Here is a 72089-nt window from a genome sequence, read left to right as displayed (position 1 = left end):
GGCAATAAAAATACACTTCACAAAATATAACATTTGTTACCTCACCCTACCCCTGTCCCCAGAATGACATCTTTATATTGATTGCAAGACCTGATATAAATATATAAAAATAGGTTGAACAGGAAAAGAAGATGTTTTCAGTAAAATATTATGACACAAATAGAACTGAACATTGAACTACAATAATCCAATGGATAACAAAGAAACAAGAAATACTGTATCAAATACTTTCGTCTGACAATTACACTGAAGCTAAAATTATTTTAAATGTTTGAGACAAATTGCAGAATGAACTTAGTATAGACAATTAACATTTAAACACAGGATATCCACCAAAGTCAGGATATATAGATGGAGCCACAAAAATGAGTGATTCTCCAAAGCCAAATTGCTGCTTTCTACTTCAATAATCTCACAGTCCAACACATTTGTGCAAGTCCTGCTCTGGAGTTCAGTGTGTTAGCAGAGAGTTTGCTGGCTTTAGGATTAGTTTTATGTAATTTGTCCAGGAAAAAGAAAGAGTGCAGCTGAGCTCAATAGTCTGCAAATCTAAGTCCAGCTCCTTATGTGCAGCAGGTCAGTGTCAGGTGCACCAAAGATGAAGAGTGGCATAATCAGTCTACCATTCTGAACCTTTTGGCTCTAGAGGTTTCCAGCTTTTTAGAGTAAAATATCTCAGCCTCAACACTTGAGAAAACTATCTCTCTAGGAATTATTTGGCTGACCAAATCCACCAGAGCCTAAAACTTTTTTTCCTGTTTTTTGTAAAATATTATGACACAAATAGAACTGACCATTGAACGACAATAATCCAATGGATAACAAAGAAACATGAAATACTTTATCAAATACTTTTGTCTGACAATTACACTGAAACTAAAATGATTTTAAATGTTTGAAACAAATTGCAGAATGAACTTAGTAGAGAAAATTAACATTTAAACACAGGATATCCACAAAAGTCAGGATATATAGATGTAGCCACAAAAATTAGTGATTCTCCAAAGCCAAATTGCTGCTTTCTACTTCAATAATCTCACAGTCCACTACATTTGTGCAAGTCCTGCTCTGGAGTTCAGTGTGTTAGCAGAGAGTTTGCTGGCTTTAGGATTAGTTTTATATAATTTGTCCAGGAAAAAGAAAGAGTGCAGCTGAGCTCAATAGTCTGCAAATCTAAGTCCAGCTCCTTATGTGCAGCAGGTCAGTGTCAGGTGCACCAAAGATGAAGAGTGGCATAATCAGTCTACCATTCTGAACCTTTTGGCTCTAGAGGTTTCCAGCTTTTTAGAGTAAAATATCTCAGCCTCAACACTTGAGAAAACTATCTCTCTAGGAATTATTTGGCTGACCAAATCCACCAGAGCCTAAAACTTTTTTTCCTGTTTTTTTACCTCTATCCATCTGCCCAGTTCACTCCATTAGTCTCTTTATGACAGAAATATTTAATTTATGTATATGTGTTGTAGAGTTTTGTTCTGAGTTCATTACTGCTCTGAATATTGACTTTTGTAGTAAGACCGCTGCTATATCTGCTTCATTTTGCCTAAAAGTATAAAATATTTTCGTTATTAGCATTGTTGATGTCCATATAGAAAAAGCTGTATCAGTGCTGTGTCTTACCAGTGATCACTAAAGTAATTGGAAGATTTTATGGTGTCTTTTAGAGAGGAAGACCAGAGGAAAATATAAGAAACCTACTCCCCTAGTACTGAAGACTGGCTGAAAATTTTGTCTGTTAAATATGTGTTTAGCTATACCTAAAGAACATGCAATATACAGTTTTAATCTAACTGTGGGACTGAGAGGCCAAAAAAAGAAGTGGGCTGCAGAGGACTGGAAATAAGAGTATGCCAAAAAATATCCCTCCTCTTTGTGCCCCTGCCAAGAATCAGACTTCACAGAACTGGTTCTGAGGCAGCAGCATTATTCTTCTTAAAGCCTGTAAGAAAAAAGTCTATTAGTGAGATCCCAGCTGGGCTGCCAACCTGCCTAGCAGGGGTACAGTGAGAAACTTGTGCCTCACTTGTGGCAAGAGCAGGGAAGCCACTGATGCAGCCTGTAAACCTTTGCTCCAGAGGAAATATGAAGGTATTAGTAAATGTGAGTTAGAAAGACAGAATCTGGTCCTAAGTAAATATTGTTGCCCTACCTATTTGTTTTCCAACTAAAGGAACACAGATTTCAAAGCTGTGTTATTAGGATGTAATCTGTAAATTAGTGCCTCTGAGGCACTTTCTGTACCAGCTGCTATTCTCTCTGTTCCAAACAACAAATATTACAAATAAAAAAATATTTATTTTATTTGGGGCTTTCCCACAGACTATTTTTAAATTATGACTTCTGAAGAACTGTACTGGCTGTGTTTCAAATGCTCACAAGTTAAAGCCATGAAGATTCTTGTTTTAAGCACTTTACTTCTCAGCAAGGCAAGAAGAATGCCTGAGCAAGTTTTGTGCCCAAGAGAAGAGAATGTGAATCCCACTGTCATTCTCTCACAATACTTTGCAGCACCTGATAGTCCACTGATCACATAGATACAGTCATTGCAATATTGTACTCTCAGATCACATCTAGTTACAGAGCAAAATGAAGAGTATTTGCATATGTGTTTCTAGCTCATGAAGACAAGCAGAAGGAAAGTTGAATATTTTCACTGGTTTCGCAGTCAGTGGAGACCACTTCTGATCACACAAGGAGCAAATGGCAGACATGGTGGTAAAGCATTTGGTACTGAAATAATCCACGTTTCTCCGCTCCTCTTTCCCTTCATTATGGAAGGCAGGAGCTGCTATTCTTATGTGTGTTACACACTCACTGTCCCTTCCCAGCTCTGTTTGGGAAACTGCACTGAGCACAGGCTGGGCAGTGAGCCTCCAGTAAGGCAATGTGTCACATGTGATATCTTAACACTTAACAGACATCATATGTCTGGATTATTTTCCAGCTGAAACCTCAAAATAATTAGAAGTGACTCTACATCTCAGAAGTGTGAGGACATAAGGTTTGCAGCAAGCCAGGACTTTGGGAAAGCACACAAGATGTTGTGTCCCACACAGAGATGTCAGATGCTGTTGTACCAAAAGCAATTCTTCCCAGAGCTCATCTCACACTGATGGAGGGAACCACTCACAACTGGTTTTTGAATAGGTCAGTTCTGCAGAGCCTTTGCACATGTGCTAATGAGATCTAGTGTTTAAAAGGCTTCTGACTCCAGGCTGTAGCATTTGACAGCTGAAACAAGAATTCTTTTGTCTAAAATATTAATGAAGTCTTGGTTGCTGTAGGTATATTTTATATAACAAAACATCTGCACAAAAATTTGGAAGGAGGTAGAGATAATAAGAATATATTCAGTGACTGTGATGTCAGATCATATAATAGAAAACCTGTTCAAGGTCCCATGGGAGAGTAAATACAATGATTAGGATAGTAATCCAATTTTTTTTTATTTTTAATTTAACTTATGAATCTGGAGATGGAAACACATTCACAATCTGCTCAGCTGCAAGAATTTTGGAAAAGAGTAATTGCTACACTTAATATTGAAAATGGCCTTTCCAGTGGATTCTACATTTTTTACACAGGAGACAACACAAGTCTGTCAAAAGCTACAGGGCACAAGAAAATATTTTGTTAAGAGCAATTTAGTGTCTACAAGATTAATACTTCAGAAATAGAAAACCAGCTGTATCTCTGAGTATTGCTGAGCAGTAAATTGATTTGACAGACCTTGGTAATTTGCTTGTGATGTATCTTTGTTCAACTTTTAGATCTGGAAGTTGCATCTACATTTTCAGGGTTGTGATTTCATACCAGAGATTTAGGTTTATTATTTTTTATTTACTTATCATACAATGTATGCTCATTTTTTTTAACAGTATGGTATGCCTAATTGTATTGTATTGTATCATGCAGTCTTTGGTTAGTAAGGAATATACTGCTGGAAAGAATGGTTTGGGTTTCTTTCTGTAAGTGAGCAAATGTTTTATTTTTTGGTTAACATTATGAATGATATCTTCATGGCACCACATTTGATAGATATGTTCTCACTGTCTTTAAATGATCTTTGCTTTCAGTCCACCTCTTTAATGGGTTGCCAATTCCAGGTATCACTTACCCATGTGGTATTGTTATTTGTTTCTTTTCTTTGTAACTATAGTAGCTTCTAGTAGCAGAGACACCATTCAAAACTCATTTTATTACAGGTTTTGTAAATAAGGAGCAAAAAGTCTACTCAAAACATCTTAAATAACTTAGATAACAATCTAAGAACTCAGTCTTGATTTGGAAATGCTGGAATATCCCTCCATGATTCAGATGAAGACAGAAAAGTAAGGGGGAAAATCCCATGTAGGTCAAACTTCTTATTTCTGGCCAAGAACCTTACTCTTAGTTTTTCCTGTTGGACTAGAAAAATAACTGTTGGACATCGGTATTGTCTGGGTTCTGTCATTGCCATCTTTTTGCTGCTTGAAATTTTTATGGTTTGAAACCCAGTTTCTGTTTGTTGTACAGTGGAAAAACAGAGGAAAAGGGCCTCAGACTCTGGATTTCAAACAAACAGAAGTGGAGAAGGCTTGGAAAGCTAAAAATATGCTGGTACACATTGTTTCTGAGGCCTATTTGCATACCATATATGCAGAAGAGGGTAAGCCTGAGAAACTGTAAATTAATATATTACCTTGATATTCACAAACCATTAACCAACACAGTTGTTTAGCTGTCCAGCATATTTTGGGGAATTTGACTTATCTCATGTTTTTATTAGTTTCTTTACTTGTTGGAAGAAATAGGTTTTCAGTTTGTTTAAACACCAGGGTTTAGCTGAGCATTACATCAGATTCTTTCCAAACCCTTGGGAAATGGCCAATGCATATGGACATATTAAACAGCACAGCCAAAGGATGAGAGATATAATGTCTATGGAGAAATCCAGCTCAAATGTTACTAATTTCATTTAACACGTTATTCTTGTCATTGAACAAAACTGTTACACATGCCACATGTTTGAAGAGTAAGGGTTTTAAGGTAGGGCTGTTCATATCTGCTACTTCCTTCTGACACATGGTTGGTTTGCGATATTCTCTGTTATCTTTATATCTGATCATAGGATCACAGAATCATGAAATCAAAGAATGGTTTCGGTTGGAAGGGATCTTAAATCCCTTTTAGCTCCAATTCCTGGGCCATGGGCAGAGGCACCTTCCACTAGACCAGACTGTACAAAGCCCCATCCACCACTTTCAGGGATGGGGTGTCCACAACTTCTCTGGGCAATCTGTTCCAGTGCCTCACCATCCTCACAGGAAGCATTTTTTTCCTACTGTCTGACCTAAACCTACTCTCTGTTTGAAGCCATCGACCCTTGTGTTACTGTGGCACATACTTGCCAGAAGTCTCTTCCCGTTCTTCTTGTAGGCTCCCTTCAGGTACTGATAGTTGATCTATGCCATAACTGGGCATCTTAACATCTGATTCAGAGAGATGTTGCTATCTCCATTTTACAGCTGGGGCATCGAGACACGGAACCGAATTGATCAATCAGCCAGAAAGTCAGAGAAATGCATACAGAAATAATTTCTGCATACAAATTCTGGAAGTTTGCCTAGTGGGAAGGGTGGGTTTAATTTTGAAGTGGGACAAAAGGGAAGAAATTAACTAAGGTCTCCTGGACCATATTTGTGGTGGTGTTGTCTTGACTTTAGGGTGTGGTACAATATTTCTGGCTCCCACTCTGGTTTTTAACAATCAGGCAGACTGCCCATAGCACACAGCAATACCAAATTGTGCATCATACTTCAGGGATGTGCATCATAACAGTACCTTGGCAGGCCTATTTCTATATTGTGAAGACAATGAACATGATTTATTTTCACAGTGGAATTCAGAAGCTCAAATTATATCCATCTGTGGTAACTCCTTTCCCGATGCTGACATCTGTAATATACTACAACTGTGATGTTGCCTTTTGTCCAGAAAATAAGTGGGCTACCTTTTTCTGGCAGTTATTCACTGTAGATGAGAGTGAGTGCAGACCCATACCATGATGGTATGGATCCCTAAACTAAACTAATCCGTAAACCGTAAGCTAACAGAGCAAGTGGTGTTGTCCCATTGTGACACACACTTGTTTGTGTTTTCAGCTATAATCTTATCTTTGCAGCCACTCAAAGATCGAATGAAAAATGTAATAATAAAAGCAAAAATTCGGAAATTGACTTGAGCAACAGTTGTCCAGGCAGCTAATGTAAGAATTGACTTATAACAGAGACCTATTCTAGTGTCCTGTTCTCTGTCCTGCCCTGCTATTTGGTGTGCTTTTATGAGGGCTACATTGCCATTGGGAGGGAAACCCATTTGTTGTAAGTAACCCTTGAAAAAGGAAGAGAAGGACCAAGACTAAGCCATTTTGGGAGGCTTTGTCCTGTTTAGTCATGAAAATACCAGCTGAAGTTAAGGGACAGCTTCTTTGGTTATAAAGAGGAATAACTTTCTACAGATCCCTGTTCATTCTGAATTTGGCTGTCATGGATCAGTCAGAGATTTAAGTGGTAGCTGTAATTGAAAACACACTGATAATACTTTTGCTGTTTTATTTATTAATACTTCAGTAATCTTTTGTGGTTTCAATAAGAACTAAGACAGAGAATGAGCCATTAGGCCAGAGACTCCACCCAACAATGCAGACAGACTCTGCTTAAAGGTTAATAAGGATACTCAGAGGATTAACAGAAATTACCACAAATGGATTTCAGTGTTATACAGAAATACAGGCACAGCATAAAGGGTGAGAGCAAAGATGTTTGTTTAGTGTAAGGAAGTGATCTTGCAAAGTATTCATAAAGATTTACTTTTGTTGAGTAAGACTTTTTACCCTTTCTTCTGTTGCCTGTAAGAAGAATAGAGCAACCTTAGTCTCACTCTAAGCCAACATTTAGAGGAATATTATTCTTTTTATTAGCTACAGAGGGAACCTACTTGGGCTTGGATCCCCCCAGTATTGAATGTTAATTTGCTACACTGTGCTATGCAGACTTCTTTATGTATGTTGAATTCTAAGTTATTTCTCCCCCTTGCTTTTAAAGATGCCAGATGACCCTAGGACTAGTTTTTGATTCCTAAAACACATGAATATTTCATTCACAATTGGTCGCCATTGCTGATTTCCCTTTGCATTTAGTTACTAAGTTTTACTGGTAACCTAAAGAATTTTTGACTCCCTTTCTCTTTTTATTAAATGAGTTATATTTGGCAATAGATACCTCTGAAGTTTCAACTGTCTCCATTATTGGCTGAAAGAGTAATAATATAAACTCAATGTACTATGAATACCTCAACTGTTTCGATTAAGATTTATGTAGAGGAATGGATATATGTGATTGCATTAACATGTATGTGGTTTACATGAATCTTCCATCCTTTAATATTCAAAATTCATTTTGATCTGTTTATATAAACATGTTTCTTATTAGTTAGTCTGAAAATATTTTGTTGAATCAATGCAAAGTAAAATAGTGATCTTCAGCAGAGGAAAAGAATAGGATGATTCAAGGATAAACAACTGAGCCCCTTTAAAATTCCTTCTCATTACTGCACAGAGGATTGCATTACAGAGCTCATCGGGATATATGTGGTCACTCTCATTAAAGGTCATGAAAGGACCTCACATTTTGGTATTCTCACTGTCCCTTCAATCTTGCAGCTATGTACAACCACATGTATCTATATGAATATGGAATAAGCCTCTGCTGTAAAGGATGAAGTACCTGCACACATGATACTTTCCAGTAAACATTTTAATACACTGCAATTAACTGCATAGAATCTGTCAAAAATCAATCAACTGTCAACTTATGTGAAAATATAACCAAGGTTTCCCTCTATGAAAGGCTACTACTTGTTCATGCTGTTCTTATTTTAGGCAACTATGGCATTGATAAATAAGCATTTCAGTTTATTTTTGCCAAGAAAAGTAGGAATGCTATATACTGGTTTATCCTTACCATGTGAACTCAAATTCTTCATTTTCACAAGGTTTCCTCTTGGCAGACACGTAAGAGCAGTTAAAGCACAAATCTTCTATGATCTAAAAATCTATGATCACCAATCTTCTATGCTGGAAAATAAGAAAACTAAGACGCATAGATGAAATAAGTTGCACAGGAAGTCTATTGGCAAGACTAACATTATGTGCTTTTAGCTCATTTTTGGGCAAATCTATATGAATGAATCAGGGAAATGACAGAAAGTTATATTTGAGGAGCTGCAGCTGTAATGTGATAGTAGGAACCCAGTGATGAGGTTGGTACTATATTATGTGAGTAGAGGGACTCATGCATCACTTTGTCCTGCAAAGAGGGAAGAGATGGCTACAGCTCTGGTTAATGTAAGGATTGTAATCTGAGTGGTAGCAAGTACACTTTCTTGAATAAAATACACTAGCCTTTCGATACAGACTTTGAAACTAGTAGAGGGAGACACTACAGAGATTTTCAGATACCAGAGTCAGAGAAATATTAGCAGGGACTGATCACCATGCCATGATATCCCTGTGACCTACTGTATATTTTGGGAGCAGACACAAGTCCTATCAAATCCAAGATGCATCAGACAATGTTGGGAGGGTTGATGTGAGGTATTACAATGGGAATTGTCAAATTTGCAAGCTATTATTTTGATGCCTTTTTTTTTGTCATTCATTACCCTTCTCCATTGACAAACACCTCTAAAACATTTGATGTAACAGTCTGCACTTCTGGAACACCTCAAGCTGCCAAAGAGGTGCAGGAAAATTCATAGCTGCAGTAATGGCAGCAGCTATACTAGCAGTACTTGAGCCAGGAACAGCAGCCTCAGCAGACACATAGCAGATGTACACAGCTGCTGATGAGCCACGGCTGATCCGGGCAGAATGTTCATTCACTTAGTATGTCTTGGGAAGTAGTTCAAAAGATGCAAAAAATTCACAGCTTAGTTACGTGTTCTACCCTTCTCGTTTTCAGCCTTTTCCTGTCTCATGCAGTATGTATTTTCGTTAGCCAATGTCCTTGTGTAAATAACATGCCACTGAATTTCGACAAAATCGTAGTCCATCCATGCTCAGCCAATTTTATCTGACTAATGTAAGTTTGGAATAGTTTGTCCTAAGTTTTTGAAACGCAGAAAGAAAAGATGCTAAGACAATACCACTGTTGCAAAAGCCATGAGAAATAAAAGCTAGAAAATACAAGAAATAATGCCCTGCCTATGTGATTAAAATGTATACAAAATGGGGTTGAACCATTACTTTGTATGTTCATTTCTTCCTGGTATCTGCACTTCTTCTATGCCTGTTGGCAACCAACTTTTCACAACCCCAGCATGATGGCCAGCCTAATTCCTCATCTTACATTAACTACCTGGTCATAGGGAGAACATTTAAAGTCACAAGCAAATCTCAGTATTTTCAGTTCCTCTATCTATTACCAGAGGGTCTCCCTTTTGAAGAAAAGGAAAAATCAGGAAAGCTCTGGGGTTTGGAGCATGGAGTACTCTAAGATCTTTTAGAGAGTCTAACTTCCAAACTCTAATAGAAGGCTGACTGAAGGTGAGCTAACTGCTATGGTTAACATAGTTAAGAGCTCAAAACACTGAAACTTCACATAAAACTTTAGCAATAAAGTGGAAAATTATATTGATCTGAAATCAATATAAGTCTGAAAGTATAAGCTTCGGATGGGCCAACATTTGCTGCTAGATAACTTTTCAAGGATGATGATAAATGCTGACTAAAATGATGAATCAAAATGAAAAACATTTTAGAATTAGAGAGCTTTTAATATTAAAAAAAAAAAAAGTTTACCTGAGTGTTTTAAGAAGATGTACTTGTACTCTGTTCACTGGATTATTTTTTTTTCCACACAATTAAGAAAAATCCATCTTTAGATGTTCCAGAAATCCTCCAAGAACAAAATTCCAAAGCATGTAGTTCATAGTTTGTGCTCCCACTGATTCAGATGTGTCAAAATTTTTGCACACTTTTAGCATTTTTTTTAATAATGATTATATGAATGCTGGTAACATTTTTATTGCAGAAATTATGGTTAAAGCACTTAGACACAGGGCAAAGCATGTCACTGAATTCACATTTCTGTTTCCACATCTGTCTTTTTCAGGAATTGTTCATTTCTAGAGGTCTGCCTTATGATTAAAAAAAAATAAATCTATGTTTTAAAAAAAGTTATTAGCACTAGTAATATGATTGTTTATTGTGTAATGCAGATTCACAGCTGCCTTGAGACATTATTTTTAGTCGTTTAGTTGCTTTTCCTGTCCCTAGCTCTGTTCTTCTTTTCAAAGTATCTCCGTCCAAGCTGTGAAATCAGCTGCAAACTGCCCTTTTCTAAAGTTTCTGAGTGCATGTCTCTTCAACTCTGGATGCACTCTGTTCACGACTTCCGAACTACGAAACTGCCCTACCTTGTACTTGCACTTTGGAACCCGTGTTAGGTTATAGTGTTACATTTTCTTTGGAGCTAATGTAGCTGGAGTGCTTTTGGAGAGAATAAAGATTTATGAATTTCTGATACAAACTCTCATAGAAAACAAAAATTTTAGGGGTTGAACACTTAAAAAAAATTGGAAACAGTAAGGAGCATAAATGCAAGAAGTTAAGAGTAGTACCTGGAGGTAGTTGATTAAGCTCTAATAAATTCAGTCTTAAAATAGATAACCATTAGAAAGCTTTGCCCAATATGTTTTCTACTTGGATAATGAGATAGCTATATACATTGATGTTATCAGGAAAAAAAAAGAGATTAAAAAATCCTATGATATTTGGCTAGAAAGAATCTTAACTCTCCAAGGACTTTGCAGTTTCTCTAAATTAGTATGCAAATCATGCCTGTAACTATTTTTAATTTAGATTTTATGAACTGAACCCTTCCATAAAGGAACAGTAAGATATTCGAAGAAGGAACAAGTTTGTTTTAGAGCTTCATTTGAATAACTGATGTTATCGTCTTGGATTTCAGTAATGGTCATTTGAACTTAGAACCGCTTAAAGTCTTACCCAGCTGAAGTAAGTAATATTACAGTAGTGATGAATCTTCTTAATTGCATATGAAATATATGTACCACATTGTCTGAGATCCACATTATCAGCTGGTTGCTCTCAAGTGCTCTGTGTTTGTAGCTCAAAAATGGCAAAAGTACTGCAAGTGTGTTTGAGGGCTCTGTGTGCGTGTGTGTGTGTGTGTGTATGGGCATGCACGTGTGTTTTTCTGTCCAAGCTTTTAAGTGAGAAAACGGCAGAGGACTAGCAATTTCTATAGGAAAGGGAGAAGGGAAGGGTAGAGGAGCTTATAGTTTTATCAGTGCTGCTTATTGAGGAACATCAGTTTTAAAGGAAATTACTTTTAATATTTTTTTTCTCAAATTCTTATTTACCTATGAAGTCAACATGATCAGGGCATCAACTTTGGGCAAGCACTTTTGCTATTTTTAAACTCACATTTTCTTTTCATCTGTTCCAATGTGTTCCAGCTTACTCCCTTTGTTGATTATCTCCTTTCACCAAGGAGGTGACTAGTTATGGAACTTATTTTTAATAATGTTTTAGAAAATACAAAAATAGCTTAATGTTTACCTTAATAAATTTGCTTTGTATGGTGTTTCAGATGATGTTAATTACATTAAAATTCTTGAAGGTTGTAAGGAAACTGAGAATAAAAGCCACATTATGTGACTGTCAGATATGCTGGTTACACTTAAGGCTGGCAATGGTTCTGTGAATTTCCCCAAGGCTTTTGGAGCTCCAGATAGAAAGAAATGTTTGTGAGTACTTTTGGTTAGCTGTTCTCTTTCATACTCAGTCTTTCCTTTAGAGCTTTATACCTGCTTCACATCAGATTGTATGTTGCAATGCATGTGCATACACTTTATATTACCTGAAAAAAAAACCAACCCCAAATTATGTAGAATGACCAAGTTAGGAAGGAGAACATCTTAGCATGTATATTCTGGTCTCTAGCTTCTATCAGGATGGAATGGACGTGTTGATTTTGACCCACAAACAGTTTCAGTAACATGAAATTATGAAGGAAGCAGAGATGAAGTGTTATGTGCCAGGAGACATTCAGAGAAATAAGAAAGTGAGAGACATACAGTGAAAGACATTTGAACACATTCAGCAGCATTGAAAGACATTCAGAGAACAAGAAGAATACCTGGGCACATGCTACTTACTAAGTATTCTTCATATTCTGTCCTGAACACTGAATATGTAAGTCAGGATAGCCTGCTTGTTATCATCCTGTGGTTCTGAAAGAACTCTCAGAGAGAAACTGATCTACATTAATTCAGAAACAGAGAGCAAATTACATCTGCATTGGGAACCTGAAGGTCAATAGATGTTCAGGAAGAAGTCTAGAGTGCATCAAGTGCTAATTTTAAATGTTTAAAAGAACATTTAAAACAACATCCAGATGCATAAAAATATTGGGGTAACTGAGAACCTGAACGGTACCTGAAGTGACCCCTATAATCTGTTTTGCACTCAAAACCGTTAGCTGGGTTTTGCATCAAGCTTGGGACAGTGCAGCCTAGAAATGATTCACTTCCCTTGGAGGGAGTTTGGAAGGGTGTAAAAACCAAAAGACGACTCAAGAAGATATGACGTCAGGCAAAAATTAAAAACCAAGGCTTAACAACCCAGGGAAGAAAAAGCTGAAAGGGGACACAGTTATAGACTTGCAACATTTGCAAAGAAGGAAAACCACTGTTTTTCAGACTTACAGTGAATAGGTTATAACCTAAATTGCAGAAAACTAGTCTACACAGAAGAAAACACTTTCTAGCATCAAGATTATCCAAGCCTTGAAACAGATTCCCTGAGGATATTGTGAAATATGTAATTGGAGCCCTTTAAAAACAAAAACCCTACCACTTACAGGCAGAAGAAGGTGAAGGCTTTTCCAGCTTTAATGTTTCTGTGATTCTCTGGTTTACATCCTTTCTATCTCACAGCTTCCATGTAGCCTATGAAAAAATTCTATATCACAGAAGAAGAAAAAAGCAGCCTTTTTAAATTGGTAACTACTTACATAGGAGATATAAAGATACTTTTATTTTAAAACTGTTTTCCTATTGTCATAAAACATCTCATACATATCAATGAGTCCTTTTTAAAATGCCCTGCCTTCTCTCTGATATTTTCACTATTAAGCTGACTCTAATTTGTATTTTGATTTTTATTGCCATTTTATGTGATTTTTAATATAGTTATAACCTACTGTGTGTGTGTCTAGAGCCCTGTAAGTAATAAATCCAAAATGTTCTATCCAGTTGCATTCTATATCCATTACTAGTGGGTACACTGGAAAAGCAGAAAGTGAAATTCTGATATTTCTTAAATTTTGAAAACTTCTCTTTTACACTACCAGATATATGCCATGTAAAGATGTGCTGGAGTGTTTAATACATACTTTTGGCAAATATTTTATGTATAGACTAAAAAGATTAAAGGATAAGCAATTCAAATAAGCAAAAGCCATTCCAAAACTATCTCCGCACAAAAATTAAGAGCAAGCTGTAAGTAGCTAAGGATTTTTTGGGTTCAAATGGTCAAACCTATTTTCAAACCATTCTCACCATAATATGCTTCACTTACTTTGGCTCTGTGTCATATGAAACAATAAAAGTGGTGATGTGTTGAAGCTGAAACCATAAGGTGAGAAAGCAAAATCTGTTTTTCAAGTTTATGTGGCTTTTTGGGCTTAGATTTATGTTATAATTGGCTATCCAAATTCTATAATCAAAACCTTATTTGTGATTTTAAAGAAAGCCAATAGGTTGGGTTGAAAATAATGAAAGTACACTTCTAGAAGTCGCATGAGATCAAATGTTTAATGAGAAGTGTGACTGTGAATAAAGTTTTAGTTTTTATATAGTAATATGAGAAAATGTTGAAGATGTAAACACTTTTTAACCCCAAATAAAAAACTCTTTGTAAAAAAACGGACTATCAATACAATAGAAAATGATGTACTATTATTTTAAGCAATTCACACTAGTGGAAGCATTAGAAGAAAGACAAAGTTTTAGACATTGCCACTGGTTTCATGGACCTCTCCCTCTGAGAGAATTACCCAGTCCCCCTTGTCACTGCAAAGGTCTGATTCTCCTAGTGAATCTCTACTACTGTTTTTTAACTGCATTTGAAGACTCACTTGATAATAATAACTTCAATAACACCAAACATTCAAAATCCATGTATTGATGAGACACATACCAGTGCAATAAATGTCTGCTGTCTTTTTAGGATGACTCAGTTTGATTTTAGCACAAACAGCAATTCACTGAAGACAGTGTATCACTTAGAAGAGAATGCTATATCACTTACAGCCCCAAAATTAACACCATCTCCATCTCTGTGAGAGGGAAAAACTTAAACTGAGGCACATGGACACATTTTTATACAGCACTAAGTCCATGAGTTCTGGGAGTACCCAGAAACAATAAATTTGTAGAATATAAGTTTGCATTTATGACTTCCCTCTATCTTAAAGCCTTTTTACTTGTAAAATCTTCAAAAATGGTTACCTAAATACCTAGGAGTACAAAGGAAGGTTTTTGCCTCTTTCACATATGTATGTGTGTATATACAGAATCACAGAATGGTTAAGTTTGGAAAGGTCCACTGGTGGGGTCATAATACATACAAAATGTATGAATGCACATACACACATAAAAACTTAAAGCCCTTCTTTGAATTTATGCAAGCATAACATCACCCCTGTACAAAGTGTTTAGGCACAGGTTTTTTGCTCCAAATCTTCATTTATTGATGACTGATATCCTGGGTAAACATATAGAAGGACCAGCCTTAAAGAGAGAGACACTAGCTCAAAATAACACCACCTTCCCCTAGGTTCTCTCTTTAGGTCTTACTGTATCAACATCCATCGTCATTATAGATCAGACAAGACAGAGAAGAAAAGGAGGAGTGTCTTTGCTGATCAGCAGATAATATAACTAAACATCACTGCTGCCTCGAAGATAAAGAAAAATACAAGAGTTACAAGGCTGAAGTTGAAGAATATTGAAAAAGAACAACTGATAGAAAGTTAAATAAGATAAAGCAGTGAGTCTTGTCCTATTATAAATTTATAGGTTTTTATTACATTGGGGTCTTCTCAAGATCTAAGCAATTGCATATGTTTTTGATTTTCAAAATGCATAATTGTTTATGGACAACAAGCCTACTTGTAAAGCACAAAATTGAGCACGTGGCATGGTACTGACCGCTTTCACTGTCTCTTTTGTCGTGGCAGAGAACATATCTTAGAACTAGGTTAACTCACTGGCAGCTGCTTCTCATTGCATCTTTTCTTCTTGCCTGAAGCCCTTCAGGAACTACTGTTACAGCTGATTTCAGACATGAATTGGGACTTTCTCAAAACCATACTGGATTACAAATTTGCTACATATTTTGACCTTGTTTTCTTAAAAAATACAGATACTGTATATATGACTTTGAAGTAGCTGGACTACTTTCATAAGGGTCCATATTGCAAAGGTTAGTTACTTCAGATCTGTTTGATTTTACACATTCTGTACCTCTATAACTGTTCTTATGGCTTTTGATGATAAGGATCTCTTAAATCGTCTACACCTTGAGAAAAGTGTAAATGCTTCCAATTTGACAATGTTTTCTACTCACTTTGCCTCACCATAAATTATGTCAACAGTTTGAAGCAACGGAGAACTTAGAAACTGTTGTGAGCAGCACAGCTTACATCAATACACACATTGTTCAGAGTCTTGGCATCACTAAATGAAAAGGTAGTGTCAGCACAAGTCGAATTAAAATAAAAAAATCCAACCCTCTGTAACTTTTCTGAGGAGTTTTTCTAAAAGACATATTATGGGAGAACATTTTTTTAATTACACAACCATTTGCAAGGAACTGGAAGAATTTTATGTCCCATTTACATAAACACCAAAAGTACTTAAAGAGAGAGTGCAAAAGGAATCACTCTATAACTTTAACATGCCACTAACATAGCCAGATATTCCTCTAAAGTCTTACTTACTATAATAGCTTTCTGAACATTTTCAACATTCTTTTCAAGAAAGATTTTATTTTAGAAATTCACTTATTAGATTTTCAAATACATTTTACTGCATAACCAACACGATGAATATAAAATTTAATATGGCGGTCATGAAAACGTTCCTTTTTTAATTATAGAGGTTGGAATTTAAGCAACAAGTTTGAGGAGAAATATTCTTTGGATGCATTTCATCCCATACCTCTCTGTATACAAGATTTTCAGTGAATAGAAGATCTGAGACCGATTTAATCAAGAATATGTCACGCCCTGATGCTATCAGTTCCGTGATGTTCTGCAGCACCATTACCACCCAAGCCAGTCCTACACCATATAGAATGTCCATGGGAGTTTCCTAAGAGGCAGTAAGCTGGCTGAATTACTGAGAAATCCTTTTGCCAATCTTAGTGACGCAGCACAATTTGCCCCAGGGGTAATTTTAACAGTAAAGTTGTTGGGGTTTTTTTTTTTTTTTTTTTTTTTTTTTTTGTTTTTTTTTTCCTTCTGTATGTGCCAGGGGTAATTTTAAAAGTAAAATTTTTTGGGTTTTTTTTTTTTTTTTTTTTTTTTTTGCTGGCTTAGCTGCACTGTATGTGTGTAAATGGAGTGGAATGAGGAATTTGGAACTTCTGGGCCAATGGTCAATGAAATATTCTGGTAAGGTAAAAAGAAAGAGGAAGTTTACTACTATGTTCCAAACTTTGGGAAATCCTGTTATGTTAGTGGAACTGCAGCAGCCAAATAATGGCAATCACAAATTAATATCCAGAGTAGAATTTAAGAGGTTCATACATAGGAAAATAAATTTAACAACTTAATTTAATAGGCTGCTTACTAAGAAGCAATATCTACAAATCTTTTCAGCAGTCACATATGTTTAAACATAAATTTGAAATGTTGTTTTTGTCCAGTATCTCTATAAAATCTGAAAGCAGACCAAAAAATATTTGAAACTAACTTGAAAGCAGTGACGACATTGCTCACATCAGAGTAGAGTCATTTCCCTAAAGCAGCAAAATAAAGAAATGCTGGCTTGTACCCTGTGTGAAACATGAGTCTATATTTTAATAGACTTCTGGCAGAAGTCAGTATTATGTAAGTTTTAAACCAAGGATTGCTTGTCTTACAAAACTGAAGATCATAAAATTAATTGTTCAGATTTTAGCTGAGAAAATTAAGCTGAATTGAATGAATGGACTAATGCACTTCAATATATTCTTTAAGATTTGAGCTTTTATTTGGCATACACCACATTTTGTGTCTTTTTCAGCCACAAGATATGTTGACAAATTTTTTCTTTGCTTCTATGTAGCTTGGCTGAAAGTAGAGAGGTAATCCATCTTCCTATTTTGTGCAAAGTCCCTTGTCGTCTGCTGATTGACTGGCATAAATCATTATTAACTTTTGGAGCTCATAATATTTATTTGCATGAAGTGAAGAGGCTTAAAATTTGTTTTGGTTTTAGCTTACAACATATTGTGTCAAGTTGCCAGATGCTACAGATTTTTAATCAAGAAACAGTTTGTTATTCTTTCAGCAAATCTCCAAGCAGAAAGCATATGGAAAATCTGGCCAGAATTCTATATTCTATTCTCTCAGAAAGAGATTTCCTTCCTTCCTTCCTTCCTTCCTTCCTTCCTTCCTTCCTTCCTTCCTTCCTTCCTTCCTTCCTTCCTCCCTTTTTGTGCCTTCTTCTCTCCTCCTTCTCCACTTTCCACTTCACTTATTTTCCCCCTTTCCCTTTTCTTCCTTTTCTATCTCTCCCTCCTTCCTTTTTTTCCCCTTTGACATGAGCAATCATTAGAATCAAAGAAAGATCCTCTAAAACATTAGCAATCTTCATGGTGTTTAAAGAACCACTAATCACTTCCCTCACTGGGAAAAACAAACAAGTGATTTTTGTCTTCATAGTAGCTTTTACAACAGTTCTGTGGCTCCTGATCTGGGGAGCAGGAGTGGTCTGTGGTGGCACACACTACCCTGAGGATGATAGTGGTGCTGGTTGCAGTGGCTCATGTGTTTCTGGCTGACCAAGGACTCACTGGAACACATGATGTTGGCTTGCTGTCTTGCTCTCAGCTCTTAAACTCCCCAAAAGCACAGCTGTAGTATATGCAGTATTTCTGTCATGCTCACGCTCCTAAGATTTTATCAAAAAAAAAAAAAAAAAAAAAAAAAGGGTAAGATTACAAAGACTGCAAAGAAAGGTTAATGTTAAGAAATACTATGGGATCAAAAGAACAGAAAATAATACAGAATGTACTCTAATGTAAAAAACACATTTTGAATGTTATAAATGTGGCTTTTAAGGCCACAACTTATGAAAAGGAGGTTGGTTGCTAGCTGCTGCAGTTTGTAGAGGTGAAAAAAGTGAAGCTTATACTTTCTACTTGAGTCTAAACATAGACACATGATGTTCTGAGTTTTAGTAGGTGGTTTAAAGACAAAACTCTATAGATTCACTGAAATTTTAAGAAGTAAAAAAACAATACAAAAAACCTCATTTGGACCTACACCATTGCTGTCAAACATTCACCTAGACCAGGGTCTTTACAAAGCAGTGCCTGTCTGTCTTTCATCAGGCATGGCCGCAAGTAATCTAATACGCCATTAAAATCCCAAATTTATTTCTATTAAAGCAGCATAATCCAAATTCATTGCAAAAGAGCTTCTACTGTAAAATACTGACTCACTTTTTCTCCATCCTTTAGCTATTAATTATTTTAAAAGATAGAGTTGTACTGTCAAAAATCACATATCTCTTCTTTATAGCTGTTTGGACAAACCATAACGGTCCAGGGCAATTATCTTCATTTTAGTACTTTAGTCCCCTTATTTTTTTAGTACTTAAAAAAATACTTTTAAAATTTTGTAACCATCTTTTGGTTGTACATTTTTAGCTTTTAAGCATTTTTCAACAGGGTGAATTATATTCATCACTTTCATGGACATGCTTCATTTTATCTTGTGCACTGTGGTTCACTGCAACCAAACTATGTACCCCTTCACATTTCTTCTCCAAACTTCTAGTTTCTTGGCAAAATTGAATATTTGTGCCTAAACTACTCAGTAATAACTGATTGTGTTACTTTCAAGAATTTGTGTCATGTCCAGCTGGCAACTAAGCACCAGTCAGCCACTAGGTCACTCTCTTCATGTCTGGATGGGAAAAAGAATGAGAAGAGTAAAAATCAGGGAATTCATTGGTTGAGATAAAGACAATTTAATGAGTAACCAAAAGCTGTGCATGCAAGCAAAGCAAAATAAAGAATTCATTCATTACTTCCCATGGACAAGCAGGTCTTCAGCCAGGGAAAGCAGGGCTCCATCACATATAATGGTAGCTTGGGGAGACAAATACTATATTTTTAAACATTCTCCACTATCTTCTTTTCCCCAAATTTTATATGCTGAGCATATAGTATGGAATATCCCTTTGGTCAATTGAGCTCAGCCAGCCTGGCTGTGTCTCCTCCTAACTTCCCATGCACTTACCAGCCTACTTGGTGAAGTAGAGTGAGGAGCAGAGAAGGCCTTGATGCTGAGCACTGCTCAGGAACAAGGAAAACACCCCTTTTTTGTCAACACTATTTCCAGCATAAACCCCAAACACAGCCATACCAGCTACTCTGAACAAAATTATCTCTACTCCAACTTAATACAGCATTCTCTACCCCTCATTCCACACCATTTACATAACTTTTAAGTGCCACAGTATCCAGTAGAGCCTCAGTAGCCACCACCTCCCTTCCCATCCTTTGATATCATACATAGATATAATTTTCTTAGCCTATGAACCACTAATGTCCATAAAATGTCCATTGAGTTAATTTAGTCCATGACTTTGGGCTCCATCTGTTCTGGGGGTCACTCAGGAGAGGTGATGTGTTCCATGGAGTTACTGGGAGCCCAAGTCAGCTCTGGTTGGATCACTGATGCAGTGCAACTGCTTCCAGTAAAACTTGTTCTCCACTGGTTTAGGTGATTCCTGCCATAGTAATTTCTATAACAGGCAACTTAAAACCTGGGTTACAAAAATTTAAAGGTATTTCCATTAAAATCTCCACCCCTGTTCCTTTTGGACCAGATCACAGGGTTTGACATTGCAATGAACCCTTTCCTGTTACCCTTCTCCAACCTGGATTTATCTGCAGACTGCAGTCCCTCAGCAGAGCACTTGCTCCCCTAAGTTGAAAAGAGAATGCAAACTCTAGGATTTTTATCCGGGAGCCTCTTCAGGGATATACCTGTTGCATCACAGACTTATCTACAGCCACAGCTGCTTTGAGGTGCACCTGTTCCACTGTGGCCCTTTCCCATGGGCCACAATGCCTTCAGAGATACCTGCTCCATCATGACCTTACCCACGACTGCAGTCCCTGTCGGGATGTACCTTCCCTGGAGTGGCCTTATCCATCGCCACACTCCTTGAGGTGCTCCAGCATGACTTCATGCAGACCCAGTGATGTTTCAAGGTGTACCTGCTGCAGAACAGACTTATCCACAGCCACAGATATTCTGAGGCATTTCTTCTCCAGCATGGACCCCAATACCTTTGGAGGTACATCTGCAGGAGGGATACAGACATATCCACAGCACTCTTTGGGGTGCCCTGCTCACAGTTCACAGCCCTTTTGAGTCAAGTTCACACTGGAATTCCAGCCTCTCCAGCAGAGCAGCACAGAGAGAGCAGCGATGGCCTGGCCATCCGCCAATCCAGGCACACTGCCGTGGCTGTTAACAAAATGTTCCCAGGCAGAGCAGAGTGAGATGATAAGCAGTGTGGCGGTGCAGAAATGCACAAAGCAGTGAAAGCAGAAAAAGCAGCCACTGATGAGTCCTAAGATCTAATGCATAGTGGGCAAGCAAGTCCCTTGGCAAGCACAAGAGCCTGACAATTAATAAGCAGCAACAACTGCTATAGATTTGATCCGGCACTTGATTCCAATCAAATCTGTCATTACCTTGAATCCTTTGAGGTCCATATTGGATACCTCACTGTTTTTCTCTATAGCACTTTGCATAGAAAATAAAAACAGAAAATACTTAATGCCTCATTGAATCAATGTAGTTAAAAGAACCTGATCTATGGTTGACATACCCTACTCTGGGTTTTAGGAATGTGATCACACAATAAAATCCTTTTTTCTCCCAAGAGCTTATTCTGTTCAACTTTGTTATTTATTGCTTTGTAGTTGTTACAGTCATATGGAACCATGCTAGGTATTTTCATGGAATATTCCTAAGATGAAGAACAAGGCCAGGGAAACAGCTTTGAGACAGAGGTTCAGCCATGCCTGGAGAACAGGGGCAGCTTTGTCATCAACTACAGCATGTGCTTGGCAGGGTTGTCAGGAGAAGCAAACTAATGTGGCCAAAGTGCATTAACTCTGTGAACTCCTGCTATGCACTTGGTTATTGTAAGATGTTGCTAGGGCTAGAAAGTCATCTCACAGAGTACCTCTGAGCAGCACAAGCACACTTTCACTCAGTTCTGTTCAGATATTCAAGTTTCCCAGAGACCTGTGGATGGCCCATCCCTGGAAGAGGTAAAGGCCAGGTTGGATGGGGCTTTGAGTGATTTGGTCTAGTGGCAGATGTCCTTGATCATGATCTTTAAGGTTCCCTCCAACCCAAAACATTCTGTGATTCTGTATGTCTTTGCAGTCATTAATTCATTCACTCAAAGAAGTTTTCTATCATCTACCATTAATCTCTAGCATTATCTGTCTTGGAAAAGAGACAAATTCTAAAATATACTTCAAATCTTTATTTTACTTGAACAGGAATTGTCATTTTCCTTTGCACATAATATTAGGGCTGATTTCAGACTCTCTAGATTAATAAGACAGATTTAAATGGATTTTTGATAAATTAAGGGAGGTGGTGTGGTCCTGCTGTGGCTGGATACACAATGCAGTGGAAGCTGCATAGTTTCCTATATGGACCACTTAGCTATAAAGAGTCTTAATTTTTGCAGGACTTTTTCTGTCTTTCCCATCTGTGATTAAGAAAAGTTGCAAAACATGAATTTTCTAGAAACAGAGTTTGTAGTGAAAATTAATTCTTCAACAAAAGTGGGGCTTGTGATGCAGCTGAGTTATTTTCTACTTTAAGAACTGGTAAATATTAGATCATCCAAACAGACAACAGTCTGTGTCTGAACAGACACACAGTCCAGAAACACGTTAGTAAATATTAGTTACTCAAAACAACAGTTGCAGTGAGAAGGATCTGAGTGATCGTTAAGCTGCAATGTCTCCTTACAAAATGGAAAAATTCCAAGAGTAGACAAATTTGTCAAGGTTACAAATGAGTCAAATTTGCTCAGCAAAAGGTCTCGTTGAGCTTGCTAGTTAGCTAGATGAATTTCTTGCTTGTTCATGGAGCAGGCAAACATGACCCTGTCCGAGTTCTCTGAGTTTTTTCTGGATACTTTCCAGTTCCAGGGGTTTTACTGTGACAGGGGAGGATTTGGCCAAACATATATGTATTTTTTCTGCATTACATAAAACTATAGGAAGATAGCTCTGCCAACGGGCAAAAAAAAATTTTATTTGTCTTAACAGCCCAGAGTTTTGTTGGCTATTTTTCCCAAACAGGATGTCCGTAGTGGGAAGACATAGTTTCATTTAGTTGTTTCTGCTATGATTTTTTTTTAATTTCAAAAGGTTTCATTCTTTTTTTTTTCAGTATCATATTCTAAAATATTCATATACATGCATTTATATCCACTGACTCCAAATCTTATAATATTGCCATGAAATAATCTATAAAAATTTGGTTTACCTGTTGGTAATGTGAAGAAGATTATTCTTATTTGGATAAGACATTGTGACAAAACACAACATGTTGTATCATTATCTCTCAGGGGAAAAACCTTCATCCCCCAGGAGAAAAAACTCTTTGCTTCCAATGCTCAGCCTAGAAGAGTTCTAGTCCATGCAATAGTCTTGCTGCTGTAGCATGAATATTTATTGCTTCTGTAAGGAATGATGCTTTAGCAAGAATGAAGACTATGGAGTCTTTAGCTGCTAAAAGCTAAGATTTACTAGCAGATATAAATACTACACTCCTTTTTTAGGAGAATTTCCAGGTGAAACCTCAAACCTCATTTATGCCTCCAAAAAACCCCAACTTCTTTCCTTATATTTTTCCAGAAAATTAGGTTCTGTTTTATAGGCCAGCCATTGTAACTGAGAAAGAATGCATAGATTCAAAAGGAGAAAGGAGCCATGATCACCCATAATCCTGTGATTCAGCCACATTTTTCTCCAGTCTCCAGAAACTACACCAGACTTCTCAGTTTTCTTAAAATTCTACATTCACATTTTGTGAAAGAAAAAAAAAAAGACAATACATTTAGAATAAGGCCAATTCTTTCTGCTGTTGTACAGCTGTTTGTAACTTTTTCATTTACATCTCTAGGCTTATCTGTATTTCAAAATTTTTCATGAAGACCTGTTGTCAAATATTACATTTCAGATTAATTATGGATTGAAAATTCACAACTGTTACAAGGTCAGTTAAGAAATTCCTTATTTTCTTCATTGAAGTAAGTTAAGCTTCTTTCATGAACAGAGAACTGCAGTGTTTCAAGATAATTTAATTAGCTTCCAAATTTTGTCATTTGAAGTTTACCTCTGAATCACTTTTTGATTTTATAACTGGCCTTGATAAGTACCCTGTCTGCATGCTTATATTTGTGTGCTAATGGAAATGTATGGTGGTAAGGTAAATATGTGGAAAAGCCTACTTGCACAGAATACATTTGGATAGTTCTTACTCCTTGCTTTTAGGCAATCCTGAACACTGAGTTCAGTAATCAAACTGTCCCTTTTATCCTTGGCCTTTTGGTGTTTCATGGTGTATTCCTAGTAATTTTCGTGTAGGGTTATTTTGGTGGGGTTTTTTCCTTCTAATTTTTTTCTTTATTACATATAACAAATACTAGAAATTAAACTGAGTATAACTTGCAATTACATACTCAAAAACTGAGTATAACTTGCATTGTCTTCAGCAAGGCTTTCAACATGTTCTTCCAGAATGTCCATGTATGAAACTGAAAAGATGTGAACCAGACGGGTTGATTACCACGTGGCTGGTCAGCATTAAAGTGTCGGGGTGATAAATGGCATAGGAAGTCCAACTGGAAATCCCTTACTAGTGAATATCTTTAAGTGTCAGTGCTGAAGCTCAAACTATTTAAAGTCATTATTAATTATCTGGACAGCGCAAAGGAGTGCACCTTCAGCAATTTCATGGATAACACCAAATTGGGAGGGTTTTCAGCATGCTGGAATGTAGGGCTAATATTCAGAAGAGATCTCAACCTGCAGAAGAAAGATTTCTGGGAGAAATCTTAAGAAGTTCACCAAAGAATATGCAGTGTTCTATGCCTTATATGATATGACACTATAACCTCAAACAGAAATACAGACAGGGCAGTGACTTCTGCAGTAAAAAGCAGATCTACAGAAAAGGAGCTGAGCATTCTGGTGTACAAGTTGAATGTAAGAGAATTATAGAATCATTTATGTTGGAAAAGATCTCTAAGGTTATTGAGTCCAACTATTAACCCAGCACTACCAAGTCTACCACTAAGACATATCTCTAAGTGTATTAATTATTTTAAAAACCTCCAGGGATGGCAAGATACAGCAATGTGCCCTTATGCTCTTTGGGTTCTCTTAGCCAAGAATACATACAGCAGGTTGATTACGTTCAGCTGGCGGATTATTTTCCTCTATTTGTGAGGCTGTATCTGAAATACAGTCTTCAATTTTGGTTCCAAATATAAAAAATACATTTCCATGCTATCTGGGCAGGGGGTAGGGGCATGGGAGGAAGGGTGTTGTATAATCAGGAGAAAGAGACTGCCTTTTCAGTTATTGCTTGAAAAGATACAGGTAAATGTCAGCACAGGTCAGAGTCCTTAATCTCTACTTTTCTGGAGCCTATAACAATCTTTAAGCTAAAGAGTTTGGTGATATACCTGCAGTTAAAGGAGGACTTATGCTAACACCAGAGCAGAACAAGGAGTCAGAAGATACTTGGCCTTTTATAAATATGGTCACAGTCTACTGTAAATGATAATATTTTACACTTGGGAGAGTTGCATGGAAAGACTGCATGAATAATGACTAGGTGAGACTGACAAATGGGAAAAGTATAGGGGATGTTTAGTGTTTGCCTATCAAATGGAAAGAGAAGAGTAAATCAGTTAATAAAACTCAAGATACCTCAATGATTATTGTACGTAAAGCTAACTCAATTCTCACACAACCCCAGCAACTGAGCTGGACCAGTTTTACTTATAATTTTACACTGAGGCAGGTAGAAATTACTTGGGAATGCCTCCAGGTATAATTTCATAATAATCTCAAAAGGATATTGAGAACAAGCAGAGAGTCTCAAACCCAACAAACCAAACACCATTCCTCCCTCCCATCCCCCCCCCAAAAAAAAAAAAAAAAAAAAAAAAAAGAAAAAAAAAGAAAAAAAAAAGTCTAGCCAGCCAAGAAACTTTGTCTTGAAGGTCAGGAAGGATAAAACGGATTGCCAAAAGTCAAACTGTGTTAACTTGTAAGAGATATTCACACAAGTAGAAAAGATTTATTCCAATGGAGAAATAAAGAAGGATATTGATACTTGTGCACTGTGGTGGTAAGCACTGAGACTGGAAGTAAATGAAATAGGAAACTAATTAAATTATTTGCTTGAACTGAGATAGAAAGAAAATTAAATGCTTCAAATACTACCATTTGGAGGCCTGGAGGATATCTGCTTCCAGAATTCTCAAAACAGGCATATGAAATGAAAGATCAAATAACTAAATGGGCTAATAAATATATTGACAAGTGATTACAACAACCTAACCAGAAAATAGCAAAGGAGGTTCTTAAACTATAAAGGAAGAATATCATGTGATAATTCCAATTCTACTACTATGTCTTCAATAGTATTCAATATTATGAGAAAATATTTCAAAAGTATAAGTAATTAAGATGATTCAAATAAAAAAGGATTGGGTTAATATACATAATATATTTACCCTAACTAGATTCTGCCATACTAAACAAATGAATAAGAAAACAGAAATTCTAGACAAAGAAAATATCTTGCAATACCATACCAGAATTTAAGTGAAAAAATTAATATATTATTACAGAAGAAATTATTGGCAAAGCTGGAGAAATTGAAGATTAGAAATGAAATAATCAATGAGGAGTGTACTTTGATGATTCATATTCTTTATAAACATGTATTATATGACATAAAGAACCCCCAAGAGTTCTCTAAAGACTTCTCTGTGTGTTATTTTAATCAATTTCTCTGTGTAAGTAGTGAGTGGTGAAAAAATGGTTAATGAGTGCTAGAAAGCACCACCTCTGTGAATAAACTGAATTTCTGAGAGAGCTGGATGCCCTTGAAGAAGAGCAAAAGAAGTATCTGAAATTATGCAGTACACATTACATGATTCTATGCATAGGAGTTACCTAAGAACTTGTGCTTTAAACTCATCTGTTGAAAAGAAAATTGAGAACCAAGGTGGAGCTTGACAGCCCTGGACAATTAAAAGCTAGGTACATGATGCAAACATTGAATATAGGCTGATGGGATTTGAGAATTTGCTGAGGTATTTTAAATAAAATTGGCAAAATATTTCAGTTGTGTTGATGTTACAGTAGTAAAGGTCCTTTGGAATTTAAAATGTAATATAAATAAAGAATAACCATTTGTATGATTAAGGGAATGGATAGTTTTTCATATGAACAGGAATAATTTCCTGTGCATTGAAGTAAAAAGGAAACTGCTCTAACTATAAAGGAGTAATGTTGTGCTGTCTTCTATGCTTTATCATGTTTCTCTGCCTCTTCTCCTAGGAACTGCAGTGATGGTTCATAAACTTATCAAATAGGTTCTATAACATGGTTTCTGACTATGCCATTGATAGGTAGTCATTGCACTAGACAGTTTAATTTTTCCTGGTTCTGTTTACCACATTTATTCATGTGCTTTCACATGACTTCCTTGTGTTATATATTTTGCTGCATACTCTTTTTCTTTCTTTCTTTCTTTCTTTCTTTCTTTCTTTCTTTCTTTCTTTCTTTCTTTCTTTCTTTCTTTCTCTTTCTTTTCTTTCTCCATGCTCTTTTCTTCAAATCACTTCCTCGTAATTTCTCATATTTATGATTATTTTCTTTTTAATATCTTCACACTATACACATTTTTCTACTATTAGTTTTGAAATATTTAAATTGCTTTCCCATATGCATAGCACAGTCCTTGGTGTAGCAAGTAGTATTTATATATAGGCTTCTTATGAGTAATATTTATAATCTGATGACTTCTGGATAGCTATTATTCACATATGGTTTTATCATCTCCTACCAATGCTTATAAAACACTTATACATCATATGCTGCATATTCATATGTGAAGGGTGCATTTGCTTTTATAACTAATTTCTTCATGTCCGCACAAGCTATAAGGGATAAAATCATGTGGTTTTAATCAATGGCATCAAACAAAACACATCCTTTTGACTTGGTAATTTAATGTCAGAGAGCTTGGCTTAATGAAACACCTAGCTTTCCAGATTCCCCAAATCATACTCCATCATCTAAAATCACCATTCTGCTGCTGTAAATCACTATATTTCTGCTGAGTTCAATAGAAGTACATCAGATTATCGTGGTGAAAGGTGAAGCCAGCAAAACTTAGCACTCTGAACTGCTTTGATTTCTACATCTGTAACCAGCACCCTGCCTGTTCTGCAAAAGGCTTAAAGCTGCTTTCAGAGAAATACTGGCCTGCCTTTTTGCCCCTGCCCACCTATGCCCCCTGCATCTCATTTTGCCTGCCGTGCAGTGTGGATGGTTAACTCCACTCTTACCAAAGACTTTTTTATAGATATGTGTCCAACTGAAGTTGGCAAACAAATTTAGATACTCAGATGTCTTTCCCATAGTTTTTGCCCTACCCTCATGTAATTCCCCAAAATTCTGAAATGGCAAAATTTAAAAAATCTGACATTTTATTTCAGTGTTTCAGCCAAAAGAGCACGGGAGGGGTAGGGAAAATTGTAAGATAATAATTCTTTCAAAAATATTAGTGCTGTCAAATATAAAAAAAAGTTGCTGTCCATTTTCCATACCACTTTACTCTTCAAGCCTGAGCATTTTTTGCAGCATCATACCAAATGCATTTCAAATAATTACTTTTATTACTTCTGATTTATTTTTAGCTTGATTTTTAAAGGAAAAAGTGTTTTTTTCTGTATTTATATTTTTCCAGACCTCTTTCTCAGTAATGTCTGAATTAACTGGCTAATTTCAATCAACTTAAACACCGGAAAAAAAAGTTTTAGATAAAGAAGATACACTATCAATGATTACAGGAAGTTAATGGTAAAAAATTTTTTTGGAATTTGAAGGAATCCACAAAGATGCTTGTTAGATCTCAGGAAACCAGTATTGATACTTCATATTTAAACAGAATGGGCTTATGAAAAAGTATGTCTTGGAGTGGTTGATTTATCTGTGTTGTCTGGTATTGTCTGGTATTAAACACTGAAAATCCTAAAATAATTAATGCAAAGTGAAAAGGAACAACATCTCTCCCTTGCCCTCTGCACACTGCAGAATTATATAATCCTTCTTTAACTTCAGTCACCCTAGGACAATCCTGAAGTGTCTAATTGGAAAGCCAACGCGACATTTTGCTGACCACAGGTGTTGTTCAAAGAATTCAAAGACAGGCTGCAAAGTTTCATAATTGTGGAACAGAACAACATGTTCCTGCAGATAAACTGGGCATTTAACCAAGCAAAACTTGAAGAACTTTTATCCTAAAGTATGAACTTCTAGTATGAGAAAAGGGCTGCACAGTCATTCCTGTTCTGGCTTAAGGCATCACCTTTGCACAGTGACTGTGACTGTATTAAGACAAACACAAGCTAATAGAAATTATAGGTACTTCTTAACAACATGACTCTTCATTTGCTCTGTAACAATTTGACATTTGCATAAAGCAGAACAGTAGGAACAATCTCTAACTTGTGCTTCAAGCTAAAATTGAGATCTGTCCTTGCTGTGCTGATTACCAAAGGAAGGTTTGTCTTTTCTGTACCCTGACTGGATTGTGAGGGATGGAAGAAATAAGGTTTTAGCTCTGTTTTGCAGATGAAGACCTTCAGGATGCAAAGATTAGGACTCCCATAAAAATGCCAATGGAAATTTTGAAACATTGCGAAGGATAGAATCCCTGGCTCTTGGAATCCCAGGCCAACATTTTAATCCCAGTCTTTTTCTCTCTATATTATCTAGATTTCTATATTATCTCTGAAATTAAGTCTATGGGATCTCATAGATACAGCATATGTTGAGACAGAGTGGATTAAATTTTAACATTTTACATAGCAAAAAGATTGTTCTCTCTAAAAAGAAAAATAAATCCTTAGCTTAAGAAAAACACATGATTGCTATCCTGAAATGCATGAAAACTTGCAGGAAAAACCTCTGCCAAATAGTTAAAGAGATGATAAGAAATGTGTACTTTACATCAACCAGAAAGCTAGTTCAGCAAACCAAAACTTCTCTATTCATCAAAACATTTGATTGTTTTCTTCTGGCTGAAGCCTGAATTAAACATTTTAGTAATGTTATCTATTAATTTGTCATCTTTTAGATGAAACTGTATTGTTCTATATTCTTATATGAGTACATGCAGCAATGAGCAGCTCTGAACAGAGACCAAAAAGAAAATGACCAATTAAAATAGAATGAAAAAAATTGTTAGATTTAATAAGTACCAAGTTGAAAATGCAGGAGACGGACAATAGAAGACCATAACTGACCACTTCAGAAAACAGGAAAATGATGAAACAGAAAACCCAAAAGAGAAAAAAGCCAAGCCAAACAAAAGCAAACCATACAAAATCCCCCTCATAATTAAGGACCACTGCAGGACTCAGGCTGTAAATAACAGTAAAAGAGGTATTTATAGAATATTTTAAATAAACGTGTCTGGAAATGTAAAAGTGCTAAAAGATAGACAAGCAACAAAGTTTACCATGTGAAACAGAGGAGGATGTCCAGGCACCTCACAAACCCAAGTATTTTCAGAGTAGAGGTTTGGAGAGGCCTAGCTAAAGAGAATTTTCTATCACTTATTGTTTCAAAATTAATGTTAGGAATATTGGAAAATATTGAAAGACTGACAACATGATTTAAATATTAGAAAATTACCAAAATTACTTGAGATATTACAGTTCTACTAGCTTTGTGAAGATACTGTTTAGAATAACAAGGCATTAAATGCAATCATATCTACAGAGAATTTGAAATTTAAAATACAGCTTATCTAAGCCAACAGGAGTTTCTGGTGAAGAAGGCTTGAAAAAGTTGTATTTTTTTTTTTTTTACAAGATTACAGGCTAGATTTTGTCCCAGTCTAAGAGAGGTTACTGATACAATGATTTTGCCAAAGCATTTTACATTGAACTGTAACATTTTAAGACCTCGGCTACCCTGACCCAATAGGGAGCTCTTAAAAGGATGAAAAGGAGAATGCTGTGCTATGCTTAAAATGCAGGAATATCCTATCGAATTCTGAAACCATGCATGAAGAGGGTCTGAATTACTTAAAATAACTCAAAGAGCCAAAATAATGATCTTCCTTGCTTTGGAAAACAAACCTAGAATATAAGGAACTCAGTCTAGGAGCAAATCTGAGAGATCATCAGGTCATTTTAAGAAAACAATTTAAACATGGAATAGAAAAAATTCTAGGAAGGAATTTACCATCTTGATAAGGAAAACAGAGATTGTGTGATGAAAGATAAAACTAGGGAAGCTGACATAAAATGCAGCGTCCTAAGAGCAAAGATAATTTGGAAAATGTTGAAAAAAATTATGAATTGTAATCAAATGAAGCAACTTTTTTACGTGAAGCCTACAGTGCAAGTGCTGTGTGGTTTCACATTATACTTACAGTGATCTTTTCTGTCACTAAAATCTGTTAGTTAGAGATAGTTTTGTTTATTTTTGTTCCTTCACACTCAGAAAAGGTACATTCTCTTAAATACACAGCTGCTTGCAGGTCTGACTTTGAGTAGTGATGTCACATAAAATTTTACCTGCAAATTTCATACCAGATTGTCTTTGTGAAAAATAATTGCTCTTCCTACATTGTTTTGGGAAAGTGAGAGAGAAGGGAGTGACTCCTCCTCTTCAGTTCCTGTGGATTACTTGACTCTGCAGACAGACAGATGGACAAATTCTGCCTTGAAAATAATGCTCTTTATTATATTTATGACTCTGTCTTACCATCAAGGTTTAACAAAAACAGTTGATTTGAGTATGGGAGAGAAATTTTCTTGCAGTTCAGGATGAAAACAAGCTACTTATCTCCAGCTGAAGAAGAAATTGACACCTTGAAAACTCTTTTAACCAATTCTTTGGCAGTTCAGGAGTCTTTTCCAGTGAAGCTTCAGAGAGCTTCTTCCTTCCCTGAAGGTATTCAAAAGCCATCTGGACATGGTCCTGGGGAACTGGTTCTCGTTGGCCCAGCTTGAGCAAGGAGCTGCACCAGACACCCTCCAGCAGTCCCTTCCAGCCTCATCTATTCTGTGATACTGTGGAGACATTTTTAGTTTCTTTTGTTCCTGATACCTAAATCTCTTGAGAACTAAAGTGCTTTTAGTCTAATCCAGCACAGTGGGTCCACTAGGATGGTAATAGAGTGATATTAAATGTGCTGTCATATAAAAGTTGTCATCTAGTGATTACTTGCCTCAGACTCTATGAAAAAATTAAATCTCTTCTTAGCCCCCCAAAATAATTATTAAGCTGCAAAGCCAAGCAAAAGGAAGGCCAGTTGTACAGAGTAATCTGTCTCTTGTCATCAGAACTGGTAAAAAATGAGCCTTTACTACTACTGAAAGGAAGAAACATGACAGAAGATTTTCAGGTACAAGCTATCGCTCTTTTTTCTCAGAAATAATAAAGTTTCATCCATTTCTGAATTTTATAAATCTGATCTGGACATGAAAGACAATAACAATGCATTTCAAGCTTTTAATGCAGTAGATTTATGGTTTGTAAGATTAAATGAAGTATGAAATTTTTTCACGGACCCCTGGCTGCTCATGAGGGTCTTCCCTTCCCTACAGGCTGCAAGCCTTGTAGCCAAAATTCCTAACAGCAAATTTCAGGTGTCTTGGGGAGAACATGTTCAGGAAGAGAGGAAGATCTTGCTTATTTGTGTTTGAGACCATCTTCCTTATGGAAAACTCAAATTTTATTAATCTAGAGGCTGTAATAAAATGGAAAATTGATTATATGATTATCCAATTTCTACAGTACTACTTCTGAGCCACAAGTATAGCTGCCTCAGTTTTAAGAAGTTAGTGAATAACAAGATTTTATTCTGGTTTAGGAATTAAAGCCAAAAGAATGAAAATTAAAATACTATCTGTATTATCAGTGGTGGTTAATAAGGAGGATTTGTCAGCTCATGTTAAATTAGAGGCAAATCAGTGTGCAAAAAATGGGCTATGGTTGTCTTCTTGGTAAACCAAGTCAAACCAGGAAAATTTCAGTAGAACACAACCAGGAACTCAGCAGAAGAAACCTTTGTTCCCATCTGGAGTTTGCTTTTCAAGAACTAGTCTAATAGAATATTGTCTTTATAACCATGGCTTTTGTATGTATTGGCTGATTTTAATAGGAAAGAAAGAAAGAAAAAACCCACTGTAGACTACTCCAAAGATGAAAATGTTAACTCCAACTACAAAGATTCAGCTGAATTTTTTGTCACTGATCTTAACAGCAGTCACTGTTAACATTGGCTTTGGAAAAGTGAAAATATGAACTTGATCTTGATGAGACTGAGACTCAATAGGGGTTGCTTATCTTATTTATAAAAAATAAAGTCTTTTTAGAAGTCTTTGATCTATCTTGTTCAACACATCATTATTGCACAAGTCTCTGATTTTGCTGTCAGCCTTCATTTTCTCTCGATTCATAATCACTTTCCTTAGTTCTTAGGAAGGACTTCTATTTTAAAGCTCTATGTAGAAACTGGCAGAATAGAAATTATTTCAGAAAATCCCAGGTTTCCTCTGAGGGAAAGCAATGAGAAAATGTTGTGATTCCCATAAGAGGGGAAGATTTTGGCAGGGATTTCTGGGTCTCTTTGTGGGAAGGGAAGGGTTCCAATGTTTTCTCCAAGAAAGGAGAGTATTTTTAATCTGTCTCTGAAAGAGAGATATTTTAAATTGAAAATTACCTTTCTACTGTACATATGTACTTTTGAATACTTAAATGTTTTTCAGTTTTGTAGAAGAAGTTTTTTTTTTTTCAGTCATGATTGGTGCAATAAGGACTTCTGTTTAATTCAGTGTGGTGGGGTCTTTAAATCAGTCATTTACAGACAAACACAGAAAAGTGTGGCTCTACTGTGTACATTAACTGAGGAGCTAAATTTTATGTGTAAAGGACAATGTTCCCAAAGAACCACAAGGAATCCCAACATTTTTTTACCCACTGGTAGTAACTTTTTATAAGATAATATTGCATGAGTTCAACATTTGGAATAGCCAAACCATCTGTAAAGTAGGGTAGTGCATTCCCTGGAAGGTTTAAAGCATTTATAGTATCCAATAGCGTTTATGATGCTATAATTTACTTAGAAAAGGATTTTTTTTTCATCTTGTGTTGCTGATTGAGATTCTGTATAGAGATCATTTTCAAGGGAAGTTAAGAAGAGCACAGGGAGCCTTATTAGAAACCTAAGAAAACCTGTACACCTTTTATTCTTCTACTTTCTTTCTTAGCATTTCTCATTCCTTTCCTCCTGTCTCTACAGTACCTGGCATTTCCCCTGTATTACGAGCAAGCCTTGCCTTCTTCCTCAGAACTATGGATATAGCTTTAAAAAAATGTATGTGCTATAGCTAGCCTTTGATAAAAGGGGTTTTCAAATTTTTTTTTCTACTGTTGACTGGGAAAGTGGTAACCTATTGGTAATGTCAGCTCATGATGTCACTTGTGGCACAAGAAAAATACATGAGTAACTCTTTGATAATAATTTACTGGGGTCAGTTGTTTCTTTAACTTTTGTTGCTTTGTCCCTTCCTTCTGAGTACAGTTCCTGCTTTCTTATTCCATCTTTCCTGTCATCTTTTTTTGAAACACTCTTCTGACAGCTGCTTACTCATTGCTCTAAAGAGTTGAACTGTTCTGATTCTCAAATCTGTACTTCTAGTTGAAACTTTTACTTTTGGTCCAGTAAAAACTTCTGAGCCTATTGTTGATTTTTATTGTTCCATAGACCTTACTTTTGAGGGGAAAAATAAATTTATGACTCTGACATAGTTCATCTAGGTCCATCTTTACTAAAGGTTTTCATACCTTCTCCTTTGTAATAACTTTAAATTAATGTTCCAATATAAAAGCATTTCTTTTATGCCCTTGTGTTTTCTATTCCACCTAGTCAGCATTTTTGTTAGCCTTGTAAACTCAAGTCCCAAACAGTAATGGAGTTTAATTTTGCTATAAACCATACAAATGCATTCAGTGGGTTTACAAATGATCTGTTCTGTTGCTTTACAACACGATCATTTTTTAAAATGGATGCATAAAACTCCCCCCCCACCCTTTTTTTTTTTTTTTTTGGAAAGAACATCTGGGCTGTCGCACAGATTTTAAGAGCAAAGTTAAACAAGAACTGGGCCCAATGCCCAGAGAAACCAGCTCAAATAAAACTTGGGCAAAACAAACTATCCCAAAAAGGAAGAGCTAGATAGAAGCACGAATAACGTATGTGGAACTGCCCAACGGTGCAGAAAGTAGAGAAGAATGATTTTTCACTGGGCACTGTTGCCACACATCAGACACCTTCAGAGAGAGAATGAAGAAGATGCCCACAGAGAGGGATGCTGCTGGATTGGGTTCCAGTACTTGAAGGCTCAGCTTGAGTCAGATTCATTTGCAACAAGGATATTCTCATAGAAACACATGATGTAGACCCTGAAAGCACATTGTTTCAATCCCCAAAGCTTTGGGCAGTCTTTCAGATCATCAGCAAGAGCACCTTAGGTGAAGTGTAGCTTTCACTTAGGTGAAAGTTATGGGATTAGATCTTTCTCTCACTTTTTTCCCAACTAAGCAACTGGAAATTGCTTACACAAGGAGCTGACACATCAGACATGACAGCTTTAACCTTTGGAATATACTATGATCCAGACACCATCAGACTGACTTAAAAGAATGAAATTATAATCAAAATATTTTTTAGTTAATTTCACTAGCAACTTGAACCTTTAAGCTGTCATAGCCTGTTTTATAATATGTCCTATAACCTTGAGGTGGGTAAGCTACATTTAAAAGAAAACGTAACCTCAAATTCTTGTGGATTAATACGTACATAAACACAGGGTTTTGCAAAAGAAAAAAATCCATTTGCAAATTCTGGAATGTGTCTTGCTTGAGACTTAATGTATGTGAATACATCCATTTTCTGAAGTTATTTGTGGCTTAATTTACTTGAAAGCCCATTAGATTACTATCAAAGACAATAAATTGGTAGGATTTTGGTAAAAGTGGTGATTTTTTATCTGAATCTGTAGAATTGTTGGGTCTTTGCTGTTGGGTTAAAGTAAAACATTGTGAGCAGCTGCCAGTTTATCATACTGGTGATTTGATAATTTTTCACAGGACTATATATGAACATAGCAAACAGATGCAGAAGGAGCTTCCCCAGTCTTCCTGAGACAAGCAAATGTTGAGTCATTCTACTTCTAGGTTTTGACAATAATTCTATCGTTTGGTGCCACAAGTGTCAATTTTGCCTGGTACACCTTCAGCACGCTGTTCTACAGCTGAGACAGCTTCCCCATCCTGCTTCCAGTTCCACCTCTGCATCGTCCTTCCACAATCTTCACTACTTCCACACTCCCTTTGCTTCCCATAATTCCCTCTTTCCTATAATTTATAGGAAAGAGATTATTCTTCCTCAGAAGAGGAGGATAATCTTAGTTCCAGTCATTTAAGTGACCAGTAGATCAGATACTACCAAACATTCTCTTGATTTTTATTTAATTTTGTTTCGTGAAGTCTTCTCTGTATTTGGAGAACATTTATTTGCCCTGAGCTAAGTTTTATCTCCACTGTAGTATGTTTATAAGACACAATGTGTACTTTTCAGAAGTAACCTCAATTTCCTTGACAGACTGTACTTGCTCTTTGTCTGCATGTCTATTTGCCACACAATGCTTTTGTGTTATGCCTTGTTTGTGTTAGTACTACTCTTTGGTTTGCAACCTGAACTAAATGAGAATATAAAGTAATTTGTATTATTATTTCCACTAACTCAACAGAACTCTATTTGGGATATTTTTTTTTTTTTAAATTTTATTAAGTGACACAAAAATGAATCACAAAACCCCAAACCCTGTATTTCATATTACATTTGTTTTACCCAGCAGGCAAGCCAAACCATTAATCATTTGGATTTGTATGTGCTGCAAGATCAGGTCCTGGCAACCATGACCTTAGTCCTGGACAGTGTTTAAGCGTGTGATTAACTTTGAGCAGATGCTTAGCTCCTATTTTTGACAGTGGAATGTAAGCACATTTGCTTCCTAAGGAGTCTCATTTCTACTGAAGTTAATGCAAGGTTTTCTTTGACTCCAAAATGACCTGAATCAGACTTTACTTTCCTAAAGATACCAAAGAGTCCTGTAACTCTTTAAAAAAATGCTTTTAAAAGAATTTAATTAGGATGAAAAGAACTGATCTTCTCAAAGCAGTTTCTTACGTCTCATTTCTCTCATAGCGCCTTAGCATACATTTTGTTAAGCTTCACAGCTTCAGGGACATTCCATTCTGTGATTTAAGTAGCCATTCAAGGGGACTTTTAAACTGATGTTTAGTTTCCCCTCAGTTCAAGTGCTTAATTCAAACATGCTCAAAATACTTCTAGGGGATTTTGATCAATGCCTACATGCTGTCTCACAGGGTTTCTTCTGAAGAGAACACCTTCTTAGAAGTGTAGCATATTTTATTTGCAAACAGAGTGTTTTCAGTAAAGTATTTTTTAAAACAGGTATCTAATAAACCTTCATTTACTGAAGAGATACCAAGAAAACTTACTTTTAAAAATAGGGCAAATATAACTGGAATATTATTTTAAAAATATATATGTTCAAGAAAACATTAATATTTTCAGCTAAAGAAAAATGTATTATAAAGTCTTAGTTTCACTACTAATAAAGAAATTAGTAATGAAGCAAATAGAAATACACCAATTTTTTTGCCTTTTCAGTTTAGGTTCAGGAAATTAGAATGCTGAACTCTTTTTAAATTTGTTAGGTTGTTTGTCTTCCCTAGGAGTTACTATGTAATACAATAATATGCACTTACTTATTGTAAAGCACTTATAAACTTTATTATATATGCTATCATCTGGAACATTGACTTATGCACATTGACTTACCAGTGGTTATTGCCAGTGAGCACTATAATTCATGGACCCTTCTTTTGAAGTTACGAGCATGCTGGTCTGAGCTCTGGCTCTGTTCTCACAAATACAGGAGTACAAAAATGGAAAGCAATAAATGTTCACATTTAAAATATGATTTTGTAAGCTGTTCTTGTTTTAAATGTAATATTTTTATGAGATACATTTAAAATTTGTGTTTTATTAAGAGCCTCTTAAAATGCAACATCCATAGCGACTTATCAATCATAGGAAGTACCTGTTGTTGATATTATATTGGCAGCATGAGCTGGATGTGTGTTCTGCTATTTGACTACACGTTATGTAACCTAATACACATATGTTTCTTCCAGCACTGAAACTGGTAAAAAACCTATGCTTTGCAGTGCCCAAAACTGCCCCCAGCACTTGAGATGAAGCTGCCCCAGTGCAGAGCAGAGCAGGACAATCCTCTCCCTTGCTCCACTGGCAATGCTTTTCCTGATGCCCCCCAGGACAGGCTTGGCCCTCCTGGCTGCCAGGGCACTGCTGACTCAGATTCAACTTGCCAACAACCAGGACCACCAGATTCTCTTTCCACAGCACTGCTCTCCAGCCTCTCATTCCCCAGTCTGCACATCCATCCACGGTTGCCCATCCCATGTGCAGAATCCAGCCCTTTCCCTTGTTGAACTTCATACAGTTGGTGATTGCCCAGCCCTCTGATTTGTCAAGGTCTCTCTGCAGAGCCTCCCTGGCTTCAAGGGAGTCAACAGCTCCTCCAAGTTTAGTATTCTCAGCAAACTTAATATCCCTTCCAGTCCTACATCCAGGTAATTTATGAAGATGTTGAAGAACACAAGGCTGAGGATGGAGCCCTGCAGAACCCCACCAGTGGCAGGTCAGTCTGATGTCATCCCATATTTGTGCCTGACTCATGAGCCAGCTGCTCACCCATCCCATGATGTGTTTATCCAGTGTGGGCTGGACATTTATCCAGAAGGATCCTGTGACAGATGGTATCAAAAGCTTTACTGAAATCTGAAAGTATTGCATCAACTGGCTTCTCCTGATCAGCTAAATGGGCTACCTTGGCATAAAAGTAAATCAGGTTTGATAAGCAGGACTTTCTGCTCATGAAGCCATGCTGACTGTGATTATGAGTATGTTTCCCTTCAGGTGTTTTTCAATAACTCCCAGACTAATCTCCATTTAAATCTTCTCCATTTAATCTTCTCTAATTTCACCAGGCACTGAAGTGAGACTGAAAGGCCGATAGTTTCCAGGGTCATCCTTATTACCCTTTTTTAAAACTGGAAAATGTTCACCAGTTTCCACGTGACTTGGAGTGGTAATATTTCCAAAACCATTCAAAAATCATTGACAGACCCTATGACAATATCAACCAGCCCTTTGAGTATTCTCAGATGAATCCCATCAGGTCCCCTAGACTTACAAAGATCCAGCTAGAGCAGTAGATCATGCAAATATTCAGGGTTGACTGGGATTTTATTATTCTCACAGGTCCGAGTTCTGGGATTCCAGAGCCCAGCATCAGTTTTGAGGACTAAAGTGAAAAAGCATTAATCTCTGGTTTGTCCATGTCCCTGTTTGTGAGGCAACTGTGTTCTTCAAGTAATGGACCAATGTTTTTTCTGGATTTCCTTTTGCTATTAACATATTTAATAGCTCTTTTTATTGCCCCTCAGAGTACTGGCCAGCTTCAACTCCAATTGAGTTTTGGCCACACAAGTTTTCTCCCTGCAGTGGCGAAGAGCATTTCTGCATTCCTCCCATTTCCCCTAACCTTGCTTCCACTGGGCATACATGTTCTTTTTTTTTTTTTTCTCCCTTCTTCCTTAGTTCCAGAAGGTTCCTGCTTTGCCAAGCTGTTCTTCTGCCTCGTCTGCTTGACTTTTGGATATTCTGTACTCAAAGTAGGTGGTCCTTCAAAAGTGGCCGTGACTGATGGAGCCCAGCACCTGCAAGAAAAGCATTTCTCAAGGGGACCTTACCAGCTACTTCCCTGAGGATTTTGAAGCCTGCTCACTTCCCATCCAAGGTTGAAATTTTGTTAGCACCTTTTCTGCTGTCAACAGAGATTTTAAACTTTCCTGCTTGGTCACTCTGGCCAAGATGGCCACTAACCTCCACTTCACTCACAAGACCCTCTTTGCTAACAAGTAACAAATCAAGGAGGGCATCTCTCTTAGTCGGCTCTCTTAGTACCTGTACCCCCGTACCATGAAGTTACCATCCAGGTGCTTAAGGAATTTTCCTCCTTAAGGAATCAGGCTTCCTCAGTAACCTTACCAGGCATTATCCTTTGTCAGGCGTTTACTCATTTTTTACTATTATTATTGTTTTTCTTCTCAATATGATTTAACTGTAATTTAATGCTGGAACTAACCAGGTTTATGTCTCCAAAGGTTCACAGAAGGAAAATGCATCAGTCAGGCACTCTAGATTGCAGCACTGGAGCCACACAATGAGTGGAGTAGCCAGGACCACTAGAGAGAGCTCTTGTAACAAAACACTGCTCCCCCATGAAGATCACTGCAATCAGTCCAGGCACTTCATTAAGTTCCAGTGAGACCTTGCCACTCACCTGCAGCTAGATCCCAAGCTATATATAGTTTTATACGAGGCTTAGTCCTGAACTGGCATAAAGCAGACAAAAATATTATAGATCCATGACCTATTAGCAGTCTGGATTTATGAAGTGAAAACTGTGCAGTACAAATGTTGATTATTTTTTGTGGAACAGTTACAAAAGCAATTGAGAAAGGAAAGAGGATATAATCTGGGTTTTGGTATAGCATTCAATACAACATCTGACAAAATCTTACTTTTCAAAAGAGCTACAATTGGCTTGGATCTGAGCTCCATCGCATGGACTGAAAACTGGCACATAGAGCACAAACAAAATATGATCGTAAACAACAACATATTGAGCTGCATGCAACAGGGGCGCCACAAGGCTCTATTTAAGGTGCTGTCCTCTTTAAAAGTCACATAAATAATCTGGAATTGAAACATGAACATGATAATGCAATTCACAGATGATGTTAAATTAGAGGTTGTTCCAGCAGCAGTCAAGTCAAGCAAATAATAGAGGGTCTTAGAAAAAATTGAAACATGGGCCGAGAATAACAGAATGAGAGTCAACTTGGAAAACTGAAAATACATCTGCAGAAAATTAATTCAAAACAGCCACTCCACAAGAAGGCTAAATCTGGAAAGCAATTATGCTGAAGTATATCTCTGAAGTGACAGAGGATGATCAGTGAGATAATGTGTGAGTCTCCAGTGTAACAAAAAAGAGCCAAGGGATTTGGAGCAACCAGCTCAAAAAGTCTCTTCCCCACAATGCTGAAATGATAGTATCTTGAATATTCTAATTGCTGCTAGACATTTCACAATCACAAAATGAAAAGTAGAACCTTGATTTTAAAGAAGGATGGCAATTTAGAAGTTGTGTCTAGTCTAGCAAAAGAATATTATTTTCTTTACATTCCAGGAAGAGGAAAAATAAAAGAAAGGAGACAGAAAGCAGGTGACTTATAGAACAGTTAATTGCACTTATCTTAAAAACCTACTTCCTATGGGATAAAAATGCATCTCTATGACTGTAGAACTTGAACTTTGAGACAATGAACTGCCTGACTTTGAGTAAGTGTAATTACATTTACTTTATTGTACCTACTCCAGGTCCTTACATTAGGAGTATTCATACATTTACGCTTCCTGATAAAACTCTAGAAGTAGCTTAGATGGAAAAAGCTTCATACCAGCTCTTGTCTCTAAACTACCTAGCAACCAGACATCTTATCCCTGAGACCTTGTTGGCCTGATAATACTTGTGCTACCACATGCTCAATGGCTCAGCTATAATAGGAGAGTGCTACTCTTCCTCATTCCAATCAAATGGCATGTTTTTTGGATGCAGCAAATGTGAATTTGAATTTGAATCTGGTCAGACTGCAAAGCTGTTGAAACCAGGTCTCCATTTCCAGTGCACAGTCTGCAGCAAAGGTGCTACTTTTGGCTGTGTTCTTGAATAGAAGATGTTGACACTGTGGTACTGCCTCTGGATTGTAAGATCACATCAGAAGTGCTTACAGCATAGTTAGTGGAGTGACTGTCCTACCTGGAAACCCTGTGTAGAGGTTAGGACAGGTTTCTGGACATCTGGCTGTAGCTGTCTACCGATATGTGAGACACACACACACTAAAGCTAGATAAGATGTATGCTACCAACTTTTCACCAGTGCATCTTTACCTCAAACAAGAACAGGGATGGATGCCAGCACCTAGTTCCTTCAGTAAAGCAATTTCCTGTACACACAGCAGCCTTGGCAGTCTTAGCAGCTGAGATGTGAGTGGGAGCTGATAAGTAAGATACGTTCACAGAAGGCTGCCATAGCATTGACTTTCTAGATTGTTGTCATTGACATTGGTGCCCATATTCTATATAGATACAGTGCATCGGGTGTCAAAAAGGTATTGGATCTGGATCCTATCCAAAACCTTGACTGTTCCAGTGAATGGTGTGTACACACAGATTTCAGACTGGCTTTTCTGTCAAGGAACAGACTAAACTTTGTTTAATTAGAACAAACACATAAAGCAGAGGGAAGGAAAGCCACTTGAAAACCATTATCTCTTGCAGTTTATCCAAATTGTTAAACAAAGCTAGAAGCAGAATCTTGTAATTGCTTTCAGAAGCATCTCTGTTCTGTATTTTCATATTTCTATGAACTAAAAGAAATTTAAAATTATTCCTTGTAATACTTTTGATTTCCACACAGATGCTTTGAAAATGGTACCTTCAGTACATAACCATCAGTTCTTTTCTTTAGTGATGCTTTTCTTTCCACTTCTATACATAGATTCATTGGATTTTTTTAAAATCTGTCTAGAGATATGGATCATTTTGGATTGCAAACAACTCAGGATACTGGTGTAAAGTATTAACATTTAAATTATTTGCTTGATAATATTTGAATTGCTTGCTCTAAAATGACGGTAATTATTAAAAACATCTTCACCATTGTTGCAACATGTAGTTGACCACCAGACTGATGAATTGACTTCCAATTCTACCTGAACTTGGTTCTATTTAAGTTAGCCAAAAGTAAGACACAACCAGCTTTTTTAGAACAAAAGATCAAAAATATGCAGGAGATGAACTATCAGCATGTTTCTGGGTTAATTAAAATCTTAACAATCCCTTCATATTTCCTGAATGAGAAACTTTGGAGTTAAATCTGAGAGAAATAAAAATTTTCAGTTTGAGAGTTCATACATTTTTGTAATTTGCAACCATGAAAATGCACAGGGAGCATGAGGTAAGTGGTTACATCTGGATAGCAAAACTATTTGTGAATTCTGCACATTTCTTTGCTTCTAACAGTGCCATTCCTGTACCTTTTCAAGTCATACAGAGGGTAGCCAAACCAAAAGGTACTAGCGAGTTTTATTAGAAAATGTTTTCTCTTTATGTGCTGTTAAAAAGCTCATAACACTCCAAGTATACTTGAAGATCAGCTTTTTTATTTTTCCATTATGTTCCTCTTACTGATTACTAGACCAACTGCCAGGACTTGAGAGCTGAATACTGACTTAGTATCTTGCATCTGATTTAGAATTCATTGCTATTAAAGATCAGAATAGAACTTTTGTTGTCTGTGTTTTTCTAGTGTGCTCTAAAGTTTCTCATGGAATACCTGATAGGAGATCCATGGTGGAATTCCTATCCTTTCAGACACCACAATGAAATATGAGTATGCAAAAATATTCCTGGTGGAACATAATAATTTCTGGATAAGAAAAAACCCAACCCTATACACTGAGTTAATTTTATGAAGAAATCTGTTTTGGAGAGGAACCCCCTTCTACACATGCTTGTTTTTGTCAGTTTTTTAACAATTAAGCATAAAAGGAATACCTATTGTTCAAAAGTAACAGGACTCAGGTAGTCCTATATAAAAGTCACTTAGTTACTTATGTTAACCCTAAGCTCTTTTTTTCCCTATCCTGATCTTACCACTTATATCTGAGAACAGTCATGTTAGGTAAATAATGTGTTTTTGTTGTTTTTATTTTAATTTAATTTCCTATGATTCCAGTTCTCTGGCAGGTCAGATCAAAGCATATTTTGTTGATTGATTATGTGAGTTTAATGTCACTCTAAGGACTCATATTTAATTAAAGAACAGGATTAAAGTCTTGCTTTGATCAATGCAAATTTGGCATTTGTATGGATTCTGGACACACAAGACTAAGCCTGGAAGAAGGACTGAGATCATCATAGTGCTGGCAATCTGTTTGACATCAAATGCCTTCCCTGAGCAAAGTCAAATTATAGACTCATAGAATTGCAGAGATGTTGGTTAAAAGTGATCTAGTCCAACCCTCTCCTTGAAACAGGGCTATTACCAACATCAGACCAGAACTACCAAGGCATTCTGGTTTTGAAAATCTCCAAGTCCATAACCTTTCTGGGCAACCTGTTCCAGTGCTGCATTTGACCCGTGAATGTTTTTCACTTGATGTCTAATCTGAACACCTCAGGCTGCACTTCGAGGGAAGTTTTGTTTCTTCATCCCTGTCATACCACTTCACATAGCTGTAAAGAGTTTTATCACCCTGTAGCCTGAACAAGGTCAGCTCTGAGTCTTTCCTTCTGTGTCCTGTGCTCCATTTTGCCAATGAACACCCCAGTGACATGGGTCCATGTATCAAGTGTTGGGGAAAAGTGCCTGCTGGCAGTTGGATGTTGAGGCATCATCCACCTGGTAATTTTTCTGTACATGTAAAAATGTGCTCCTTCAGGCCACACATACTTGGCTTCTAGACATGATGACAAATAATGTCTGAAGTCTTACTAAAGGCAAATTTGTTACTACCCAACCTCTCCAGCTGATTAATAATCTACTCATTTTCCTATTAGAAGGACAAGTAAAAGTCAAAGGTGCATCTTCTCTTGAGGAGCCAAAAAAAATTTTATTTTGTTCCTTAAGTGGTGATGACAATGAGTATCTTGAAAATCTTAATATTACCTGCTTTCATTCCTGCAGCCCTTTTCTTTCACATTGACACCTCCTTTAGCTTTATGCATGTTTTATCAGAGAAAGCCATATGCCAGTATCTGGTAATGATCATAAAATAATATTATATTTTCAGTGCTGAATAGAAGCTTTCAAATTAATTACAGTTAAAAAGGCAAACAATCCAGTAGCAATTTCAACACTGTGAATATTGAACAATAAGAAACTGCCCAGCTTTATGTAGAATTATATTGGCACATAGCCCATTTATTTGCCAAAATTTTCTTGTCTGGGAAAAAAAAATGGTTATCTGTGCCACTTCTTTATGTCATTCATGTGTTGTAACAGCCAAATCCTATTATCTGGGTTTTTGATTACCAATAGCTCCACCATTTAGATCATATGTGGACATAGACATAGTGACAATTTTTATAAATTCCTTGTTGTTTCCTAGTTCCTTTGATAAATTGTTGATCTTACCATTTCTCTTATAGCCTTGAAAAGCAGAAGTTTTAATACTGCAGATTGAATTAGAGGATGAAATCCTGCATTCAGAGTTACTCTGAGTCCTTTTCCCTTCTGATAATGCTTTTATAACATTAAGTTGTATTTGTGTAATCTTCTGGAGTTAGTAAAAAGGATCTGGGAAAAAGATAGTTTAGACTTTCTGTGTGTGTAGTCCATGTGGAGTAAGTGCTCAAGAGGCAACTCAAAAGCTAACAATAAATTGAGCTAAGATCTATTTTCTGACCCAACAACAAAGACCTCAAACTAAACCCAACTCAAAACAAGAACAACAAAAAAGCACCAAACCACATAAACAAACAAGATTTTAGCTTTCTGGTGATAAAAGATGCAAAAATGCAAATGTTTAGGTTGTAGCTGTTCCCTGCAACAGTCAAGAACAGAACCACAATGTGATTAAATTAAGTTGAACATCATCATATCTTATAGTGCACTGCTCTAGTCAGTTTACTGCGATTTGTATCTTATTTAAATCAAACCCTATGTAATCAACCCAGTAACACATAACCCCTCTCCCCCTACAAAAAACACAACCACATATTTAGAAAGTGTTTTATTTAAAAAAAAAACTGAGTATAATCAGCACTCTCTTTCCAATTCTACTGAACTTCTATATGGGATTGCTAGAAAGATTAACAATAAAATGTAAGACATTTAAAGATCTCACTGAAGTACTTTCAGAGATGGGTTAAAGATTTTTGAAGACACTTCCCTGCATAGAACAGCAGGATGCTTAATCCCTAAAAATTCATTGTTGATGGATCATTAAGAGTTCATGATCAATAATACACAGAATTTACCACAGTGTGCTGGAAAACCTTGTTAATTGCAGTCAGTGGATGGAAGTCCAAAATGGAATGATAGCAAAAAGTGAAGCACTTATTATCAATCTTATATCTTAAAATTTATAACTGTGGGAGGTAAACTTACTTGCTCCCCTGAGAGAGACTGGAGGGGAATTATTGTAAGTGTGGATGTGGGCAGGAGGAAAAAGAAGATGGAAAAGAAAGGAAGATGGAAGAGCAATGTGCATTTTATCTTGCCTCTGTCTTTCATGGAATCATAAAGAGTAACTCCAAAATGGACCCTTTGATTACATAATGTGACCTCCTGTAGATTACAAATCACAGTCAACTATAGTCATCCTGTATTTTCCTTTATCTGCATTTCTGTAAAACTTGTCTTTTAAACCAATATTTGAATACATCAAAGGCTGCACAATTCTCTATTTTCTTTGTTTGTTCATTGTAATTATTTAAGAAAGGGCTTTTTTGTTGATTGACTATCTCTTACAAAAGTGCTTTCATTACCTTATGCTGATAGAGCTATCCTGTCAATTGTCAGGAAAAAGGTGGCTAAGAACTACTGCCACATTACAACTCCCTTTACTTTTTCCTACAATTTAAGTGTTTCAAAAGTATAGACAGAAAACTTTGTTCTGTCTCCTTCTACCCTAGAAAAGATTCAGCTCCAGATTCCCTCTACTACAGCCTTGGGGTGGAAGTCCAAGTCATTTGTTATGTTGTTTGACTGTCTGTCTCTAGTTAGCTACCACAGAAGCTGTCAAATTCTGCATAGAGAAGGAAGCAAGAAAGAAAAAAAATCTGTAAAACAAATGTGGAAGACTTTGTGAAGAACAAGCGTCATATACGATATAAAATAGATTCTAAGAAAAGCAGCCATCTAAAATGTAGCAGGAACCTTTTAATTTGAGGTCAGCCAGAAATGTCGGGGAAATGGAAAAAGAATGAAGTCAAAGCAAGGTTCCCAACTCAGTACTGCTGTTCTCCATGCAAAGGATAATCACAGAAAACCTTGTGCAAAGAGGGCACCCTTTTTATTTGTAAACTGCACAATTATTAAAATTCTGGTCACCAGTAATTTGAGTAGCATAGCACGTATAAATATCAGTGCTTTGTAATAGTTACTGGTAACATCCTTGCACAAATGCATTTATCCCTGCTGTTATGCAGGAATGGGAGATTAAAGGGAATGCTGATGAAGCTTCAGGGAGTTTCTATTGCACTTACATTGAGTTTCTCTTAGCAGCACCCATTTAGCTATGAAATACTCCTAATTCTACGACTGTTAGCATGAATTTAAGGCTTGATAACACAAGAGAAATCTCATCTTGCATCACTGTAGTCTTTCAGAATTTTGTAGAAAGTAGTCATTAAGAAGTAACAGAACTTGGGTATTAGGTTTAAGACCCACTGAAGTACAGATTTATAGTTTGATCCTTTGAGAGGTGGCTACAAGCATTACAGGAATAACTAGATCTGGCCTGATTCCTTTACACATTTTTTCTGTCTTCTCACTGGAATAATTATCAGAAAAAAACCACTAAAGTCTGGATACCTTGTGTCAGGACATATTGGAAGGGAATTCTTATCCTCTCATCTGCATGTTCTTCATTATTTCTGCCTTATGGTTCCTCTCATCTGCACGTTCTTCATTATTTCTGCCTTATGGTTATATGGTTTGTGTATTTCTTGCTACTCAGAGGACAGGTTGTACACATCTTTAACACCATGCTTATTTATAGAAAGCTGCTTTAGCTATCAGATGATTATCAGTAACTTTCTGACACTATTGCTTCATTTTAACTTCTTTTAAGCTTTTTTTTTTCAACACATGGTCAAAATTACTAAGGCATAAGCATAAATTTCTACAAAATTCTTGGTAGAAGTCTTCAGAAAAGCTACAGACGCTACTAAAAAGGTTTTTCCCCTGTTTTGTTTGGCTAGAAGGGAAGCTATATGTAGTTTAATGACAGTCACTTTCACTCAACAGCTCAGTACTTTAGGGTTAAAAGTTTGCAGATTTTGTGCATGATGCCTTGAAAATTGTTTTTAATACTTGCTTATTTATTAAAAGAAAATGAACAAAAATACCCACAAAACAAAACAGAGAGGGTTATAGAATTTTGGAACCTGTAAATTGTGTTTGCAGCAAATGGTTTATCCAGAAACTTCTGTGAATAAATAGGGAGAGTTACAAAAGTAACCTGCATGTTGAAGACATCTAAATAGGATTCTGCAAGTACTTAGAATGTCTATTACTATAAACATGATATAGACCAATGAAAGCCTTAATGTAAAGTTAGTGTAAATGTATTGATTAAGAAAAAACCAGATCTGTTTCATAATTATCTCTCTCTCTTTTTTTTTTCCTTTTTGTTATAGAAATTTCTCACAAAAACACAGTTTCTAAAACAATCCCCTGTGCAATATGGTTTACAAGCAGTCCACACTAATTCCATCTACTTTTGGAAAGAGTGAATCTTCTCTGCACTGTACTTCTATTGCTACAAAATACACCAGTCACTAGAAAGCTTGATGATGAAATGAGCAGTCCTTAGCCAATGCAGGGAATTCTATTCTGCCTGTTTTTGACTTCCCATGACAACAGCCACCCTCAACAGGAATGAACTTTCAAACACAATAGTGAAATCAGACATTATAATAGCAATGATCAGATTTCCAGAAGCATCATTTAAGAGCTAAGACTGATGGCTCAGTTACACTCTCATTTAGAAAATCCTACTCTAATGCAAAAAGTGATGATATTTTAGAAATAAAAGTGCTTTTTCAATGTTTTCAAACACTCTCCCAAAGAGTGGGAGAGGTGAAAGAAAAAAAATCCTGTATTTTCACTAATAAATGTGCATGAGAATCAGATGACAGCCTGAAATACACTTCAAGTTATTCTATGTTTCCATAACCCTAATCTTCTCTATGTGAAGTTTCTGCCACCAATTTTGCTGAACATAAAAGGAGGTCAAATTATTTGATTACCTTTGCCCAGTATAGGTTTTCTCATCCATCAGCTTCTGCATGTCTTCTGATTTTAATTTTTATGGATGCAGATAACTAGATTTTTTCAGCATTGCATAGAAGAGGATGATATGCAACATTATTTCCCCACTGTCTATTGACCACTTTACTTTTTACACCCTTTTCATGGCCATGTCTGAAAGCAGTTTCTCTTTGGCATTGCTTACAGTAATTGGTACTGGACATTCAGCAATTTTCCTTGGCCTACTTAATTTTTTTCCTTTTCAATTTCTCCTATTCTCAAAGTCATGCAATTTTTCATCACCAACAACATAGCATTAGCACACACTTCTTATTTCCCATCAAGAGCATAAATGAATCAGTCTTGTACCAACAGCAAATTTTGGGAAAGTCTATGCTCATTCTGAATTGCTTATTATACATAATTTCAGTACTTTTTAGATATTTACGCCATTCATTTTCTATGCTTGATCTTCCTTTTAGTCAAATTTTTGCCTTCTCTAGTTACTCAGCAGATTAATTTCAGCTCATAATTTCCCATAAGATATTATATCATATTATTTATGCAAGCATAGTTATGCATAGGCTGCAGTATGTGTTTCATTAAGAATACAATTTACACCAGCAAAGAAATTCGTACACTACCTGCTAATTATCTGAAAATTTTGAAATAGGTGATCACCCAATTATCTAATCATGACTACATTGAGATGTCTGATTTCTAAGTCAAGTTCCATTCTGACACTTTGTTTTATTTTGATTTCTGTTACTCAGTTCGCCTCTGCCATTTCATACTGAAATAATTAGTCTTATTGAAAGCTGAGGCAAACTATTCATTTAGTATGGGAGCCATATCTAGATTATCTTAAATCTCAACCTCAGTCTTCTTGTTTCTTTTTTATTTATTATTGATTCTGTTTTTCTTTATATTCTCAAAGTGCCTTTATTTCATATTTATTTTGATATTCTTTTAAGGTCTAACTCAGCTTGACTTTTCGCTATTCTCATTTTATCTTGACCTCAAAAGATGATTTTTTGGCTGATCAGTCCTTTTTTTCCATTCCTTATAATTCTCTGCTTACTTCTAATATCTTTTTTGTTTATTCATTTAGCTAGGTCTGATGCTCTTCCTTGCACGTTTTTATTCACAAATGCAAGCATATTCTAGATAGCTTATGAAACTTTGCCTAAGGCTTTCCTCTATATAAAAGTCTTGTGTTTAGGTCAGATGACTTAATTAACTAGAATTTCCCTTTTTGTAATAGAGGAATTGGTTTTTGGTATTTTTCTGTTTTAAACTGGACCTGTCAATGAACACACTTTGGTAATATTTTCCTATTTTGCTCTATCTAAAATGTCTTCAGGACAGGTATGTAATATGATTCTTAGTTGTCTCAGTAATTCTGTGGAAACTTTCACATTTTTAAGGCCTCTTTATGAGTAATAGCATTTGTTTTCCAATCTATAATTATGAAAGCAAAGTCTCCCACACTGTTAGAGTTTATAGAGCCATAGGACTGAAATAATACTGGAGTGGTTCCTCTTCATAGCCTCCCTCAATGCTGGCTTCTAAAATTCTATGAGCTTGAGATCAGCAAAAATTCCTCTTCTTTCTTTTCTTTTCTTTTCTTTTCTTTTCTTTTCTTTTCTTTTCTTTTTTCTTTTTCTTTCCTTTTCTTTTTTTCCCTCATTTGTTTTTATTCTTATATTTCCTCCATGAATTAGCTATACTCTATGTGTGACTCTGTTTCTGCTAGGGTCTTTCCAATCCCATTCCATAATTCTGCTCCCTTTATTTTATTTCCCAAATTGCTTGAACGTTTATGTGAAATGTTCATGTTTTTCTGCTCCTCCATACCACTAACAAGAACAAGTTTCCTACACAGACAACACACAGTCATTTTTTTACAAATTAGAACATTTCAAATACTGTCAATGTTAATATTTTCTTTCTTTCATTTGTCTATCTTAGAACCAGTGAAATTCCTTTCTCCTTTGCTGTATCTCTTAAAAATTGATATTTTTATCTCTCTTTAATAAAACTGAATATATAGGTTTCATAAATTTCTCAATACATATCTCTTCATCATAAAGACCTTTTGGTTTCACCAACTTCATTTTGAAAAAAGCTCTATCCATACAACCGCAGAAAAGTCCTTTTCCTGTCTACTATATCCCTACTTACTGGTTTTCTGACCCATATTTTTTGTCCTGCAAATACTTCACTCCCTTTCTCAGACATATGGGAATGATTATGTTTTGCAGTAGGCTCATTCCAAGTTCACCCACCTAAAACTCCCAAGCTTTCTTTACCGTCTCTCTGAATAAAACTCTGGCTCTTTGGCCCAAGTGTAGTAGCTAATGTCTTTTGGCAGAAACCCTGACTTTTCTCATGCTAATGTCCTTGTTGTAGGTCCTGGCATCAGTAACACCGATCTGGGCTTAGGACATCCTCCAAGGTGTTTAAGCAGGCAGATGTAATGTAAAACTCATAGGCCAAATAGAGTACACTTAGCTACTCATTTGGCTTTCCAGGGCTAAAAGGCAGGATGAACAGCTTTTTCCTAATGACTTTTTCCTTCCAAGGCAATGACTGAATAATCACAGAATAATAGAGGAGAGCTAGGAGAGGTGCTCATGCCCCTGATCATCTTTGTGGCCTCCTCTGGACTTGCTCAAATAGCTCCATGTCTTCCTTGTACTGAGGATCCCAGAGCTGGATGCAGTGCTCCAGGTGGGGTCTCAGGAGCCACTTCTTCTGAGGCAGTCAAAATGTTCAAACCTCTTGAGTAATCATGATCTACCAGAAGACATATGCTGATGAGTCAGAAAATACTGGGTCCCTGTACTCCCTCACTGCAATATTTTACCAAAAGATAAAAGGAAAAGTGATGAAGTAAGTAAGGTGTGCATTTATGGTATTTATAGACACTGTCCACCTTCAACTAAACAAGGATTAAAAATTAAAAACACTTAGTAGCCACACCAGCAGTCTGTACAATACCCGTAAAAACTCTCAAGTCATGTTTTGTGCCTTTGGCCTGACTTTCCAGGTGTTTTTCTAAAGAAACCATTTAACTCCCCATCACAAAAAATGGCATGTAAAATATGCCCTGAGTTGCAGAAACTGTCTCAAACAATCATTGTTTGTTTAGGGAGGATTCCTTCTCAAAAAATATTTATTCCACAAAGGGGGGTGATGTGTATTTTTCTAAACTTTAACCAAAAGATATGTTCTGAAAACACATTTTCAATAAAAATAGTTTATTTTGGACTGATATGGCAGTCATGTTTTTTAGCACATTAACAAAATAATCTAGTATTTCTGAGTCCTTGAGCATCCATCTGTTGTTATGTTTTTTCCATTGCAGAGAACGTACTCAGTCAAGATCATTAAAAAAAGTAATTTAAGTGACCTGAATGTGAGAAGACTTCAGCTCCATGCCCTTACTTTCACTCCCAACTCCTATTTCCTTCTCCTGTCCAAAGGAGTCAGGACTTGGACTCCATGTGATGGCCAATCCACTTGTCCTCTGCATCTTGTTTCCTTACTCAACCCTCAGTGGTCCTCTTCAGGTCCTAAGCCATAAGTCTAGGTCTGGCAATGGCCATCTTCCTTCAGGACCTGGAGAAAAGGAAGAGTTACTTCCATATACTGCACCAAGTATAGATTCATAGAATGGTTTGGGTTGGGAGGAACCTTTAAAGATCACCTAGTGCAAGCCCCCTGCAATGATCAGGGCCACTTTCAATTAGATCAAGTTGCTCAGAATCCCATCCAACTCAGCTATGAAAGTTTCCAGGGATGGGGCATCTACCACCTCCTTGGGAAACCTGTTTACCATCCTAATTTAAAAAACATCTTTCTTATATCTAATCCACATTAATCCTCCTTCAATTACCCTTAGTCCTGTTGGAATAGATTCTGCTAAAATGTTTGTCCCTATTTTTCTTACAGCCCTCTTCAAGTACCTGAAAGGCTGCTGTAAAGTCCTCCCAAAGCCTTTTATTCTCCAAACTGAATATCCCCAGTTCTCTGAGCCTTTCTTCATAAGAGAGGTGTTCAATGCCTCTAATAATTTCCATAGGCCTGCTCTGGATCTGCTCGAGCAGGTCTATGTCCTTCCTGGCTGTATCAGCAGTGTAGCACATTTGAGACTTTACCCAGCAGCAAAGATATTTGCAGCTGCTGCTCCAATGCACACCCAGGGACTGGAGATGTGTGGTTCCCTTGAGGCAAGTGTACCATAGCTAGAGAACTTCTGGTCTGGAACCTCAGCTACACTACATGCTCTGGACACAGGAATACCAATTGCACTTGTAAGGAAGTACAATAATCTGATTGGAATAGCAAATAAATATATAGAGAAAACATGATCATTTAATGTTGTATTGTAATGGAATTTATGCTCTTCCAAAGCATTTCTTGAAAATAAAATTAGGCTCTTTTGCAACCAGCATATTTCTATAACCTATTTTTATCGCTGTAGACACTGGGGAAATAGTAAAACTGTTTAACATTCCCTGCTCTATTGATTTAGCCTGTGCCTTTTGGAATCACTTTATAGATGCATGCAATGGGCGATACTTGTTGCTGAACAACAGGTTAGGTTGTTTTCTCTGTAACTGAGACATGAACAGTCTCTTATGTGGAGGACATTACATATTTGGCATGTAAGTATGAACTTACACATAGTTCAGTCTCCTTTCCTGCAAGGTAAAAAGGGATTTACTGGATTAATTCTTGGGACTGCTGTATGGCTTAATAAAGCAGTATTTCAAAACTGTCACATAAGAAGATTCATGCACATGCTAATTATTTTTTTTTACAGAGCAGCTATAATTAGTTACAGAATTGTACCAGTAACATTTCAGCACTGATTACTCCTACAATTTATCAGTTTTTAAACTGTGGACATATCAGCAATAAACAGAACATGGAAGCCAATGTTTGTTAACATATATTCTATGTATCATTTTGGCACAAAAAACCAGCCGACTTCATCATATAAAAGTAATAGCAAAGCATAAAAGTAGCTCATTAGAGTGTTTATTTGGCCACACATTTTTTCTGGGCTTTTTAATTTTGAGAAATAGCATATTAGATTCTCTTTCATTTGCTTTGCTTTCAAAAAGCACATGAACAAAATGTCAGTGTGAGCTGATTCAGCCAGGCTTTGTTTCATCAAACTAAGTCATACATGTGAACTCAAAGAAAGAAGGTGGTTTCTCCCTTTCCCAGTATTGTTGTATGCTTTCACAAGCAGAACTTTGGGAGATGTAATAAAATAAACAGATTGTTTTTAAACAGATGTTCTTGTGCTGGTCTGCATGGGAACAGCTGATATATGAGGGAATAGTCTAAGACCCATTACAAAAATAATATTTAAATTGGAACAAGTGCTCTTGTGATTTACACCTAATGTTGTTCTCACTCTGACAGACAGCCAAATGTTACAGAGAAAACATCCAGTGCCTGTTCTCATTTTGAAGCAGCACAGAAGATATGTAGAGAGAAATGTATGAAGGGTGCAGGAAACCTTCCACAGCTAGTTTTAAGATGCAGTTCAACAAGTTGTATGTAATGGGCTTGATTACAGCTACTCTCAAGCTTTTTAAAAACCATATATATTTTTGGTAACTAGCTTGGCTTTAAGACTAGGTATTTCATGGGTGTCTAGGAGAGATAAATATAAAATTTCTTTTGAGGCTGACTCCTGAGCTACCATTTAAATAACCTGATCCAATAGGGCCCCTGGGAGCTCAGAGCACAGAGCACAATGCTGTATCAAATTTTACATCAGCTTCAAAATGTCTGCAATACTAACTGCTAAATTTGCACTCCAATGAGAGATCACCCATCTACTGAAAGCACTCTTTGAGTGCTCAATGAGGAGAATGAGAATCTTCCAGATGGAAAATCATTGTGGGGGATATCCCATAGCGTGGTGGATTTCTCATAGGGAACAACATGAGCATGAGAAAAGCTTGTCTCACAGAGGATAGAAGAACAGGTGAGTGCAGGGTGTGTATAGTATTTTAGAGAGAAATTAGGAGAGCTGTTCCTGTGGCTCACCTGCTAAACTGAAGGAATAAAATGTGCCAGGGCCATGCTATATGGAGGGACACACTAGTCCCCCACTATCCCCAGTTACTAAGGATGTGAGGCTGTCAGTCAGCATGCAGAAAACCTTATTCCTGGCAGAAAGTGTGATGCTTAGATTTAGGATAGGTTATTTAGATTGGCCCACAGTTCAGTGGAGTAGTAGAGAAGAGCTAAATTTCCACAAAGAGTGTTTCAGTAAGGGGCCATTCATAAAATCCCATCTCACAGTTCATCATCAGAGTACTAGTGAATAAAGGTTTAAGTATGCTATGTACTATACATTCTCTTCACATATGCACTCATAGTTTGATGTCATGGGTAGTACTATAAGAGCCTAGAAAAAAATAAAATATTAAAAAAGTCTAAAAATGGCCTGCATTGAAAAAGAATTTCTCAGGTTTATTTTATGAACTCCGACATTTTTTAGAGCTCTGCAAGGAGCTTTTGTAGAGGTTGACTTAGAAATCAGGTCTGGTGGCAGGTCCTAGCTGCTGCCAAATACCTCAGTGGGTCATGTCGTGCAGTGATGGCTACTCTGGACTTTAATGAAGATTTTTGATAATGTCTCTGGAGTGGCTAGTGCAGAGTATGATGAAAATGCCTGTGCCTATGCCAGTATGGAGCCAAACCAAACATACATAAGCCTGGGATAGCCTAGAGTTGATTTTATGACCAAATTTCCAAATAAAACTCAAAATATAACAACTTCCTCTTCACTCACTTTTTTAAAAAAACTCGACAGAACTTCTTAGAAAAGTGAGGGGAAAATTATAACTGGAGAGAAAATGTTGCACGATCCCTTAGCTAGATGTCTGGAACTGAGTCAGCCCCTGAGACAATCCTAGACTAGAGGTCTTATTCCTTTATCTTCTTTATCCACAAGCCTAGTTCATATAACTACAAATCAAAACTCAAACTCAATCTTTGAAGACAGAAGTATATTCCAAATATTTTCAGTTGCCTTTCTTGTTTGGCAAGAGATGACAACCTTGGATAACATTATTCCAGTCTGCTCTAGTCTGAAGTTTGCAACAAAATTGTTCTTTTTCTGCTTCTTTTTCTTTTCAAAGCAGGGAATTTCCAGTAACATTGGTGATTTAAATGGCAAAACATTTGAGCCCATTTTGCTTCCTGCTTTTCCCTCCTAAACATATAATTCCATAAGACTGCCACCAGATGGCACATGCAAGTGCCCTCCAGACAGTTCTCCAAAGCCCAAAGCCCACTCAAGAAAAAGAGAAGGTAGAATTTGCCATTTGTTCTCTGTGTCATTGGCTTTCTCATAACCTAGGGTAAAATACAGGAGGTTTTTTCATACTTCTAGCAATCTGAATTTAAATAATTATTCCATCCAGGAACAAGTGAGGGTAAAAGTATTAAGAACTGTATGTCTTTCATATGTACATAATTTTTCCACATTATCCAGAGGACAAAAAATGCTACCTAATTCTTACACTTGTTCATAATTCTTTCTCTGGCCTAACTTTGTTGATTGTCATATCATGTCAATTAATTTTATGTTATTTAACATGTTATGTGCCAAAGAGATATTAAATAACAGCAATACTTCAATGTGAAAATACTTCAGCCTACATTCTCTAACAAAAGCGTAAGGTCCTTTAGCTACAGCTATGAAATATAAAAGTGTTTAAAGCTAGATTGTTTTTGCATATGCAAATATCTCATCTTTTAGTGCTGGCTAAAATAGTGAGAATGCAGTAAGAACCATTATTGAAAAAGGTTCTTTTGGATTAATATATAATAAAAAAATGTAGAAGAAATGTTCCAATGAAAGAGGTCTTGGCAGAAATCTCTGCTAATATTCTGACTGTCTTCAGTTGGTGCTGTGACCAGACAGAGTGTGAGTATATGACACAATTCACCATGAGGTCCAACCCCTGAGTCATGCCTAGTGGGGACTTGGACCTGGTGGTCTTGTGGAAACAGAAAAGCAAAGGATAGGGCTGGGGGAGGGCTGGTGGACTTCTGAGTCTCATCCTCCCCAGGGATTAGCAGAAAAACAGAAGAATAGGACTGTTGGGTCATCTGTATTATCACTGGGTGAAAAGCCCATTAGATGAAGTTCAAAAAATCTAGGTTTCTCTACTGAATATCCTGAGAGAATCAGGACACCAAGAAGAAGCTGAATTTTGCATAGGTTCCCTCTCATTTCTCATAGGTTCCCTTTCCCTTTCTGAAAGGCTGCAAGGCTACTGTCCCTTCATTGACTAGGAAGGGAAGGAAAGACAAAGAGCTTCACCAGACTGACACCTTATGTGAATCTTCTTCTATGCTCCTTCATAAAATAAACACTGAAATTGGGTCATATAACTACCCCATGTGGACATACTGACATGTTGAAATATGATATCGTTTCTCATTCATTCCCCCCTCATAGTAGAACTACATCTAGACCTCTGTGTTTTCAAAGTCAAAGAGACGTGTCTTGTTCTCCAGGCAGAATTTAGTGGGGCAAGTAAAAGACAGTGATGATAAGGTTAGTTAGTTATTTAGTTAGTTCTCAGGGGTTTTCACTCCCATGTTTTTTTTCTTCTGCAGGAAAATGTTGCGTCCTGTGCAGATGAAAAATAGCAATGAGGTTTCCATTGTAATAATATCTTTCTTTGAATTTAAAAATGGTGACTTAGTCATAGGTCTGATTCCTGTGTTTGCATTCTGAATCATTTCTACTTGGTTTATTGACAACAACAACATTTTGCTGCATTTTATTTTCTCAGGAAAATATGAAAGATATAACTGCATATTCAGTTGTATCCTTTCCTTTCCAAATTTGAGAACGTGCAGAACCTATTTTGTGTCATTATAGTAAGCAGCAGTTTTGGTATTATTTAAAGATAATAAAATATAAGACTTTCCACTGCTTTCCTAAAATTGCAACAAAATTTACCTGAGGTGCAGACTTTAACAGCAACAGTGCTATCCAGTAGTTTCTTCCATATGGAGCTAACATTATGTTAGGATGTGGAAATTTTGGGATGAATTCATGATAGTAAATTAAAACCAAAAAAGATGGACCAGACAAATACACTCAGGTATGGGTAAGAGATGTTTTACTACAATTCCCCAGAATTCAGTAGCTAATTTTAAATAAAGAACTTCAGACTTCTATTGCCACTCAGTTTCTCCATGGGGATGGAGTTCGAACATATCAAATCTCCTTCCAATTTTCACTTGGCAATGTTAGTGTAGTAGAGTAATTTTCAAATTGTTTTCTCTTCTTAATGCTGATTTTGTTTACTTCTCAATACGGCCCTTGGTATTAGTTTGGGATAACTGGATTTTTTTCCAGATCTTAACACACATGTGCTAAGTTCATTACAGAGTGTGTTAATCTTGTCAAGCAATTTTCAGCTTTTGAAGCTGCAAAGTTTTAACTAAGAATAAAAACAAGAGCAAAAAGATTTCTTTCTTACTAATGCTACCACAGGTGTGTGAACAATAGCACTGTCCTTCAAAATAGTAAACTGATGAGTTTGCTGAAAGACTCAGGTTTCCTCCAGTTCAAAGAGGGACAAAAACATGAAAGAACAGACAAACAATTTTGAGTATGAAACTTGGTGTGACACAAATTACATTTATGTATTTTTTCGTCTTGCTAATACCCTTTTATTATTTTAAATTACTTATTTCAAAACATTTTAGAGTGAAATGGGGTATTTCCAGTTAATCTTAGTAAAAGGTTGGTGTTTCTTCTTAAGACAATTCATGTATCACACTACATTCATTTGTTCAACTGCTAATATAAATGATGATCTGTTGAAGTGATCTCTCTTGGCAAGATATAAAACTGGCAAGGATTTCTGGACAGATGAATACATTTACTTTATGAACAAGTACACTGTTCTGTGTACCAGCACTCACTGCATTGCATTTAACAGTCTCATGAACATAATATGACCTTCTGAGAGTTTTAACTAACAAATCTTTTGCTGAGAGGATATAAGACTTACAATGATTGGGGCTTCTGTTTTGTGAGGGTTGATAAGTTTCTTTAAAACTTCTGAGACAAAAATCCAGATAAATCGACCATGAAAAAGGGAATAAATGTCCTCCATCTCCTTTACCCTGTAACATACCTAAACTTAATGAAATCACTGGAATGAAATTATGGTCACATTTAAAGAACAGACATGATTCAACTTCTGTGGATCCCAGAATCTGTGGCGTCATTAACATGTGGTCTTCTCCGTTAGGGAAAAAATCTGCTAGCACCGGCTATTAACTCACTGATTAAGTTAATAACTACTTTCAGGTTAATATCTTGTGAATATGGGTGGGTGACAACAATAGTATTTTTTTGTGGAAAAACTTTTAGAATCACTAATTTACTCTGGCACATAAACAGCCCTGCATAATGGAGGTGGATGCAAGGTCACATCCTGACTGATGAAGACTGAAGCTTGTATTAGGAAGAGACTATCTGTCTGTGGGTTGGTGTACTTTGTTTTTACACTGTCTTTTTAATCTTTGTGTTGACTGAAGATTATTCTGAGAAAATTGGACCTTTCTCATGTCTTGAAAAGTAAAACATTACCACATAAAAGCAAAAAAATGCAAAAACTTGCTACCTTTCTCTGCACCTGTATTGCAGCATTTTTATTTTTACAGCTCTAAAGAAGCATGCTGAAAATCTAGGAATGCTTTTCTGAATCTGTACATAATTTCAAATGATGTTTTGGAATGGAAAATCTTGTAAGAAAAATACTCGTAAAATCTGACTTTGTATATCATTATATTTATGACACCACCATTCACTGATGGCACAGTACAGTGATTATAAACACTACAGCCAGAGTTTAATCATTCCCATCAGCAGTGATTTCACTCATCCTCAGATGTCCTTAAATGTACCATCTCCAATCTGACACAGCACAATCTAGCAGTATTGTGCCTACTTGAGAAATGAGACCCTTGACTCTAAATTGGGCTGCGCAGCAACTTGCAACCCTAAATTTAAAATAACTAAAAGAAGCTACATGGCCACCATATAACTCCCAGTATAATGCTTTTTTCTGCCAGAGAAAGTACACAGGCATGAAAAACAGTTCAAAGTAAGATTAAATGGAACATGAACATGGTTGTTTAATCAGTTGCATTTGTGTTTGCAAGTCAGTAAGTACTGCTGACCCAGAGGATCAGATTCTCCTGTAAAATTTGAAACTGAGCACTTGACTAAGTATAGTCAGGAAAGATCACACTGGACTCTGCAGGGGAGTGGAGTTATTTTACTGAATGTTTTAGCTGTATCCTAACGCGGATGTTTGTACTCAGCTTTCTTACATTTCTACTGATAATTGACAGAAAATGCTCTAGATTTTAATCTATTGGTTTAGGATTTTTCTGTTTTGGCTTGGTTTGCTTTAGGGTTTTTTGTGGTGCTGCTTTATTTTTTCCCTGCTGTGATCTGCTAGAAGTAGTTTGTACTGCTGGTACAGCTGGACTGATGAAAAATCTGTTCAAGATGATGGTGTTGGATTGTCTGGTTTATATTTGAGTTAGTAGATGTGAAAATTGAATGGCCAATAGTTGACTTTCTGGCAGACCTGGTTGCTGTCATTAACTCCTGGTATGTGACTTAGGAATTTTAGTTTCCCTAATTTTTAGTATGGCTCAGGTGTTGTGAACATCTGTGGTGTTCAGTTAAGTGAAACTACAAGAAAACAAAATTGCAGGTGACATAATTTGCCTAAAATGTTTCGAACACACCCTTTGAGATGACTCTTAAAAGACTGAACAAGATCTCGGTGTGGAGAGATACTATTTGAGTATATGGCCCATAAAACACTAGATAATCTTCCTAGTTTAGGGTCATTATGCAGTATAAAATAGTTATTAGCAAATTAATGAAAAGAATACATACAGCAACAATGCAAGAACAGAGTCCAGATGAAATTCCAGTGTAATCAGTGGACCTTAATTGATTTCATATGAGCTGTTTCGATCTCCACTTAGTGATTTATGTGAGCGCTTACAATAATTTTGTGAAATCACTCTGATTAGCACTATATCAAAATGTTTGATTAAAAAATTACTTTATTTTACTAAATTAAAAGGATTTTAACATTGGAATTGATTCTATTTTATGAACTTGGACTTTGATGAAGAAAGGAATGTAGTTTTCTTACCAAAATATCAGAATTGTTGTATACAGCTAGGAAAAAACATTCAGAATAATATTGTGCTCTGTCTTTTTTTAACACAGAATGTGGAATTCCAATTTGCATTTGCATCACTTGGCAAACCTGCTGTAAAAACAAACCCAACACCACCATTCTTCTTTTTTAAGATATTTTGTCTAGTTGTATTACCAGAGATCTTTGTCAGAGATCTTTGCTTGAGGTCAAAGAGGCCATTGTATTGCCTGTATTCATAAAAGGGTAAATAATCTAACAGGACATAGAAGATTGACATGAGTTGAAGGTGTCTCCATTAGTCTTTGCCAATTCTTTCCAAATTGAATGCAGATGTATTTAGGGGAAAACTACTGATGACAGGAATGATCTCAAAATGAAGACATACAAGAGTATCCCTTCCAGTGACAATAATTTTAATCCAGGTGATATAAATAACTGAAATTAATTTCTCTTAAACTCTTTTTGCCTCAAGGAATAAGTGCCACAAAATGAGTTGAAACAAATTAACAATAAAATATTTTTGCCCAAGTCCAAGGTCTTAACTAAGGATCAAGCTTGATAAAACCATTTCCACCACTCTGTTCAGCACTAAGAAATGCCTTTTACCCATCCTCTTTCCCTCCTAAGATATGGTTTCCCCAGAATTCTTCCAGCCAGTAGTTCACTGACAAATAAAAAGTGCCATTTATCTTTCTTCCCTGATGAATGTTCGTATCGAGTTGTTGCAGAGTTTTTAAAAGCCAGTGATTCCCTCACACTTTGCCTACAATGGAGATAGTTCATTGAAGTTTTTTAAGTAGATCACAGAACTGAGCTACATTTCTTTTATCAATTAAAAAAAAAAAAAAACAAAAACCAAACCCCATAGAAACAGATATGAAAATTCTTTAATATGGAAGAACTTTGAGCTACATTTCTTTTATCAATTTAAAAAAAAAAAAACAAAAACCAAACCCCATAGAAACAGATATGACAATTCTTTAATATGGAAGAACTCTTCAAGTGCAGCACCATGTGTTGTTGTTTGCTCTCTATATGGTGTACTTGCCACCCTTGTGTTGAAAGTAAGTTGTTATATATTGTTTAAGAAAACATTTTGTGAATCACATTTGATCCAGGGGCTGCATTTTTCAGTTTATATAGAAAATACAAAAGAAATGAAAAAAGTTGATCTACCCTGATTCCAAAGTAAATGACATATCTGCACCTAAACTGCCAACACTGAACAAACTTATGTGAGGCAAAAATTCCAGAGGTAATCAGTATAAAAAGATTTGTCTGATGCTAGTGGCTTTCTCTTTGTCTTCAAGTAATTAGGGTTAGACTTGCCTGAAATTCCTATAACATCACCTCCTAAGAGAAGACAATATTTGACCATAAGTAGCAAAAGAAAATAGGACTCTCATTTCTTCCGATGTAAATCTGACACCATGGTGAATATTGTTATATTTTTCACATCACAGTGGCTGTTGAACCATGGGAAGCAAATGAAAAGATGGGGGAAAAGTACACATAGCAGAAGCTGTAGACCTTCACACATCTACACAGGGGGATGGATTTCTCATCTGAAACACCTGTGACTGCTTATCATATCCTTATGTGAGAATGACTAAAGCATGGACAGAACCATCTCAGAACTGGACAAAAAATCAAAAATTTTTTTGATTTCTAATCTCTCCTTGGAATGAGAGAGAGTGAAGAAAAAAATACCCAATTTACATTAATCTGCTCTTTCTCACAGGGCACAGAGTATTCTGCAAAAGGTAAGCGTTCATATTTCTCACCATCTTTGTTTCAAGCACACCAGGTTAAATTAGAGTCACAGGAGTCAAACAAACATGCAGAGTTGCTTTTTCCTCTATAAAAAAGTCCCTTAGATAGCAACTTCACAAAATATAATTATATATGGATAAGTACCCTCTATTTTCTCACAGAAAATTAGTAAATGGGAGTGGTGTTTTAAATGTAGAGTAGTTCAAATCAATGTCTTTTAATGTCATTTAACTACTTTGTGTATGGACAAAAACTAAACTATAACACATTGTGAGCAAATAATTTTACCATCTGAAGCATAGGCCTGACAGCATAGCACAGCAGGCACTTCAAAGGTTTTGGGAACAAAAACATGAAATCATATCAGAAACCAGAGTAACTTGACCCAAGTGCAAAGAGAATTAACGAGTTCTTCCTAAAATGGGAAGAAGCCTTCTGTAGATAGAAGGATCTTTCCCCTGGGTTCCAGTGCCATAGGGTTGAGATGAAGTTCAAAGTCAGACAAAGTCAATATCTTTGACCTTCTCTTAGCAAAACAAACACTAATGGTGAGTGTCAGTAACAGTTCAATAGCAATGAATGTTTTTCTTAAAGGACAGGGTAGAGTCAGGGACTTTGCTCTCCCTTTCTGAGGGTAAGCTTGTTCCACTGCTGGAAGACTGCACTGTAAGTCAGCTCAGAAACTGAATGATGACAACGTATCAATGTGGCAAGAGTAGTTCTATGGACATGTAAAATGAAGAAGGAAGGATTTGGATCTTCTCAGTCTTGAAGTTACTGAATACAAAAGCCAAGTTTTTGCCTTATGTCTGTATATCATGAAAGAGGAAAATCTTTTGAGAAGTTATCCTTCCATACTGATTCCCTACTTACTTTTTCCTTATCATTTGCTTAAACAAGTATTTCTTCATGGTGAATTTTTCTGAGTTGGTACAAAGGTTTGACACTGACATTTTTGTAGAATTTCTTCTATGCCATCTGTCATTTTTGCTTTTCACTTGCTACCTTTAATTAGTTTTACTTGCCTTTAGTCACAGTTTTTATCCCTATCTCCTCGATTTTTATTATAAAACTTTCATGTAGATCTTCTGAAACAATTTTAAGTAATGCCTTTCTAAGATTTTGATTTATCTTTACATTCAGTAAGTAGGAATCATCTTTCTAACTAATATTTAACTGCATTCTGTGATTTTGGGATATTTTTAGGCTTTTTTCTTTTTCCTGCAGTTCATCTATCTAGCCATGACCTATGGCTGTGCATCTCACTTATGATATAAAAAGGCTTCATCAAATGGTTGTTCCAGTCTTAGGAGGCAATTATCTCTGCAGTACTACTCGACAAATGCAAACCAAATGATATTGGTTGCTGCTGCACTCAGTACTGTCTGGTAGAGCAAATGCTGTCTTCATGTTTAGAGTAGTTCTAATCTTATTTCTTTACAATTGCAGTCTAGACCTTTCTAAAACAAAATGTTCAACATCTGTTCAACAGCAGGACACAGTTTAGGGCTGTACCAGCTTTCATATTACATGGAACCTTTGTTTCTTTCCTGCTTCATTTTAATTTTGTCTTACAGTCTCTTTGATTTCCTGCTTCATTTTTCTTTTGTCTTACAGTCTCTTTGAAACTGTCACCTTTTTGACTTTGTGTTGCTTATATCTGGGAGGCTATGCTTTACAAGTTCACTACTGTAGTGGTATTGTCTTGATTTTCTTTCAAGAAATTGATCTGGCTTTGCACTGCTATCATAGAATCACTGAGGTTGAAAGTCTCAAAGCATGGTCAGCTCTAAGCTCAGACCAGGCTGCTTGGGGATTTGGCCAGTTGGGTCTTATAAGCTTCCAAGAACACAGACCTCCAAACTCCCTGGGCAACCTGTTTTGTTGATGTTCTGCCCACGTAAAGGGAAAAGTTTATTATGAACTTCTTGTTTCAATTTATATCCGTTTTCTGTTGTTCTTCTGCTGAGCACTGCTGAAGATAGTGGCTCCATCTGCTCAGTTACCTTCACATATCTTCTGACAGACTGGTCTCAGGTTTTCCTCAAATCCATCTCTGTTTCGGGCTGAATAAGGCCTATTCTTATCCTCTTCTCAGGACAAATGCTCCAGCCCCTGATCATCTTGATGGCCCTCTACTGAAGTCACTCCATCTTACTGGTGTCTTTCTTTTATTGGGTAGGGTGTGTCTGAGGAAACTGTATGCACTACAGTGTTCTAGATGTGGCCTAAAAACTGTCAAGTACAAGTGAATAATTGCTTCTGCTAATACATCCCAGGAAGCTGTCAGCCTTTGATGTGAAGCCACGCTGCTAGCTTATATTCATTTGGTCTACCAAGGCCCCAGGTCCTCCACAGAGCTGCTCCTTGCCAGTATCCTAGTAGGCCCAGCTTGCAACAAAGGTTTCTTCCCAGTTGAAGGATTTGGCATCTCTCATTGCTGAAATCCCACTGGTGCATTTCTTCACCTGTCTACAATTTTTTCCAACTTTTTCCAGCTTCTTCACTTCCAATCAAACACCATAGGGCTTCTCCAACTTCTGTGCAGTTGGGGTTTCAGCCTTTCTGCTGAGTCTCTCTCATCTTCCCAGACACTGTATTCCTGGTCTTTGTTCCTCATCTCCTGAATGCGGCATCCTGGCTCCTCAACAAATGTGCGACTGCTGCAAGTGAGGTCATGGTCTCCTACAAGGTCAGTCTTTAGGCTCCCTCCAGAGCCCTGCCAGGGACAAGGCCTCCTCTTCCCCAGATGCAGCTGCTTGACATTCCCAAATCAGTAGGCAGCCAAGATAAAAGATGCATACACGTTTTATTGTAAACAGCCGAATGAGTATTTAGCAGCTGATAGATTTGGTAGAAGAAAAATTGTGGAATAGCCACCCTTTCCCACCAACAGTCGCTCTGAAGTTTGAAGAAGACTGTCTACAGTTTCCCAAAGATGTTAGAAGAAGGTGTCAGAAGATACAAAAGAGCCTGGAAACTACTCTGCAAACTATCTTGCCTCTCAACTTCAGTTTTGTATATTTTAACAGTTCTTGTTTATGTTAAACTCACATTCTCCTAGAATCTCATTCTCCATTTTGGGTCTCTGATTCTTACTACAATTCAGTCTCGAATTAGGGATTCCATAAAACCCTAAAATTACATATTTAACTTGAGCATCTCAAATCTGTTGTAAATGCTTGAAAAGTTTCATCCTCTCTTTAAGTTTTCATAAGAAACTGATACATTTTAAAAGACTCCTTCTCTCTAGGAGTTCTGTTTTCCTAAAATATCTGTAGTACAGGCTGATAACTGCTTTATGTCATTTCACTTTTCTGGAATAATAAATGCTTCTCATACCTCTGGCCCAAGAGTACATACATAAAAAGGAAAATATCTTCTGGTTATTTTTTTTTAATTGATTTATTCATCCTTATGAAGATATAAAATTCATGCTCAACTTTTTTGCTGTGTTTCTTAGAATTTTTTACTGCATTTAATTATTTAGCTTATTAGCTACTAGGCATTTAATAACTCACCACTTCAACTTTCATGTTTTAAGAAACTGTTCCTCCACTTCTTTAGACAGTGGTCTGTGGGAGACTTGTGTCAGATTGTGTGACAACACTATATCTAAGCAGACCTCTCACAAGAAAAAAAAATAAATTACAATACTCAGGCAGTACTTTATTCTACTCCAGGCCTAAAAAGGTTAGCTGTTTAGTGCAAATAGATAAGATAGAAGGGCATTTAAAGACACAGATTTAGACTCTTGCCTGAAGTTGTAAGCAATAAACTACACAGCCCAGAGTCACAAAGAAGGCCAGCAACTGATTCAGAAGCTGATGTCACATTTTCTGCTTTGACTGAAATGAACTGGTCACTAAACCCTATATTCTATGAATATTTAGAAACTTTTTCCATTTTAAATTTAGTTTCTTTAAACAAAGTTCATTTGCACACATTCAGGTCTAGAAGGTTGTTTTGCTCACGGGATTTGAGTATGAAGGAAGAAGGTGAACAGCTTTCCAGACTCCTGGAGTGTGTATAATATATGTTCCTGACACAGTTGGTGAGGGGGTCAAGCAGGGACAGGTCCCCACTGGACCTGCTGTTTTTGAAAAGACAAGGATTTGGTGGTGATGTGGTCAGAGGCTGTCTTGGGCACAGCAACCAGGAAAAAAGAGTTTTCAGATATCAGAGAAATAAAGAGGGAGATCAGCAGCCCTGCCACCTAGGACTTCCACAGGGCAGGCTTTGGCCTGTTTAGGAGACCTGTTGACAGAGTCCCTTGTGAGGCAGTCCTGAAGGGATAAGAAATCCAGGAAAACTGGACATTCTTCAGTAAAATACAGAAACAGGCCATCCTCATGTGAGGAGTGATGAGATAGAAGGGAAGATGTTTGGCTTGACTGGACAGAGAGCTTTGGCTGGAACTCAGGAAAATAAGGAGAGGTTGTGACCTTTGAAAGAAGGGGCTGGCAACTCAGGAGGACTACAAGGATATTGTGAGGTTAAGCAGACAGAAAATTAGAAGGGCCAAAGCTCAGCTAGGATTTAATCTGGCTAGTGTCATAAAAGACAATAAAAAATATTTCCATAAATACGAAGCAACAAAAGGAGGGCTAAGGAAAATCCCCTTGTAAAGCCTTCTTTGCCTCACTCTTTAATAGCATTTCAGTTGTTTTCTGGGTACTGACTCCCTTGAGCTGGGAGACAGAGATGAGGAGCAGAATGAAGCCCCCATAAACCAAGGGAAAATGGTCAGTGAACTGCTATACCACTTAGACAGACACAAGTCTATGGGGCCAGACGGGATCCACCCAAAGCTGCTGAGAGAGTTAGAGGAAATGCTCTCTGAGCCACTTTCCATCATTTACCAGCAGTCCTCGCTAACTGGGGGGGTCTCAGCTAACTGGAAGTTGAAAAATGGGACAGGATGCTGTTGTTGTCTATTTAGATAGATATTTCAGCAGAGGTTTTGACACCATTTTCCAGCATTCTCCTGAAGAAATTGGTGGCTCGTGGCTTGGATGGGTAAAAAAAACTGTCTGGATGGCAGGACCTAGGGAGTACTGGTGAATGAAGTTATATCCAGCTGGTGTCTGGTCACAACTGGTGTTCCCATAGTTCAGTGCTGGGGCCAGTTCTGTCTAATATCTTTATTGATGACTGTCTAATATCTTATCCAATTTAGATTGGCTATTAAGACAATTTTTTTCACTGAAAGGTTTGTCAAGCTTTGGAACAGGCTGCTGGAGATATTTAAGACATGTAGATGTGGCACTTACAGACCTGGCTTAGTGGTGGGCTTGCCAGTGCTGGTTTAACAGTTGGATTTGATGATCTTAGAGGTCTTTTCCAATCTAAATGATTCTATGATCCTGTGCTCCTAAAATGAATACTCTATAGGTCAGGAGAAATACTGCAGAATATACACACCCATTCTCCAAAATGGGTGCCAAGTTACTATGTATCTTTGCTATATATAGAAAAAGAAATATTAGAAGTGTTGAAAGTGACATAATGCTAGAGTAAGAACCTGATTGGCAGATGACAAATGTTGAACACCCACTAAAATAGGATTCTTTTTCATTTCAGTACTCTTCAAAGTTCTAAAAAGCGTTCTCCAATCCAGCAGAAATGAAACATGAACTTCCGCACTTGGAGTGAGAAATGTTGCTTTTTTAGTATTGGTATAAACTGGATTTTTCAACTCCATTTTCAATTATAGAGATGCTTAAAACACCATTTAAAGACATCATCAAAGAGCTATGAGAGAACAAAAAAAAATCTTATGTTTGATTATGATGATCACACAAGACAAGCACTGAAGACACTACTCTGATGCTTAGGGAGATTTTTTTTTTTATAATTTATTTATCAAAAAAAAATTAAGTACTGATGCATTTATCTGTTTTCATTATGCTGGTTATGATAAGATTCCTAAGCAATGCCCAGAGTAGTGAAATGTGACACAATAACTAAAGGAAACTCTGGAAAATATATGCTTGAAATGACAAATACACTTAACCTAGTAAATTCTTAACCCTTTTGCTTCCCTTCACTGTGACCAGTGGTTCCTGCTGACGTGTCAGTGAGAAGAATACTGATTTTATCAGTGCCTCAAAGTGTGCTAATTACCTCATTTCTAAGAAATGTTATATTATGACTGGCAACAGCTCCTTAGCATCCACTCTACGTGGCAGGAATTTCTTGGCAGGGCAGAGTTCTTGATACATGTAATTAGCATTTCCTCTCATTATAAATAATTGTTCCTCATTTTCTACTAATTCTTTTCTAGACTATTGATATATTTCCAGTAACAACAGACAAACCTGAGCAAACTGGGAGCATCTTTCTTATGAGGAGAGACTGCGGAAGCTGGACCTGTTTAGTCCAGAAAAGAAGACTGAGAGGGGACCCTATTAATGCATATAAATATGGCAAAGGTGGGTGTCAAGAGGGTCAGACTCTGAGGCTCTCAGGGGGCTGTCAGACCCTTTTCAGTGGTGCCCAGTGACAGGACAAGAAGAAATGGCCAAAAACTAAAACACAAGAAGTTCCACCTCAGCATGAGGAAGAATTTCATTACACTGAGGGTGGCAGGGCACGGGAACATGACTGGAGAGGTCATGGAGTCTCCCTCTCTGGAGACATTCAAAGCCATCTGGACTGTTCCTGTGTCACCTGCTCCAGGGGACCCTGCCTTGTCAGGGGGGGTGGACTAGATGATCTCCAGAGGTCCCTTCCAACCCTAACAATTCTGTGAAATTGTTTTATAAGTCTTCCATATGCCAGTTTTGTTACTGTTGCTACCCAATCCTGTGCCATTGGCTACACAGTATATTAAGGATATTAATGTTTGTGTTTGGTAAAAATTATATTTTACCTTGTTTGGAAAAAAATATAATGCTTAGAATATGATTGTCCATATCACACTTATTCTGTCTTCTTTGTTTGAAGGTTTTATCTTTGGTACAGTTTGAAATACTGGATAGGATTTCAGTTGAAGATAAAGCCACCAAAAGTACTGTCTATATATAATCTGAGTGCTTAAACCTCCAGTGCAATTAATAAAGATATAGTCAGCACAATCAATGATGTTTATAGTTATTCAAGCAACCTTCCAGGGTATGTGCCTGATGTGATTTGAGAAATATGAATGTGTGAGGTTTTCTAAACTTTACCCTGCTTGAAGATAAAGGACAGGAAAAAAAAATTTCGCATTTTATACTTCAACTGTATGAATTATTGTCTGCCAATACAGATATAATATCAAAAGTATCTCAAATACCAGGTAGGTATTGTCAAGTTACCCAGAAGTAAAATAAATTGTAATAAATATTTCAAGCTTAACTGCCTAATATTAGCAATCAGCATAAAATTATTTTGCTGTAAATATGCTATTCTTAAATTACAACAATTCAACTTTTATAAGTTCTTAATTCATTTACTAAAATAAATGTCACTCAACATGATGAAGTTCATCCCACTTTATTGAGCAATGGGTAATCACCCATTACTCAGAAATTCAGGATTTATAGTCTTAATGAAAGGAATACACTGCAGAAGAACCATGACTATTGTGAGTCATCACTTTTATTGTGCAGTGAAGGTAAAGATGCAACATTTAACAAACTTATGTCCTGTTCTTTATACCCATGCCTTTGTACAGCCAAGCCTTTGTCATAGGCTTATGGCCTAGGCAAAATCTAGATCTTATCCTAATATGTTATATTGCCATTTCTACTTTTTTTCCTATGCATGAACACTGGTTCTATGAAAATGTAAATATTTTCTAGTGAAACCTTGAAATCTAGTCCATTTCCTACAACTGAGTCTTTCAGGAGATAGAAACTGAGTTATTTTTCTTTCTTAGTTTCTTCTACATTCTTCCTCATTCTTGATTATATAACTTTTCTCACTGGTAATGTTTGCCGACATTAAGCACAAGAATTATTGCCCTTTATTTTTTTCCAGACTGCTTAGTAACCATTTTGTGGCCACCTCGGCTGGCACATTCTGTTCATAATTAGGTTTACAGATATTTTGACTCATTCGAAGTCTCACTAATGCTCTGTCTCTGGCCTGTAATGGTCTTTTATCACAGGTCTGATTGTTTGCTTTGTCTTTTTGGAGATGGCTGAAGAGTCAGGAAATAGTTATTTTTGTGTATGTTACAGATGGTTCCATCCACTTCTTACTTTTCTCCTTGCAGATGTCTTCGATGTGTTTTTCCTTCATTCCTCTTCATTTCAGACATTCCTCTCCTTGGCACAGACCTTCATGAGAATCTTAGTGTGGCTGCATTGGTCTTGCTTGCTAAATTTCATTGCATATCTGGTGATTGACTCTTCCAAAAGAAAACTGAACGCACATGTGCGTGTGACTGTCTTCACTATCTTACTTGTCAAGCCTGAGAGTTGCTCTCAGGCTTTCCCTATTTGCAGCTCCTTCTTGACAACTGAGCAGTACAACACACTTGAGCTGAGATACTCTCATACTCAAGGTCTTTCACATTCACAATAACTTTTTGCAATAATACTTTTTAGCTTTGCTCATGATCTTTTTTTTTAACATTTAGGTGAGTAGTTGCACTGACTACTTGTTGACGCCGAAACAATTAATCTGAGGGTAAGAGAAATAAAAGAATTTTCTCATAAACTGGTCTGTTTGTAGGGAAATACAGCTCAGTTTTACAGATGTGAAAACTATGGCTATTTCATATTTGCTTGTATATCCTTGCTCTTCTATATAGTGCCCTGTATCATATGAGCCTCCAAGTACTGCCATGAGGTATGAGGAAATAATTATAGTACTCTAAAATGTGACTAACTAGTAAAATCTACGCTCTGAACTTCCTGACATGTTAAGTTGGTGTCTTTCCTTTGATAACTTATTGCAGCTCAGATGAAATCAAAGGACCTGCGGCAATTCAAAGGAGCTGAGAATTCTTATTGTATTCAAACAATGGGAAGGCAGTTCCTGACATTAACACGAACAAATATGAACTTCTTTTCAGAAGAAAGAAAATTGAATGAAACAAATCATCCAACATCTAGTCTTGCAAGGACAAATTATGTCTTCAAGTTTCTTGTATAATCATGCAAAGGAATACC

This window comes from Pyrgilauda ruficollis, unplaced genomic scaffold (genome assembly GCF_017590135.1).
Source record: "Pyrgilauda ruficollis isolate IOZ18807 unplaced genomic scaffold, ASM1759013v1 scaffold18, whole genome shotgun sequence".
Lineage (NCBI taxonomy): Eukaryota > Metazoa > Chordata > Aves > Passeriformes > Passeridae > Pyrgilauda > Pyrgilauda ruficollis.
This window is presented reverse-complemented; position numbering follows the sequence as displayed.